The 72,089-nt window shown below is 34.6% G+C and overlaps 2 protein-coding genes and 1 pseudogene across 2 annotated transcripts; 1 reads left to right on the top strand and 2 right to left on the bottom strand.

Moving 5' to 3' along the window:
* The first annotated feature begins 5,672 nt into the window (after positions 1–5,672).
* On the top strand, positions 5,673–28,982 carry LOC132560874 (uncharacterized). The gene is made up of 5 exons (XM_060225578.1): positions 5,673–6,141; positions 15,765–16,256; positions 22,074–22,249; positions 25,639–25,893; positions 27,991–28,982. Exons 1-5 carry the CDS (start codon positions 5,673–5,675, stop codon positions 28,222–28,224), a joined length of 1,626 nt encoding a protein of 541 aa, XP_060081561.1. The 3' UTR covers positions 28,225–28,982.
* Positions 28,983–40,561: 11,579 nt separating this feature from the next.
* Positions 40,562–60,037, bottom strand: LOC132560846 (transmembrane protein 19-like). The gene is made up of 6 exons (XM_060225538.1): positions 59,950–60,037; positions 58,287–58,397; positions 57,497–57,634; positions 56,743–57,000; positions 50,812–51,027; positions 40,562–41,670 (listed from the first exon to the last, which is right to left on the bottom strand). Exons 1-6 carry the CDS (start codon positions 60,035–60,037, stop codon positions 41,504–41,506), a joined length of 978 nt encoding a protein of 325 aa, XP_060081521.1. The 3' UTR covers positions 40,562–41,503.
* A 6,868-nt stretch (positions 60,038–66,905) lies between these two features.
* Positions 66,906–72,089, bottom strand: part of LOC132560876 (heat shock 70 kDa protein 12A-like) — a 6,938-nt pseudogene continuing 1,754 nt past the window's right edge.

The following is a 72,089-nucleotide window of genomic DNA, read 5'->3' on the forward strand; positions in this document are numbered from 1 at the left end:
TCTCTCTCTCTCTCTCTCTCTCTCTCTCTCTCTCTCTCTCTCTCTCTCAGTAAAGACAAAAACTTGAACTGGGGATAACCAAAGTAGAAAGGCATGGTTTGATTGTACATTGTAGTTCACATTAAAACAATAGGAAATGCGGATATACCAAAGCAAACGGAAAGTCAACACGGGAAACTCAGGTGATACAAAACAAAAGCTAGAGTAAGGAGGGTAATTGGATTCACACCCAAAACAAACCCGAAAAGAACAGGACCTGACGGGAAAATAAACAATGGCAACTTGGGAGACATTGTTATATGAGAAACTCAACAAAGACTGAAACATAAGGAAGGCCCCGACACGAACTCAGAAGACACAAAATAATGGGAAACCAGTATGAAGAATCGAAATCAATGAAGACAGGAAACAGTATGATGTCTCCAAAACAAGCCACAAAGAACAAATGTTTGAGACGGATACCGAAATAGTATTAGGTCCAGTTGATAGAAGTAGTACTGCCATGACATTGTATTATGGGTCGTCAGGTGGCGTAGTGGTAACGCCCTCGCCTTTCACATAGGCGACCAGTCAGATTGCCGATAAAATATTAAAAGGTATAGTTGTTGACCTGTCCGACCGGTTTCCCTCTAAAGGAACACCCCTTGCTGCCTTCAATCTGACCTAAAGAATAAAGTGGATAGTGTCTAGGTACATTTTGGTGAAATGTTTTTATGTGTGATGCAATACCGCTTCATATAAAATATTAAACAAGAATGACGTGAAATAAATTCTATAAACTATATATCATGGATGCCATCTCAACGGTTACGATAAGGAATGGAAGTGCATATATATAATTATACCAAAGAGAAGATTTAGGTATAAACTTATTAATAAATTACCTATATAATTAATTAATACGTTTTACAGTATTATATTTTGGTGATGCAAAATGCAGATGTCCACTACTTTTGAAAATATCAATTCAGGAATACCATTTTTAACGAATGATGTTTATATATCAGTTTTACGTGGTAACACCGAGTAGTTTTCTGATATTTAAAACTTGAATACTATTTTTTTTCCGACAGACTTCAGCGTATGGAGTTTTATGCTAGTTTCGTATATTGAAATGTTCCGTTTATGAATAAATATACATCTTTGCTAACGACGAGTATTATGATAGTGTCATTACTCTACTTACATCAGACTAAGATTTCCTTTGAAGGTAAATACCTTGATTAATGAACCAAAAACAAGTTACATTTCTCATGCACAAATATACTATTATATTATTCTATCTACAAACATTTCAATTATAACGTATCAAACGATAATTGTTTTGTATATCTACATCTTACCTATCAAGATTTCACTATCAACAAAGCCTACCTGTACATGGAATGACGTCACAAGGCACTTAAAGATATTAAGGAAAGCATAATACAATAAATAAATAAAAACTTACCCTCACAGTTGACTTTTTTAAAGATAGTTTGATGTCGTTTAAAAATGCTGGAAATCGCGTATCTTATAAATGGCTGTGTTTTCAATCAACTGAGCTATAACTGAAAAAATCATTTAATTTTGAAATCATCAATCATTTTCACAACCCAACCTAAAACCAGAATAGACGTTCTTGTTAAATAAATTGATAAATCACTTTAAGTATGTCTTTATATGAAAATAATATCTGACCTAATTACACACCAACAGGTTAATTATATCTTTTAATCAATTCATGTATAAATCAAGCCAACAGTTTTAGTGTTTTCATACCGATTCAATCAGGATTGTTGTGTTCTACTCAGTCAAGTCAACTCTGAGTGTTTCCTTCAAATTACTTCATAGTTTGATAGATAGATGGTGATTGGAATTTAAACAAACTGATAGCATACCATCATGCAATTATAAAGATGTTTTGAGTAGATTCCAGAGTACGCTTCCGTACGTTTTTGTCATCAGCCCAATCTCTCGCCGAAAACCCAGGAAATGAAACTCAATAAAGTACTCTTTTTTTTTTTTTTAGTTTTTTATTTTAGATTTCAGAAGAATTAATCAAGATGGCCATATTGGAGAAACACCATATGTCTTTCACATGAACATTTTCTATCTTGCGCCACAAATGCACTTAACTTGTTTCCAAATTAAGTTCCATTGTACAATACGTAGGTATACTGGCACAAAATTAGTGCGTGTACTTTTATAATAACATAATATCTCGTATTTCTTGAATCAAATAAACAATAATGCATGTCATAGTTAACATATATATCCGGCTAGTGGCTGTATATAGAGGGTCCGTGTACATGCTTACAACGTGGTTTAGTGCACGTTCTAGTGCAAATTAGGCAGCTTGTTAACGTGATATGTATAGCTTGTCATGTTATAGACAAACAAATAATTAGATCCCGTCTGGGAATGGGATATTAGAACTACAATCAGCCCTACTTTGTGACGCGTATATACTATCCGTTCCTTTTAATTACTTGTTGAATTATTAATTCTATCTAAGATTTGTTTGTAAAAAACTAAAATGACTTCCTGCAAAGGTACACCAGTACAAAAGCGAATGTATTACTAATAATGAATGAATTTGCAACATACAGCTTTTTCGTCCTCTTAAGACTCGTAAGTGTTACAAGGGACCCAAATTGCAAGAATCCAGTGAAATTATTCATTTTGGTAAATGCATACATATTGAAAGTCTCGTAGCTATAACCGCCCCACTTAAAATTTCTACCGAAATAATAATAATTTCAGTTGTTATAGAATATCAAATTAGCACATATTCGTTTTAAATTACTTTCTGTATATCATTTTTAAAATGTTAAAACAATAAGTACTCGCCTCGAATGTATTTGAAGATTGTGCAAAATATATACAAATGAATAACATGTTTTCATACAATTTACAATTAGATACAGTAGTGCCAAATAATGGATTGTATGATACAGATGTTGTGTCCTCCTAGGACTTGTCAGTGATGCTAAGGACCAAAACTTTAAAACCAAGATGACAAATGAGGACAATTCAAAATGATCGAAAGAAATGTTAAAATCTAGACTTATTGTCTGGTACAAATTACAAAATAGATTTGTTAAAATCAACAATTGGTGTTTGACACGATCAGATTGGTATATTTCCTATTGCCTTACACATTCTACACTTTGAAGTACGTAACAGGATTTCCTTAACTCCATTGACAAATGCTCATAGTACATATGTACGATATGCCCACCTACCATGGCGGTACCATCAAAGGGATTTTAAGTATATACTACATGAGTACACCAGCCATACGTTCTGTGTTCTAAATTGGTTTGAAGTGGTGACTACGAGAGGATAATCCCCATATGGCCATATATTCAGAAAGCAGGAGATGGAGAATGGCCAGCGATTAAAGAAAGCTCTCTGATGTTTTTGACAAATTATTCAATTAAGATTTGTAAAGGGTTGGTTTTGGCCTATTAATGGGAGATTTCAGGGGATCAATAGAGCACTGCTACGATATAGTCCACCACACTCGATACTACTGACAAACATGTACACCGGCTGGCTGTATGTCAACGACCCAGCACCCTGATATGTAGGTATATCATGTCAACAAGGCGAAGACCATATCAAATGTGATACGGCGGTGTAAGCTGACACCTGGCTATAATCGCAGTATATCCTCTACTAAACATCTCATATAAGACTAGGTCGAATATAAAAAAGAACAATATAAAAACGTGTTGATCATGTTCGTGTACTCAATTTTAATCATGTTAAGTGCGGTGCCGAGAACTGTTTGCGATGACTAAAGATGAGAGCATGACACCACTAAATAGCAAATTAGTTATCAATGTAGTGTATATATAATTACAAGTGAACCTATTTGAATTCAAACAGGTAAATAATCGCTCAGTTGAATACTTGTGAAAAGTGCACAAACATTATGTATAACCCTTGTTTTGTCAGTAATATATTTATCAGTGATAATGCCTATCCAACAGAAAGTCCTATTTCTTCAGAAAGCTATAATAATTTAATCTTAATGTAATTTAAGATTAAGATTGGGTAAAATAGGATAAATCAAGACATTTCAGTTTCTCTAGAGATAAGATTTATGACGATAATCTTAATAGACCTAAACCATACATATACGGTGGTAACCATGCTGCCTTATATCAATGACTAGTGATAGTTTAACACAGGTCTCATACTATTCCTGTAGGGCTATATATACTACAATATATTGTCCTTGATCTTACTATTGGGATTTATCAAAGTTTTGGAATTAGCGCTGTAGAATCGTCTTCAAAAATCCCACAAAAACTACTGAATGACTCGTGTTTTATTTTGTAACATAATCGGGCCTAGACCTTACAGACATCGATAATACTTGTTAAATAACATTGGTTAAACATAAAACATGATTCATTTTCATATTTGAAATCAAGATGTTTGATATGATATGCATTAAATATGAATGGATGATAAAGTAGTTACAAGAATGTCAACATGGTTCAAGCCACAGCATATGCATTGATATGTATTACATTGTTAGATCTGTATCCACCACAAACATTTACTATTTGGTCCATTATAGCTGATGAGAAGAAGATGTCCCAACCATAACACACACTGTGTGCACTTACACGGAACTAAATTGATCTCAATATGAAAACAAAACAATTTATAAATATTTACAAGTCTAAGAAGCCGTTCATACGTCTATACCGAAGTGATGACGTATATATCAGCGAGAAGGTAAATATTGACAAACCTAATATCATTGGAATATTATTTCTCAAAACATATAGAACATCTAGAAATGCACATAACCAACCAATCAGTCTGCTGTATTCCCTTAAACTATGTTGATTGGTCAAATATGAAATTTAATGGAGTATTGTGAAAGACCCATTCATCGCGATCAGTCCTAGTTATAAGGCATTGTCGACAATGAGTGGCGCATACCTGTGACAGGGACGACTGTTGATAAGAGGGAGCACTGTATTGGTCGGCGGCACTACAGCGCGGTTAAATCGTATTTTACGTTATCAATGAATGGTAGTAGTGAAGAGGTAGGCATGCATTGATTGTATTGTCAAGGTGTAGAGCGGTCAGAGCAGACCTGCAGGTTCATTCATTCTCTTTATACCAGCACAGGTATACAGTGAGTAGACGTTATAATACACACACAGTCATCGACAGACGCAGGAAGAGAGAACGGGGGTTGATCGAAGACATCGGGAAGCTAGAAAGGTACTGAGCGATCGGAAATAGTTGTACAGCACCAGATGTGATGATATTATGTACGGATGTTAGCATTCGCTCTATACTGATTGGAAGGTAACCCGGCAAACATGGATATACAGTTTGGACCGCACTTCAGTTGCTTCTGTAAAATAGTTGTACTCAAACGTATAATCTGATTTGTTTGATTAATTAAACAGGTTTAATATTTCACTTCTACATTTGGATCAGTAAGATTTGTATTTAACGAAGATTTCAACTGTAAAGCCGACATTACCTGTCTATTGCTGTTTTATTGGATGTTAGATATATCATATCAACATGTGGCTTATCCTTGGTTGTACCCGAGATGTAATGCAAGGGATTGCATTAATACACTGGATTTAAACATCAAATACAGCTAACTGCACACTGTGAAAGAAGGAGAAACACCCTAGTCATCAAACATGCATTACCTCAAGCAAAAAACGTTTTCTGTCATATTGGGTGTGTGTAATTTTATCCAGGTGTTAAGCGTTCTGCCGTTCATTACGGACAACAGTTCTGAACGGTTCAGTCTGGACGATGGACAATGGTCAAGTTCAGGAAACTTACGTGAGTCCGAGTGGGCAGAGGCAGCTTATAATTATGTGCACAACCTGGACTGTAATAATGTGTTTTTCACAACTGGAAAAGAGTGTCGGGACTTAGTAACGATTCCTAAATCCTCAATGGTGATACATATAGCCCCGAAAACTATTGTAGGTCGGTACAAAGCAATACTTCCAGATGAGGTTTTAAGCAGAAAAGAATCTTTTAATGGAGTGTTGGTCGTAGATCCGTACCCAAATGCTAACTTTGGACATTTAGTCATTGTTTTTGTGATAAAGGAGGAAAACAGGAATACCTGTCGGACGAAGGATGGAATATATATAGGTAAGATAAATATTGTGATATGCACACGTGTTTTACGCTTAAATATAGATTAAATGAGTAATTCGTTTTCAGAAATTTATTAAAAATGTACTTCGCCAATATGATGATTTTATGATACGATACAAAATCGTATTAAGTAAGCCATGAGAAATATATTTTATTATTTTGATGAATTCAAATTATATTCAAAATTTTACTTTTTATAAATTTTAGGTTCGTCGTAATAGGATTTAAAACCGTTATATTTAAAATTCAATCTCTGTGCTATTCAATGTACATATGTCAGTGGCAGATACCTTGGTGAAGCAGCCAACGTCCCTAACACAAACAGATACATTTATGATAACTCTGGCACGTAGCTGTTTTTTTCAGATTGTATGCATTTAAACTACGGTCGCTATGCAAACAAATATACATCAATAGACGGTTTGACAATGAGAAAACGACAAAAAACTACTAATCTCACAATAGGTTAACACATTTAAAAATAATTTATTTCACGTCAAAAACGTTAAACCCTACCATAGCAAATCCTGTGTTTGACTCCTGTAGCTTTGGGAATGACTTGAACGCTAAGGATGAGAAATATGTAAAAACGCTTAAAGGTTTGCTAAAGTTCTAATGATAGCCTAGACCACAGGTGGTTAATAATATAACATAAGACATATTAGTAGCTGCAGGTGAATTGGAAACAGTGAGCGTCTTGTAACATTCTTATAACCACTGTTGGTATGGAATTAGCACTCTGTGTAGGGTGCCATCACGGCAGTTTGGTATCTCTATGCTTTATAATAGCAGTGTTTAGGCTGGTTGGGGTGTGTATCGTACCACATGGACTTGATACGCCCGAGCACTTGACGGATTGAAGGAAAGGGAGAGCCCCTTGGAGGCGTGGGTCACATCCCCGACCGCAGACCACCTACGATCTCTTGTCTGTTACACTCTAAAAACCATAACTATCAAATTCGGTTTCCTTCATGTCAGCACATCCTTATGGATACCCAAGTGCATTAAGGATCCGGATCGACAGGTCAACATTTAAATTAACAGAGTCAAAGAAGCATGCGTACACAAGGCCTGTACACACGCTGTAACCCCGAATACAATTTATTTCCTACCGCTTGTCCGAGTACACACCCGGATCGACACCTTCACTTCAAGTACGTTTCCTCACACTTTTTCGAGTACAACACCCCTCTCGACACCTTAACACCACGCACAAATAGTTATACAGGCCCACCCGTATCAACACTGTCTTCCCTAAATACAATCAATCTCCTGATAATATTCTGAGTACCCAAGCAAACTTCATTTCCATCACTAGTCGACGCCTCTTCTAAACCCATATCTTAGAGTACAATTCATTTCCTAACGGGGTTTCAATACATATTTTCATTAAAACTGTTAGCCCTATTTTCCCTTCATTTCCTAACAATATTTGAAGTAGACATCTCCACTAAACCCATTAACCCTAGAAAACTTCAATATTTAACAGTATTTTAAGTAGACATCTCCACTAAACAAATTAACCCTAGTACACTTCAATATTTAACAGTATTTTAAGTAGACATCTCCACTAAACCCATTAACCCTAGTACACTTCAATATTTAACAGTATTTTAAGTAGACATCTCCACTAAACCCATTAACCCTAGTACACTTCAATATTTAACAGTATTTTGAGTACACATCTCCACTAAACCCATTAACCCTAGTACACTTCAATATTTAACAGTATTTTGAGTACACATCTCCACTAAACCCATTAACCCTAGTACACTTCAATATCTAACAGTATTTTGAGTACACATCTCCACTAAACCCATTAACCCTAGTACACTTCAATATTTAACAGTATTTTGAGTACACATCTCCACTAAACCCATTAACCCTAGTACACTTCAATATTTAACAGTATTTTGAGTACACATCTCCACTAAAACCAACAACTCTAATATCTAACAGTCTTCTTAGTAAATGACAAGGTCAGGGTTCACCTTCTGACTACTAACACAATTACGGTTCGAATGATGACAGGATAAAAGTAAACCTTTTGACAGGGGTAGGGTTAAACGAATGACAGGGTAAGTGTAAAACTACAGACAGGATTAGGGTAAAACTACTGACAGGGTTAGGGTAAAACTACTGACAGGATTAGGGGAAAACTACTGATATGATTAGGGTAAAACTACAGACAGGATTAGGGTAAAACTACTGACAGGATTAGAGTAAAACTACTGACAGGATTAGGTTAAAACTACTGACAGGATTAGTGTAAACTACTGACAGGGTTAGAGACAAAAAAATATTGACCGAATTAGGGTAAAACTACTGACCGAATTGGGGTTAAACAACTGACAGGAAAAGAGTAAAACTACTGACATGATAAGGGTAAAACCATTGACAGGATTAGGTTAAAACTGCTGACAGGATTAGTGTAAAACTACTGACAGGATTAGAGTAAAATCATTGACAGGATTAGGGTAAAACCATTGTCAGGGTTAGGGTAAAACTACTGACAGGATTAGGGTAAAACTACTGACAGGATTAACTACTGACCGAATTAGGGTAAGATTACTAATAGGGTTAGGGTAAAGCTACTGAAAGGATTAGGGTATGCCTACTGACATGGTTAGGATACTGCTACTGACAGGGTGAGGGTTAAACTTCTGACCGAACTAGGGTAAAACTACTATGAGGATAAGAGATTTGAAATATTACTATTATCATATATGCATCATTTTGATGTTAAAGGAAGGGATGGGTCGAGGTTATATTAAACATACATATGTATCATGATGGAAACTAGTTTGTCTATTGATAGTATCACTGATTAGGTAATGTCCATTTCAGAATATGTAACCTGATTTACTACAATGTTAAAACAGATAGCTGTCAGGAAATGCACTAAACATTATGCGTTGAAATGACATATTCAGTTTTTAAACTCCATCAACGGTCTATTTTAAGGAACAACCCGTTCTATTTCAATAGACGCAAAGTATTTGACTTCCGTCTTGACAACTGCAATATATCATATAGACCAATGTATCTAGATCGCATGGAAGCATATGACGGCAAAGCGCCTGTTTCAAGTCATTTATCCGCCAGTGGGTATAAACTGATTTGCTACATATACAATCTACTCGAAGACAGCTTCTGTTTGGCAATCTATAATCAACCGCTTCGTTGATATTTTATACACTGTTTTGTCAACTGCGTATGATGCATTTGTTACATCTACAAATACTCCATAAGAGAGAAAAAAATCCAAGTAAACCAGATTTATTTCTCCAATTCTGGTGTTACAGACCCGTTTTACCTTCATGTGATTGACGCAGGTCGGGCTGTCGTTTATAGAATAGTGAACTCCAGAAAGCTGTGTAGTTTCGTTTCCAGTTGTTTTATGCAAATTTCATGTGTCTGTCTTAAGAAATTTGTGTATGTTTTTCTCTTCCTTCAATGTAATTGTACACAGCAACAAAGGGGAACTGTTAGATGGTATTCTCTGTGATTTCGCAGTCAGTATTCATGAAATGCTGGAATGTGCGTCCTGGTCCAACTGTTGTGTTGTACCACGTCAATGAAGCCATATGATCACTGAGTCAAGGTAGACATCAGCGTTCGGGGCACGTAAGGAACATTATCGTATGCAGAGTGTTTCACATCGTGTTCACAGAGGATTTTCATTATAAGATTATGAGTAAAGAACATCGTATATATTTTTATGATAAAATGGCATTAGGCGCACGTTCCGGCCAGCGTATATAACGGTTGCCTACTGTTCCATTACTGGCCTGGTGTATTTTACAACTCATTTTTTCACTGAGAATCCGCATTCCCAGATGTGACTAAAGTACACCTAATAATCACAAGCAAGATAATACTCAGATTTATGTTTTTGTATATAGGGAAACATCAAAGTTTATCTGCCTTTTTTCACCTGAAAATGAGATTCTTAATGTACTTGGTGTACTTAAGGATCACATATCTTCAACAGGGTCATTGCGTATTATCGGGGAATAATATATCATATTACATAACATTGAGCACAGCGTCTAATGATGTATAAACATCAAGAAATTGATATATAAATTCTTTTAGGAAAAAAGAGATTTAGTAACGATTCTTTGATGTTAAATAAATCTGACTACAGAAGTATTTAAAGCATGAAACAACCAATAAATAAATAGATAAATAAAAGTAAAGAATAAATAAAGATATGAATAAATAATGACATGGAATTAATAAAGATATGGAATAAATAAAGATATGGAATTAATAAAGTTATGGAATTAATAAAGATATGGAATTAATAAAGAATGGAATAAATAAAGATATGGAATAAATAAAGATATGGAATAAATAAAGATATGGAATAAATAAAGATATGGAATTAATAAAGTTATGGAATTAATAAAGATATGGAATAAATAAAGATATGGAATAAATAAAGATATGAATTAATAAAGATATGGAATAAATAAAGATATGAATAAATAAAGATATGAATAAATAAAGATATGGAATAAATGATTAAATTAAGCCTTAATAAGCCTGACAAAGGGTTCCCAGTACGGTTCGTCATAAAAATGATATCATATCGTTCAAGAAATGTTTATTTTACATTTTGGAGAAAATTTGACCTCCAGTGTTTTGAAGGTAGTCATTGGGAGGTTGTATTGATATCTGCAATATTTATATCATTGTGTACTTATTTTGAGCGCCCAGATTTATTTGCCTCCGTTGTTATCAATTGGTTCATGATACATGTTATTTTTATCATTGTCTTTCGCTTTCGTCGTTTTAAATTCGTGTCTCTGTCTATGCACTATGTGATACGTTACTTCAAACACGTTCTCACGATTTCGCACCAGTTATTCTGAGCACTTGATACCGCATATTGTCAGCTACAATACTCGGGGCGGAGAATCTATAGCACGCTTTTCTGCTTCTCATGTGAGAATCGAGCGCGCAGAGAGCAGGGACCCAGTCCTACCAGGTCTCATTTGCTTAATGACACTCGAAACTAAATTTCAAGAAGTGGAAATATATCTGAAACATTTGTTATTTGTTCATTTTTACTTTCTGGAGGGGAAAATAGCAACATCCATAACAATCATATGTTGTTTTCAAATTTGTGATTGTATAATTATTCAAGATTAAAGTGTATCTGAAAATTTCGTTAAGCCAATAAGGCTTTGTACCACCGATTGCTACCATTCGAACTGCGCGAATGGTCTCTTTTGTGTACATCCCATGTCATGCATATATGCATGGAAATTTAACCTCACCCTGTTATTATAAGATCTTATTTCTAACATAATTAAGCCCTCAACGTCACATTGAAATAGATTAGGATTGTGACGAGATTGGGTTGAGAATGTTTAAATTTCAACATCAGCAAGAAACCCGCCAATTATGCTCCCTACTGTTAATCGGTTTTTCATTTCTCCTTTGCGGTAGATGACTACTGTTCGGTGTTTGAGATATACATCTATTCCACAGTAAATATCATCCATACAATCTCATATACAAATTCTATCACTTTAAAAGTGACATAGTCTCTTTGTTGGGGTCAGCTTCTCGCCCTCTAGGGTCATTTTGAAGCGAAATATCCTCGTAGTAACTGCTAGTATCTCAATGAACGTCATACGGAAGGCCAGTCTCACGTCATTCACGGCAATTGTGGTAACATTTCTTGCCACGATATAATACAGCACTGGGCAGCCCATTAACACTAATTTGTTTATAAGCATGTCTTAACTATGTAGTTTGAGAAAATAAAAAGGAAAATTTTACCACAGGACATCAGATAACATTAGCGCTAGATTTAGAGAAAAAAGTGTCAAAACCACTGCACAGCTCCCGATTTCAGTGAATGGTACAGGTGAAACATCCTACAACATTAAGATGTAGTAAAGAAATGCATCAGCACACTTTGCTCGTAAATAATTAATCTTTATGATCACAAGCAACACAATCTATTATTGAAACTCTGTATTTTAATATCATGTAATACTACGTCTTTTCCCTCCCATACTCTATGTTTTCTGGTTATGTGTATACAGTAACAACCAAACCTAGTCACTTTTAATCGTTATTTTCATAATGTCCTGATACATATTTACACATGAGATAGCGTAAGAGGCGTTTGAAAATAACACACATACCGTTGTTGAAGACGACATTGCGCTTCACGTTACCTAATACATTGTTGATGAGAATCTGTCTGGTTAATAACCTAACAATACTTGGTCCCGCAATCAAATTCAGAACTGAGGAATGTCGACCTTTTGTGGACAGGATTTCGATACTTATTTCATGCCAATTAGTTCGTGTTACCGGGACAGTTCACAATAACGCATACGTATACTTAATTGGCAAGGAGGGACCAACATGAAGACGTTATTATTTGTCGATATATCAGGAAATATTTCAAATCGTTTTTACAAAGGCAGATATTGTCTACCGAACTCCCGAATCTTACCAACAGCCGAGACAAAGTGACTCACAAGCCACACGACCAAACACAAACCAACCCACAGCGGGGGTAGAAATCATTTAGTATCTATCATTAAATCATTTTTAACAAACCTCCTGACAAAGAGGTGTTTACTTAATTTAATGGAATTACAATATTTCAAATGAGTTTTGTTTGTAGAGGTTTATTGTTGCCCTTTAACATTTTCTTACCTACCCCTTGGACCGAAAGTGATTTCTCTAGTCGAATCTTGATACCACTAGAAATGGTTTAGGTGAAAAAAAAATCTCGGATATCTAAAGCAGGTATTGCCTCGAGCAAATGACTTACAGGTAAACACCAACTAATACACACATAAAGAATACAAACATAATGTGTTATATATTAGGGCAGAATTTGTTTTATTTACACGGGGTTTGGCTATCGCCTATATAGTATAAGGGCTATCCACATATCCGTTTTACACAGCTGATGGTTTAATACCCAGCACGTTGTGGTTAGCGAGGGAATTGAAAACATTAAATTCTCAAAGGTAATCCAAGTCATTTCTTATCGGGTAACAACAGGGTTAGCACAAGCTTTGAGAGGTCCATCATATCTTTACTCGTTTGTCACTGTGTATACATTACCAACATCAAAGAGGCCGACACTCTCGTTAACACAGAGGGAATGTACGTCGATGCAGACGGCACAGAATCATCGCCTTTCCTCGGGCAATTATCCAATTATCCCTGTATATACTACACGTATATACCTACGTTCACAACCACGGGTGTAATGCCGAATAGAAACCGAATTTGTTTTTGTTTTTAGAAAATATTTTTCAACGACACATTTTCATTATTAAGTACAGATCCTGTGATGTCATATATGTTATAATTTGAATCACTTTTGTGTTATATTTGTCTATTAAGGTGACACATTACTTGTTTTTCATTACCCTATATACAATGTTAAGTTTGAAGTGTATTGTTGAAAAATATAATTTCGATTTTCGATTTATTTAGGATTATCTAATGTTTTATAAGATTTGTAAAACTTTATAAAGATATAACAAATACGGAAAGGATTAAGTTTTAAATTTAAATTTGAGTGTGGCAAATCCGCCTGTTGATTTAATCTTAACACACCTTACTGCAGGTATCAAAATAAGTGACATAATTTATTTATGAAAAAATGGAGAAATATTTTGAATATCAGAAAAAAAAGATGCAAGCTTCAAGCCTTATATTTGGTAATCCTATAGATATACAGTAACGCATAATGAATTGCTATTGCACACTTTATTTACACGTTAACTGACTCTCCGTTTCCTGTCATGAATATATCATTCGAGTTGATATACGGAATAATCAAATTCCTTCTTTCATGTTCACGTGAACCATTAACATGAAACATCTAGTGGACAGGTGCAAATATCGCATGTGTAAACCATTTATTTTTATAGGGTATTAAATAAATACAGTTGTATTATCACATAGGAAATAGCATTATAGAATCTATATCATGTTTTAAAAGAATTTATCTAAAAATATGGCTAAATATTTTTTTTTCTTATTTCTATCATGCGAAAATTCAAAGGATGAAACAAAATAAAATCATCAGATTCCGCGTTATAAACAGCTGTGGGTTTACATGTTGGATTGAGCTAGTCAGAATCATTAACTATCAAATAGGGTCTGTTTCTTTTATACACCGCCAGAATGATACCAGACCCTATTAGCTAGAGTATTAGAGAGACAATAGGATGGGGCAGGTGCCCGACATGGCTGTAAGGGCCAGACACTACTAATGAGAATGACACGGATCAAATACACTCGTTACTATAATGATTAGTCCTATGACTCATCATATCTATTAAACATATACACAATTACAGGTATACCACAGTAGTAATTGGGTAATGAAATCGAACAGAAAAAAAATCTGAACGTATTCTCTGTTATGTCTTGGCTCACAGCACTATCAGCAAAACATATGCATCTGTACAGAAGCGTACAACATTGCCCATGCACAAAATGCACTTTTATTACCGAACACTTATGAACTCATGGCGCATCTCATTAAATTTCGGTAGTCATCTGTTTTCTATCGTCCATACTAATCCTTAAGAATAAATCTGCCCTTATTGACCCACCTGCACAGGGACACTTTTCCACGCGGATGTTGAAACCAGGTGAACAACACATGTACTTTGTTAAATTAATGCGCTTTTAATGTCCATAGTGAACACCTGTGGCGCATATTTCTTTGAACCCTCTAATGCAGAGGTAAGGGCCGTTGTTCAATCCGATTGTGAACTGGGACAAATACAAGGGCGCTGGGCCGAGTTCCTGAACAACGGCCAACATCGCCACATAAAAGTGAAATGTTTGTTTAGCATTATGTCTACTGCTGAGTTATATCCAAAGTTACTGTTTAACTTCTAATTTAAATACATTATAGTCGAATTTCTCGTCATGAAGTTGTTCTTTGACTACTTACCACAAAACATCGATAACCTAAGAGAAATGTACTGAATCACAGCGTCGGTTTTCGAATACAAAAATAGTTTACAGTTATACACCCCTGCTGTGGCTAAACAAGTGGCGTGTCTATATTCATTACCATCTTTCTTTATATTCTCCTTAATTTCATTCTTACACAGTGTAAACAAATTATTTTTCTAAAATTGGATCTTCCAAAAATAACTCGAGAATTCTTGCCCTAAAATGCATTCATTTTTAAAGAATTAATAGCATCCGTTTTTAATTATAAAACTAATTAATTTTAAGACATGTACATTGCGATGTAATTAGAATAAATAACTAAATTATTAATTATTCACGGCATGGTTAATGACTTACAACATGGCTTATATCTAACGATAACATTTCAATTTTATGAAAAAAAAACCGTATTGCTTACAACTTCCAGGAATGATACAATTTAAAGATATATGCCAACATTGGTGGTGATTTTGCATTAAACATTAATTTAGCATGACTTTTTGAAATTGTCATATTTTTTTATTGATTTCGGACAGCACAGAACTTTCGCGTTATATTTATGAATTTATATTTATATATATGAATTTTATAATGTTCGTTCCCTCCATTTATTAGAAGTAAACCATTAAAAATATTTTCTCTCATTTCAGAATCATCAAGAGATTGTTTAACGCTTGCTTTAAAACGCCGTTGTAAGAACGCTATAAAGAGACATGGCCGACGTAAGCACCATGCAAGACGTTGTGAGATCAATTTTCTTCCTGTGGTACATTTCGACACGGGTAGAACGCAAGAGTTATATATGGAGCCGAGATATAATTTTCTCAAATGTTGGAAAAATAAAGATGGATTTGGACGGTGTCCGGAACTGAGACCTCTGAATGAATCCTCAGAACTAATTTGCAACCCAATCAAAGAAAACACCAAGCGGTGTTCAACAACTCACGAAATGGTGCACACGACATGTAGGATTTTTGAAATTTGTGACCAGGCGGTTCTCGTGTCGGGAGGTTGGAATAGACAAACCACGGGGGTGAATCACAAGCACAACCTAGAACGATTCTATTGGATGTTACGACAATATTCGTTCAAAAAACGAAACATCAACATATTCTTTGCGAACGGAGCTACCGGCATCAATTGTAAGTACCATGTTTGTTAGTCTAATTAAGATATAGGTACTGTAAACTAATCCTTTTTTCATCGTGTTTGATTTTTGTTCATTTCTTCGGTATTATAAATTAATAAATTCATACGTCCACGATAAACTGCAAAATCTTTTATGGATATTTATAATCAATGCGTGTACTATTTACAAACCAACTGATATGCCAACGATATATTTAAACAACAAAAAAAATTGAAATTAGAACTCCCCAAATATGAAGTGATTCTGCAGTGTGGCTACGGAGTGCATTTGTAAGTATGTGATAACATTTAACCTAGAGGGTCAATGCGATGAAACCGAGATGCCTGAAGATGTTTTCTTTCTGACGTAAATTTGCCCTTCATTCCAGTATATTTTAGCAATTCAAGTAATCATCCTTTATTCACACAATATTAACACTCAAACAGTAGGCGAGGTGCAACGGTGTTAAATCCACTTGAAATAGAAGCATATAGCATTACAAAGCCGTCATTGTGTAAACAGCGTAATGTTACCTGCTAAATGCTCAACCCCCAAATCTTGTCTTATCTACTTGTTTGCTTACTGTGTGAGGAATTTGAAGGGCTGGGAATGAAAGTTAGTAGCAGTTAAACCTAACTGTAATACAAAAGTGTGTACTCCATTTTCTAAGTACTTATAGTAGATTTGGTTAAATGATAGGTATTTTTAACAGTACGTGTCCTAGTTTTCATTGATAAGTATAGCTAAACTGGCAACACAGTAGCCATTCTACAATTTTATATCAAGTTTTATATAACGCATTTGACATTTCCAGTTATTATCAACACGTAAACATTTTAATCAGATGTATGTAAGACTTCATCAACAAACAATATTGTACAGTATTATGGTCTTCAGTGATGGAATATTCCAAATTTATCAAATTGATACATATTAATTTTAGTGAACCTTCTCACCTAAAAGTTACAATTCATTTATATACATCGATGCCGATTTTCATAACCTTCCTTCTAGAATTTCACACTTTCGCCCCTAACATCACAAGTCATCGAAAGACAAAAACCAGCATAAAGAATCATAATCCCAACACAAATTCAATAAAACTAGGGTTACATATGAACAAAAGAAAGATTTACACAGTGGCCACCCGAACAAGTACAAAAAGAATAACAACTGGTGTACCGGAAGAGTAAGCGTCTTATGTTTAATTGGCGACACCCGCCATGTTATTCTTGTTCAGTCCATGTAAATAATGGCACGTTCTCCAATTATGAAAGTATACAACATCGGAACCAACAAGCAAACTAACGAGCATCAAATATGTCCGCCTTCATATCACAAAAAGAAATCGAATATTTCTCAATGAGATCACTATGACGACGGTTAAACTTCCCTAAAATAAAGGTTATACAATAGTTATATATTGTTGAAGCCAAATTACTAAGTATTTGGCAACAAACAAGCTGTTACAATCTTTAAAACATTGCATGAGTGATACGTTCTTGTTTGCTTTGTTGGCAACCTTCATCTGAAATACTCTTACATGATGTCCTGACCAGTGACACAGAAATAGTTTTGAAGTATGAAACACAAATTCTGAAATAATATTGGAAACATCCCCGAGGTATTCTTATTTCTATAGTGATAAAGATATCTACTGTAATCTGTAGATCCAGGTCAACAGGTCATTTGGCTGATGAAACTGTTTGCGCATGCGTATAATTCACTGTGTCAATCAAATGGGTTGATGGCGATAATATGAGCCGCACGCATGGGACTTTGCTTGAAGGCCACGCCGTAGAAATTTCCAACATATTCAAGATCAAAGCACATTTTGTCATTATCGTGATTTGGTGTCATTAATATCAAGCCGATCTCCATTGATAGTAAAGAGATAAAACTGTCTCTTTAATGACGATATCTATAAAATTGGACCGTCGTATCAATTGTTATTCCAAATATAACAACCCGTTTCCAACCGCGCTATAATTAAATTATAAATTGATGACCTTTTCAGAAATGGAACCTACTTCAAAGGATGTCCAGCATTTGGTCAGTTGCTAATGCGCGAAAAACGCTCAAGGGTGCATAAAAATATAAAACGGGTTCGTCCTGTTAACACATGGTGTGAATACAACAGCAGAGGGGCTCCATAAGATGAACCATTTCTCCAAATACCGTTTATGGACACCATACCTTAAATAAAGACGTATAATTCAGTGAGATATATCGATATTGATGACAAAATATCTCAAAAGATCAAAATGTATCATATTTACTAAAGCTACACGTTCCTAAGTTAAAAAAAAATTGACTTCAGTTTGGAAACCATTCAGAATAGAGACAAGGGCCAGTCTGCACTCTGTGTACAGTAAGACAAATTTGCAGTGGTAACTGAAACTAGCTCAGCGATCCGATATTCAGGTGTAATGCTCCCTCTGGTCCACGATAGCCTGAATGCGTTATAAAGTTTGGCTTAAGGTATCGAATTATTTGAAAATCCAGTCATACACTCATGATATGTTACGGCAGATGTAATCTTGATTTGTTTATCAACAATGTGCTTATTTTTTTTGGGATTAATCACGATATTTATGAATGCATGTGCCTAGTTTGCAGCTATGTGTTTTTAGCCGACCTACTACAATGTAAGTCACAATGTGTATAAGTTGGCATCGTTATTCGTTGACAATATATTTCATATTGGAAAACATATTTCATTTGATAACATGCAACATACATGCATTTAATGCATAAGAAAACCTTTTAAATAAAATATATGAATAAAAATTGAACTTAAAAGGGACTACCTGCAGTATATAAAAAAAATCGTACATAAATAGATTTTATCCACCCCTTTAATAGTCATTCTATCACTGGTACTAATCCATGTTTAAACATTCTTGATTAATTGGACCAAACACTTTAATTACCGGAAAAATTGTTAATGCATAATTAAGCATTTACTTATCAAAATACAAAATAAAATCCAATAATTTACCTTTTAAACGAAATATTGATTCGTAGATTGTACAACTCTTTTGTTTGAACTTGTAAAACCATAGTTTTTTGTGTGTTAACATCATACATAGCGTGTAAGCAATGCGTATATTTAAAAATCGTTGAATGTATCCAACATATTAGAAATGGAGCGAACCGGTAGATTCATTGTTTATAACTTTGTATGACTAGAAATGAAATTTGATAGGTTGAATTTCATTTGTTTATTATATGTTAACTGACCATACGTATTAATTTCAAACTTTGATCTAGATAGCAACGGTTTCAAATACCACACATATACAACACGAAACTTAAACACTTTGGGGACCAAGAAGGGATATTACGAATAAGCTTACACTAGAATCAGGCAAAACACACACAAACATATAAAACGATCATAAATGATGGAAACGTTTAACAGTTTTACAAAAAAAGAGAGAAAACTATGCGTACGTGAAAGTGTGAACCTTTCAATTGAATACATATATATTTGTATATATATATATTCAGCCATAGCATTTTTTATTTTTATTTTTTTTTAATTTTTGTATGTTTTAGAAAACTCCATTCAGAAAACCCGTAGACCCTAGCGTGAGAGCGTGATATTTTCCGGCCAATTGAGGCCATGCATAATTTCGTGAATGAGTGAAAAGTTTATAATGGGCGAGCAAACGAGCGTGAGAATTTCCGATAACGATAGTGGGCGGGGTCAAGTTTTTACAACGCTATCTTTTCTGCCTGATTAACATTATAAAGGTAAACGCAATGCTGAATTACTTGCATGAAATGAATGCTTTATATTTGTACACGTTATTGAAATGGCGACATCCCTTATAGAAATCACACGCCATGCAATCATGGCAAGTGATGATGAAATGGCTTGTAAACGGAAATCCATTGCCGAGAAACTATATGTGGGTACATCATGTTTTTAAAAGCGTTGAAGAACAGACTGCGATTTTTTAGCGCCTCGCACCATTGCCAACAGCGTATGAATTAACCCCTAAAATTCCGTTTTTCCATATCTACCCCGGAAATAGGGTCGATTATCTGTATTATGTTTTGACGAGATCATCAACTTCAAAGAAGTTGAACATGATGCATTAAGCAAGTTCCTAGTACCAACTTTCACAAATGTTGAGTGGTTGTATTAAGAACAACAGGGAAGGTCAACTTCAAAGCTAGTATATTAAAAAATGTGTTACGGAATGTTTCCATAATGGTGTATTTGATAAGAAAGGTGTACCACTGAAGAGACTGGTACAGAATATAAGTGGATAAATGATAATTAGACGCCAGAACGGCTTTGCGCATTAACAAACACCATGCATATTCCAAATTAAGTGTAGCTCATTCATTATGATGATAGCCTTGAAATATATATAGAAGAGAAAATAATTTAATAGACTGGCATTTTCTATTTTTGGTTGCTGTTATTTTCAATTAATTTCTAAATTTATCAACATGGCAATATTATATACAGACGTTTTAAGACCTTGATTTCTTCCTCCTAATCTCTCTGAATAAGTGCCGTTGGAACAAATTAATGAATTAATTGATATCAAATGTAATTTGTTTAAAAACAAATTGGAATCAGGCGATATGCTGAAAAATCCTATCTTTTCAAATACACTTATCTTAAAGGTTTTTATCGTATAAGCGATTTCGACACAATTCAAAACATTGAATTTTCCCGTTTTTTGTTTCATCTACCATTTACGTTTGTTGTTTTCATCTGAATATTTATATTTATTCAATGTATAAATGCCATCATGACACCCTGTCTACAATTATAATTCTTCGTGTGGCTCAAATTTCATGTTTGCGTTTCCAAATAGTTTCATTTCTTATAAGTGGATGGATAATTTACTCAAGTAATCCGTGTTTATTCAGGATTTAAGTCATTTTTTAAAAGATAACTTATTTGTATACAAGAATTCGTTGAATAAAGTTACCTGGAAAATCGATAAAAAATCAATCCTTTAAGGAAGATCAATACTGAGATGAAATGACTACAGTAATAAAACACGATATAAAGAAACACTATGACAATGCATAATTCTAGGTAAATATAGTCACAAATAAGTCATTTATCAGGATTTAAATACTTCTAACTTGTTATGAAGCTAGGCGCTTTTTGACGATCGTTTGTTTTCCCGTTGGTTCCTTTGTTGTTTACTTTGTTCTAAGATCACTACGTGATATTACTTACATGACTTGACCACGATTTACTTGGCGAGTGAAGAAACAGAAGACGCTTACTCTTTTGAAACACTTTATCTTTTCAAAGGTTTCCGTGGTTTTTTTTTTCTTTGTATAAAATTTTAATCTTGTTTTGAAGTTTGAAGCAAAATTATGTTGACATGTCGACGATTTTTTTATTGTTTTTATTTACCACAGATTGACAGTGGTCTTGAAGCTGTAAATATGATTTTGTTTAATGATAAAGCCGTGTGCTGTGATATGACATTGTAAACATCTTACTTAACGATATATATTTATCATATAAACTGACCTGAACATCGAAAATACCAACATGGCAACATAATCATAATTCAAATTCAAATTCCATAGAACTAGGATAAAATATGAAAAAAAAGATTTACACGGAGACTCCTGAAAGAAAGTAGGAAAATAAGACCAGATGTTCCGGAAAAGTAAGCGTCTTCTGCTTTATCGACGATACCCGCCACGTAAACCTTGTAAAGTAAGTAATGTTGGTAGATTTTTACAGCTGCTTAATTTACGAAAATAAGGTTCTGTTTTGCGATACTAGATATATTGTATGCCGAGTGCTATAAAGTACAATCGCCTTCTCTTTCCTCAGTGCCAGGTGAAAGCCCCCATCAGGTCCACCCAGCGGCTATGAAGTACGCCTTACGATACCATATACAGACTCTGTGTCGGTCTCCACATTGTGTTAATTCGTTGGTCCTGTATCTCAACAGCCCAGCCAAGACAGATGGGACCATGCTTCTATGGGATGTCAACAATGACGGTCTGGTAAGACTTGTTTGTTTGTTTGGAGGGTTATGTCCTCGCGACAGCTAAAGTCCTATAAATATGATATTCACGGATTATAGGACCACTCAAGGACGCTTTTATAGTGTCATCAAACTGTAATAGCATAGCATGAAATAGATAGCATCACGTCCATCAGTAATTACTACATTAACAGCAGGCTATTTGATATAAACTTAAAATCATGAAATACAATATCATGTCTCTGTCAAGCGTCACAAGGCGTAACTCTCTCGTGTTGGCAAACGTTAAGGCCAAGGCCAAAAGTTTTGCCAAGTGAAAGTATAGGAAGAGAAATCATTGTGATGGAAATTCACTACGTGGTTTGGGTTCGATTCCGCGAACGGACGTATAAAAGGTATGAGGTAACATGCCAAACCATGCACGTTTTTCTCTGGTAACTCCAGTTTTCTCCCACAAAGGCCGAAGAGAACGATAAGGGTGACTGATGTAAATTAGTAAATAACGTGTTTCGCAATGGTTGTAGGAGGCAGACAATTGATAAAGAATCAAGGTTAGTTGCGTTTTATAAATCATTCCATTAATTAGGATCTGAATACGCTTGTTATGACCTATCATCAGGGACGGGGCTTGTGGGGTATCTTTTATTGTACAATAATGCTGAAGGAACTCAGATGATTATGTCAATATCATACATCGAAATGAACATAAAGTGGAGTATATACAGCGATATATATTGCCAATTTGTATACAAATATATATAAATCAATATAGGGTGTCTCTATCCGTCGGTATTCATACACATGATAATATCAAAATATATGGATGAATATATAAATTGATACGAATGTGTATAAACACAGATTTTAGTATATTAGTAAATCCTACCTAGTGTACTGATTCTGGATTACTTGTATCAACTGTTATCAGTTCCTATAATTGACAATAGGGAGGAAAACATGATTATTCGCCTTTGTTATTTCTTTTAGCACGGATATTTTTTTGGAAATTTAACGGATTGTTATATCGATATTCAGACAAATTAAGTTATTAAAATATCTAAAAATACACTATTAACATATATGATAAACCATAGATATATATGAAAATACACTATTAAAATATATATATATATATATATATATATATATATATATAAATACGCCATTTATATAAATAAGATATCACTATATATATAAATACCATGGATGTATGCACTAATATGTAAGTTTGTGTATTTTGTGTATAAGGCGAGGAGACCAATGTGGTCCCTAGTTCACATTCTTAGAGTAAGTAACATTAAAAATTTTTAAAAAAATGTCTTAATTTCTTAATAATTTATTCGTCCGTATTGATGTTTAAGCGTTGTGATTGATTATATAACTCGGTGTATAGAAATCAAAAACAGTGTTTACTTACCAATATTGTCAAGTCTCACTCGGACAAAATACCAGCAAATTAGGTGTTAAAATGCGTTATTAAAGCGTCAGGTCACTACCTAATAAGACTCCTTAACGTGATGATTGTTCCTGGTCAATAACATGTTTTTAAAATCATCGTGGTACCATATTTATCGATAAACGTTTCCCGCTTATCTCTGTGGGAGAAGACATGCAGATAGTTTACCGACCCAAATAAAATAATTGAAAACCATTGATTATTTTCCATGAACAAATGACGAATACTGGCCTTGCAAAACAATCTATATTGACGCTGAGAACACTGTTTTATCACCGATATATTCTGCAGATTTGTGACCATGTATTGACATTTTCATTCTCTACCGTTTATATCTTTTGTATCAATCAGATTTTTTTCCCTAAATAATAATTAAAAAATAAATATGCATCGATGATAATCAGCGTTTATGACATGAAGGCCACAGGTCTCCAATCAGGTTCGTCAAGATGTCTTGTGGTGTGTTTATGTATTTCCGATAGCTCCGGAATATCGTTGTAAAAGTGCATTACTGTCACCACGGAAACTTTCAAAATAACTTTGATTTAAATTGATGTGAAATGTGGTGAGAAAGCGACATTTACAAACCTATGAAAGGAATGTTTAGGCGTTTTCATTGCATCAAGCCTACTTGTTTAAGTATGATAAAAGCATTCCGCCATTGTTATACTTGTTTACAAAAATATATATTGACGAAAGTGTTTGATGTATATATTATCAATATGAAGTACAAATCTGTATAAATGTTAGTCAAAATAATTAAATCATTCTATGAAAAAAGTATACACGAAAGAAATTAAGAAGGACATATGTGTCTTGTCACTTAAAAACGTAACAAAAGTTATTATGTATTATGACAAACGACAGAGAGCACACGTCTTGACAGGGATATTTTCGAATAGAAAAAAAAAAGTAAAAAAAAATCAAGCGTTTGTTATGTTGTATTTTATTGTTTGTGTTTTGTATAAACTGATATGCAGATTCCTATACTGTAACTATGTAACCATATACTGTTTAAAAAACATTGATAATGAATTGGGTCAGACTATACCATATATTAATATTAATGGAAAAACACATTCATAAGCTTATGAAAAGATTATTCATCCTGAACAGATTTTTTTTACTACAATGATGTATATAACAAAAATTGAAAAGTTTAAATGACCATGAATTGAATACTCTCTACAACCGTAGTTTCCAGGTGTAAACACAGCTGGGAGAAAAATGAAAATTTTGAATCAATTTGAGACCACACGAACGTAAGAGTTGGAGTATTTTTGGCGCATTCTAACCATTTGTTATCACACTATAGAGACCTTATCAGATGGTCGAGGGTGGTCTCTATTCATAACCTATGAGAACATTTTCAGTCACGGTCAGCCATGGAGGTAGAAAGCAGGAAAATGATTAGGTTTAATATAAATAGTTTTGGGACTGCACCTCATTCGTATAAACAGACCGGTCATCATGCTGTTTGGCTTTAGATACCGAAAAACGCGAAATCACACTGATGGTGAAAAAACTCAAATAAGTAAAAATTGCCAAACTTATTTCACGATACGTTAATGATAAAAGCGAACAATTCGAGTTATAATTTTGCTTCAAAGTCCTCATGTTCATTATGTTTAATCAGGACATCTCTGAAAGCTATCTCCAATCTATTGAAAGTTTACGTCCCGAGAGAAATATTAACTTGCTATCAGATATATGCTAAGGGAGGCATTAAGGAGATTATTTCAAGAATTACTGTCTCTCATGGTGTTCGTTATGTTTTTATGAAATCTATCTTGTTCTTGAACGAAATTCTTGAATGAGTTATCTCTATACAAGAGGTTCTTAAAAAAAAATACATATTTCTCTTCTTATAAAAAATATCCGTTCTCATTAAATACAACATGTCGAATCAGACTAGAAACTAGTATTATCTTGTATCTAACTCTACCTTTTAGGCTGAGGATAACGAGAAGTACCTGTTGAGTGAACTTAAGGAGGATCTCACGCATTGCTCAGCAAGTTTTGTACACGTGGTTGTGGACCAGAGTTACGCTGGACAGATCGGAGACGCCTTTCGGAACTCTCACCGTCACCGGAACGTGATTGTATTCGCTAGTGGGCGTGACAATGAATACAGTTATGATGGGGAGTACACGCGCCAGTGGGTCAAGGCCAATCACACGCAGGAATGCACGTGGCAGGTACACAAGGTATGTTGAATATGTGGCCTTGTAATAAAATAAAAAAAAAAAAAATGAAAGAACGACACAAATAATTATTCTATAATTATAGAGCATTTACATTTTAAAAATAGTATGTTAAAACAAAACTTTATTATATTCTGCAATACAACATTGGCATATATAGATACTGTGTCAATCCTTTACCGAGCATAGACAAACGGACTATCATTTTTCTAATGATGCGTTTTGATGTGCCTATTTCCGGAATCGGATAGCTGCCCATTGTTTTGTGTAGTACAACCAGCATTCGAGAAATCTTCAGTAATAATAGACTAGAGGTAGATTTTTAAGCAGTTTTAAATTAAAATGTCCGAAATATTCCAAATTAAATATAACTTAGTTTATTCACTTTTAACTATGTAAACATGTAGTGACAATACTGAATGTGGTAACATAAAGTAAGAACTCTTTACAAAAGTTTCAAATGTGAGTCATTGATTATTTCAAATTATTATATAAAACAGAAACATTATAATTGGGTTCAGCATTTCATAGAAATATTAACAGGCATCATCTACATTGTAATAGAGGTTTGCTCAGCATTAACATAAGCTGATGGCACCAAATGCATAAGGGTTTTAATCTCGACAACAATATGCACAAAACACCGGTATCAAAAAATTTAAACATTGCCCACATGAGAACATTATAAAGAATGTCATATTTTGATTGGATTAATCATGATCATCTTGTCAAACCTGTCCTCCATTATTGTGTACAAAATCATTCATTTTACATGGTGCATACCCTTGACAAGCCTGATGCATACGACAACATACAAACAGTATTGATACTTTGGCATTTTAATAATAATACTGATTTATTAATGTGTGATTAAGATCACGATTTGAAGGTTGAAGAGCAGTAATTAAGTAATAATGAATTAATCTGGTTAATTTAATTCGACGTGCAACTATCAAGGATTAATGATACGTTCAGCATTGACAGCGGGTATTGACAGAACATATACTTTAATAGTCAAAACAAAAAAAAAATCCGCACATTTCAAATGACATATTCCATAGTACGTGCGACATTGATATCAGGTAGGCTCAATGCACTGTAAGGTACTGGAAACTAGCAAAGGTTAAATATTGCCCCACAACCATGCACTCTGTGATCATACTAGTTGATAATATTTCGTTGAGGTAATAAAGGGCTGGAAAGGGGCTGGTCTGTCCCGTATGTAATTATAGACACACGTATTGAGGTACAATAGATAATGTCAAGGGTCAAAGATTTACGAGACTTAGTCACATTCCTGACAAGTGTAAATATATATTAGTTTAATGGCCTGTATGAAGAAGGAATGACGCGTGCACACGATTAAACTGAAATAATAGAACAAGCCGTGGGCTGGTCTATTGATCGGGCACCAAAACGGCTCGAGAAACATTCCTCGGAAGTGTAAAACACAAATTTGGCTAATCATGCTGGTAATATTAGGAGCAACGCGAAATCGATCTCCTAGAGTTTGATATCAAATCTTCTAATTTTATCAGCTGGTCTTTTGATACTTAAAACCAGTTTTATCTATTTAAAGTCGTTATTATTTGGCAGTATATTCAACGTGTGATTCAGAAATGATATGTGAACATTCACAAGTAATCGGAGACATGCTAATTAGCAAACCATCACCTTGATATATGTCCAAATTGTGTCAAAATTAGATTATCAATCACACTGATAATTGATACCCGTCATGTAAGGGTCATATCAAAAAATCATATCACGAGTTTTTTTTTATCCTCAATTTGCATCATCATGTTGTCATTGTGCCATAAATAAAGCTGTTCACCTTTGAATGTACTCGCAGGTTAACTGTTTGTAATCATGAAAGTGTTAATTCATATAGCTCTTGGTTTTTTTTTTAATTTTCCAATTGAATTGGACGTACATACAATGCCATGTTTTGATTTTAAAAGACAGTTCGTCTTTTAGTAAACCATTCATTTTGTACTTCGTGTGTGGTATTTATTGGGCACAATGTTTTGATCACGTGACTGATTATTCCTGAAATTTCCTTCCATTACTAATTCATTCATATTTTTTTTTCTCTTTCAGCACAGTAAAAATTCTATCAAACATTCAACGCCGGAGGTGAACGAAGGGTCACGTGGTGCAGTGAGAACAACATTGTTTGGTGCCCCATGCAACGTCATACCACCTTTCACGCAGCGTGAACTTCGTCGCGAATATTTGGGGTGTCAGTCCCTCCCAACAGCTCTCTGGATAACGAAACTCCTTTCACAGTCCGAATACAAGTCAAAGGATGCATCGCCATGGCGACGGAAATGACGTCGAATAAAGGGAGGTTATCGTGTCTGGTAGTAATCAGACCTTAATTTCCTTCCATAAAAGACCTTTCTAGAAAGGGAGGATGCTGCATGTACTTCAAACAATTGTGATACAACTGTTCGTGTGAAACAATTGCTTTAAACACCACAGTTATTGCATAATTGTTAATGTTCGTAGTCCAAGAAAAGAGTTCAAATGAGTGCATAAAATGTTCGGTTAAAAAAGGCGCTGAAACAATAAAGTCGATTTTCGCCATACAGCTTGTTAAGCTTGGGGATTGTGAACATTGTATTGCACCGGCACATGACTGGCGTTTCTAAATATCATAAGACAAAAGTGAAAGGTAGCTTGAGCCTCCCAGGGTAAACTACCCTTGCCTACCGATAGTATTGCCGTTGTGTTGTAAACAAACCAAGGTCAAGCATATCGAGCATGGGAGATTGTGCATTAAAGTTTGTGTCGACAAAGACGATTTTTCCTCTGTAAAAACAGATTACATAATATCGTGTATCAGATGGTGAAAGAACGACGCATTATGCAGACAGATGTGTGCTACGTCACATACGTATCACAAATGTACTGTACACATGAAATGATGATGTGGATGTTTTTTGTGTTGATGAAATCAGCGCTTGCATTATAACGCTGTTGGGTAGTTATGCCCAATATGGTCTTGTTGGTAAAGACTGGATTATGTTGATAATTTATATGTAGATAAATTTTGGATGTATACAAACTGTTGAATGATATGTTGTGCATTTGTTGACATCAAAGAAATAATTGTTATCGTAAATTGTACATCTTTGTTACGTGTATTCTTGATCCCAATAAAAATACTGTAAATCGTCTTTTTTGTTGGTTTAATATTTTGGCGGATTTATGTTAAAAAGAATCATCGAAATTTATATCAGTTGTATATCAGTATTGAAATGATTTTCTTCCTACATATTCTGAAAATCTTCATCGAAAATTTAGAACGATGAAACAAGAGATCAAAGAGGGATCTTGGCACCCACCATTGTTTGATCTTAATATGTCCTTTGAAAGTTGGATGTTTTCCCTTCTTTTCTCTTCTCTGTTTTCACTCTTAATGATAAGGCATTTAAACGTCCCTTTGCAGAAATAGCGATGATAACATTTACCTGCCAAATCTAAAATGGCCGCCTTAAAGCCATTTTGTTTCTTCTGATCAGTCCAAAGGGAACATACATAAGAAATGTGAGAGATATCCATTCAGTACTTCTTAAGAAATAGCAATAACAATTTTTACTAGACAAAATCCAAGATGGCTGCCTGTCTGCCATTTTGTTTTTCTGATCAGTTCCAAGCCCAAACAGGCAACTAGGGATCTAAAGGAACATACACATGAAATTTGATAAAATATATATATAGAGTAGTTCTCAAGAATTAGTGATAACAAACTTGTGAAGTCAAAATCCAAGATGGCCACTTATGGGCCATATTGCTTTTCTGATCACTACCAATATCAAATTGGCACAGCTAGGGACCAAGGGGAACCTACATATGGAATTAAAGAAATGTCTATTAAGTTCTTCTCAAGTAATAGCAATAACAAATGACGGGCCATTGACGCAAAGCGATTTGAATAGCCCAACATATGATGATGGTGGGCTTATAAAATACTAGTAGCATGAAAAAATACAGTTATCACCTACACAATGAACATAATCAAGTACACAATTAACAGAACCTTACACACAATTCATAGAATCATGTACACAACTAACAGAACCTTACACACAACTAACAGAATCATGTACACAACTAACAGAACCTAACACACAACTAACAGAATCACGTACACAACTAACAGAATCATGTACACAATTAACAGAACCTTACACACAATTAACAGAATCATGTACACAATTAACAGAACTTACACACAACTAACAGAATCACGTACACAATTAACAGAATCATACACACGATTAACAGAATCATGTACACAATTAACAGAACCTTACACACTATTAACAGAATCTTACACACAACTAACAGAATCATGTACACAATTAACAGAATCATACACACAATTAACAGAATCGTACACACGATTAACAGAATCTTACACAAAATTAACAGAATCATGTACACAATTAACAGAATCATGTACACAATTAACATAATCTTACACACGATTAACAGAATCATGTACACAGTTAACAGAATCATACACACAACTAACAGAATCATGTACACAATTAACAGAACCTTACACATAATTAACAGAATCTTACACACGATTAACAGAATCTTACACACAACTAACAGAATCACGTTCACAGTTAACAGACTCATGTACACAATTAACAGAATCATGTACGCAATTAACAGAATCATACACACAATTAATAGAATAGAGTACACAATTCATAGAATCATGTACGCAATTAACAGAATCTTACACACAATTAACAGGAATAACGTACGCAATTAACAGAACCTTACACACAATTAACAGAATCATGTACACAATTAACAGAACTTACACACAACTAACAAAATCATGTACACAACTAACAGAACCTTACACACAATAAACAGAATAATGTACACAATTAACAGAACCTTACACACAATTCATAGAATCATGTACACACAATAACAGAATCATGTACACAAAACAGAATAACACACAATTGTACACAATTACACACAACTAACCTTACACACAACCTTACACACAATAAACAGAATCATGTACACAATTAACAGAACCTTACACACAATTCATAGAATCATGTACACAACTAACAGAACCTTACACACAACTAACAGAATCATGTACACAATTAACAGAACCTTACACACAATTCATAGAATCATGTACACAACTAACAGAACCTTACACACAACTAACAAAATCACGTACACAACTAACAGAACCTTATACACAATTCATAGAATCATGTACACAATTAACAGAACCTTACACACAATTCATAGAATCATGTACACAAATAACAGAACCTTACACACAACTAACAGAATCATGTACACAACTAACAGAACCTTACACACAATTCACAGAATCATGTACACAACTAACAGAACCTTACACACAATTCATAGAATCATGTACACAACTAACAGAACCTTACACACAATTCACAGAATCATGTACACAACTAACAGAACCTTACACACAACTAACAGAATCATGTACACAACTAACAGAACCTTACACACAACTAACAAAATCATGTACACAACTAACAGAACCTTACACACAACTAACAGAATCATGTACACAATTAACAGAACCTTACACACAACTAACAGAATCATGTACACAACTAACAGAACCTTACACACAACTAACAGAATCATGTACACAACTAACAGAATCATACACACAACTAACAGAATCATGTACACAACTAACAGAACCTTACACACAATTCACAGAATCATGTACACAACTAACAGAACCTTACACACAATTCATAGAATCATGTACACAACTAACAGAACCTTACAAACAATTCACAGAATCATGTACACAACTAACAGAACCTTACACACAACTAACAGAATCATGTACACAACTAACAAACCCTTACACACAACTAACAAAATCATGTACACAACTAACAGAACCTTACACACAACTAACAGAATCATGTACACAATTAACAGAACCTTACACACAACTAACAGAATCATGTACACAACTAACAGAACCTTACACACAACTAACAGAATCATGTACACAACTAACAGAATCATACACACAACTAACAGAATCATGTACACAACTAACAGAACCTTACACACAATTCACAGAATCATGTACACAACTAACAGAACCTTACACACAATTCACAGAATCATGTACACAACTAACAGAATCATACACACAACTAACAGAATCACGTACACATCTAACAGAATCATGTACACAACTAACAGAACCTTACACACGATTAACATAATCTTACACACAACTAACAGAATCTTACACACAATTAACAGAATCTTACACACAACTAACAGAACCTAACACACAATTAACGGAATCATGTACACAACTAACAGAACCTAACACACAACTAACAGAATCACGTACACAACTAACAGAATCATGTACACAATTAACAGAACCTTACACACAACTAACAGAATTATGTACACAACTAACAGAATCATGTACACAACTAACAGAACCTAACACACAACTAACAGAATCACGTACACAACTAACAGAATCATGTACACAATTAACAGAACCTTACACACAACTAACAGAATTATGTACACAACTAACAGAATCATGTACACAACTAACAGAATCACGTACACAATTAACAGAACCTTACACACAATTCATAGAATCATGTACACAACTAACAGAACCTTACACACAATTCACAGAATCATGTACACAACTAACAGAACCTTACACACAATTAACAGAACCTTACACACAACTAACAGAATCATGTACACAATTAACAGAATCGTACACACGATTAACAGAATCTTACACAAAATTAACAGAATCATGTACACAATTAACAGAATCATGTACACAACTAACAGAACCTTACACACAATTAACAGAACCTTACACACAATTCACAGAATCATGTACACAACTAACAGAACCTTACACACAATTAACAGAACCTTACACACAACTAACAGAATCATGTACACAACTAACAGAACCTTACACACAACTAACAGAATCATGTACACAACTAACAGAACCTTTAACAGAATCATGAACACAATTAACAGAACCTTACACACAACTAACAGAATCATGTACACAACTAACAGAACCTTACACACAACTAACAGAATCATGTACACAACTAACAGAACCTTACACACAACTAACAGAATCATGTACACAACTAACAGAACCTTACACACAACTAACAGAATCATGTACACAACTAACAGAACCTTACACACAACTAACAGAACCTTACACACAACTAACAGAATTTTCGAAAGGATATTCATCTTCTGATTTATTTATGAGATCATGATTGAGAAAACAAATCAAAATAAATCTCGTGGCCTTCTTAACCTTACCGAAATATCTGATCGAGGGCTGTTGAAGTGTATGATTTTAAAAAAAATCATGCTATGTTTTTTATACATACTTTCAAAGTAAAACAAAAATGCTGGGTGAATGATTTAAGAATTAGGGTCTGTCAGGTATTATCTGTGCCGTCCAAGAATCCCGAGAATAATTGGTGTCGTCGATGGATCAGTAGGCTCTTACACCTTGGAACGCCTGGTCCAAGTACTTTGACATTGGTCTCCGTGTACATTTTGTTGCTTTAAAATTGCAATCATTTCGTCGGTATTTTTTGCTTGAATAAAAAATTCGGTTGACATATTTGTATTTTCTTGTTGGTTTAAGGGAGACAGTAAGATATTTGGAGGTATATACTGCATAACCTACAAAATTGTATTAGTTAATGTTTTTATTTGCACGACAACATCACTGTTAAGTAAAACGTTAACGTGTAAAAAGTTGTAGTATGAGCACCATATCTCGTCAAACCTTTGACCAATATCATATCATTAATGATAGAATAAAAAAAAAGAAAAAACAACAAAGAAAACACCTAATTTGATAATACACATCAATACAAATTTTGAGTTACACTTTCAGCAATATGTGTATGGCATTGATGGGCGTAATCAATGATTTTATACACACTTGTGATACTTAAAACTTGTGTCAGTGATAATAAGAATAAAAAACAATTAAACACAGAAACAAAGCTCAGAGACAAGAAGATTGTTCAAAAAAGTTCATAACACATTTACAATTTTACAGTAAGATACAGTAGAGTCGAACAATGGAAACAGCTTCATCAAATAGCTGGTGCATTCTTCTAGGAGTGGTGCTAAGAGCCTATCCCGAGGCCTAGGAGGCGACTAAGAAAAATTCAAAGTGATCGAAAGAAAAGTCCAAACCTACATGTAAATGACTTGCACCAGCTCCATAATTTAATAAATTATGTTATTTATATTCATACATCAAATCATTTTAGTAAAAGTATTTGTGAAAATTATGACCTGTGCCACTGTTCGAATGAATTAAAACGTAACATGTTGAATACGGAAAACTTCGGGGGCAAAACGTCAACCAGCAGTGTCTACCATCTACAATCTCGACGACTGTATAGGACACACAGATTAAAAGCAGGTACAGCCAGCCAATGAAGTAAACTGCATCATTCTGTAGTATTTAATTTCTGAAAACCATTTATTATCAATGTCTTCGAGTGTATCTCCACCATCTTGCATTTCTATGAACGCCAGCTACATAATGAGTATTCAATGTTATAATTTTTATAAGGTTATTATATCCTGTTGTAGATGGCTAGGGCATATGGCACACGAATGCTGATGTTGATACAAAAACACCAAAAGGTCCGCAACAAATCATGATGCTTTGTGTATGGTTTGAGCACAAACAAAAAAAGTAAAGGCAAAAATGCTTCATCCTGTAGACCGGCAATACAGCTAAGAAGAAAGTCATCTTTCAAGAATCAGAATCGTGTACACTATTGCCGAGGTATTTTATTGTCTTTTTTTAATCTCATGAATATGGTGATCATGAGAAGTTGGGCAACAGACTTTACTATTTTCCTGAGTAGTTATAAAATTAAAAATCTTACACGAATAAGTGTCTTTGAATAAGTGAAAATATTGACTAAAAAAGAAACCAGGGAAAATTCTTTACAATTATTCACAGGTGATTCAAAATGATACAATAAAGAGACAGCAACGAAAATGCACCGTAAATATTGCAAAGCAGGAAAGAAAAAAAAAACAAATATAGACACTGCGGTGTCATATGGCACTGGTTTGAACGAGACCACGGTAAACAGCGTCTCGGCGTGTGGGGGCTGGAATGTCGGCCGTCACAAATACATCCACTGTCATTTATTGACAGACCTAATCGATTGGGTTGAAGTACGTAATATCTAAAGTGTCAATTCGCGTGTTAAGGAAACCAGACGTACCAGCTTACTGGGAGAGAACTGAGAATATTTGACAAGTCATTTTGTCGAACAGTAGGCGAGCGTCATTCCTAAGTCAAGTAGTATCGTTTTCAGGTATATCCCTCCCCCTTAAATATTCTAAATATACATCATTCAACTGGAACCCTTTGAAGACAGTTTTGGGTATATAATTAGTAATGATGTAGAATAGAAATGTGGGTGGGAGTAGGTGGAACCGAGATAAGTCCTTAGTGAAAGCTATTTAAACATGCTGAAGTACATTCTTGCGCTAAGTAGCTTCAGTCGATTTTCGTTTTACAAGAATAGAATTTTATCGAACTAACTCATGTCTTTATCTGTTTATGTAATCACAACGCGCGGTCACCTCCTACCACATAGAATAATTATTTGAAACATCTTTTCAAAGCTCCATTATCAGTATATACAGAAACATCATTGATATTCAAACATTGACAGGGATTTCTTTGAAGTTTAATACCGGAAGAGTACGGAGTGAAAACAGACTCATAATTCCTGTATTTGGATCATCACATCGTGCAGTAAAAAGAGAATGGGGTGAACATAGACACATATTTCCTGTATTTAGAACGCTGCTTCATGGAACACGCCAGTGTCTATCCGATAACAAGGTCATGCGTATCACTAGACTAGCTATCATGAAATGCCTGCTTGATGATTTGCACTAGAACGCAAATCAATGAAAGCCTTGTGGATGTAAGGATTAGGACATCATAGACTTACGGATAAGATTTGCTATAAGAAAGTGACAAGCTTAAGTATCCCAGCATCCCTATTATATCCCCTGACTAACGAGTCGCACCTACTTCAAAGCAACCTGGCAGCAATTCGACAATCTTATATTAGCATGTCGTAAAACATCGAGAAATTCGAATCATCAAACAAACTTACAGACCTTTATAAAGATGCCAAAAGTATAAGCCTTTTTTTCATATATCGCTATCAAGAAATGTTCAAATAAATATCTGTTATTTTTATTATCAGCATAAAGACATTTTGAAACCGTTATGTACTTACAGTATTAGCTAGCATGGAGACAGGTAATTCATGGATGGTGGAAGTTCTCTCGTCTCCAGTAGAATCCAGTAAGTTATAGCGTTCCAGATTAAATGAAATAAGGCAAGAGTGTAAAATATTGTCTAGCAAATGCACACAACTGAGTAACTCGATTTGAAATTTGAAACAAGTACAAAACGATTAATCATCTTCAGTATAGCCTAGTATAATATGCATTCCAATAAAAACAGATGCATGCCTTATAGCATAATATAAGGTCGACGGGGTATTCCAGAGGCGTATTTATATATCATTTGCAATGCCTAGACGATGCTCACTGAAACAAACTCTTCATTTTGGATTTAACTGAATTAAGTTTGTTGGCTGACCTGTATATTCTGAGATGAATGGGTTTTTAGCGAGTTCATGGTCACAGGTACTAAATATGCGAGACTTTACTTTTTGATTTCCCACAGTCGTCATATACGCTTTAAACTATTTTATCGGCAACATATTTTCAGTTTTGTTTAGGCCGATAAGAAAAATTATTAAACTTTCTGGACTTTCGCAGAGCGATTTCAAAAAAATATATATTTGAAACAATTTAAATCATGATTGAGATAACATAAACGACATCTCTGTCTCAGGCTTGTGGCTTCAATTATTTCACCAATTTGTAATATTTTCAAACAAAGACCTGATGTAAGCTATTTAATTTCTCTCCTATCATCAATTTATCAAGTTAAAAAGTTATGGACATATATAACAACAAAACATTGAACTGAGGAACTTTAAAAATGTTGAATAATATTTAAAATGTCATATCTTAACTTTTTAATGCAATTGGAGAAAAAAAACCCGATAAAAGTGCAGTTGTTTGTCAATAAAAAACAAATCATTTATTTCCGATAAAGATATTTATTGCAAAGTAGTTTTGCTGAGTAAAATGCATCTTTAAAAGCTTAAAAACATGTACAAGATAGAAGCAAAGATAGTTCTCTATATCGACGGTATGCTATAGGATAACTCTTATGGAAATCGTTCAGGATCATAAGAAATAATCTTACGTGTTAACACGATTAAATTGCTGTATCAGATTGGAACGTATTCAGAAAAAAATCAATCATGTTAACATAGCGAGATAGTGTAGGCAATGAGAATCATAAAAATTAATAATTGTACAGAACGGGATACAGACAACAATTTTAAGGTCAATATTAAGTAAAGTCAATGGAAATCATGAAAAATAATTAATTGTACAGACAACAATATTTTTATGTTGTACATATAGAATACACGGCTTAGACATATTTGGTCAACTCTCTCAACGTTATACATAAGTTGTATGTAACATGTAACCATTTTCTATTCTTCATTTCCTTTTTTTAATACTTTGTTTAATGAAAAACAAAATAATGAGAAAACTATGACACATGTCTAAACATTTGCATAAGGTAAGAACAAAACAAAGAATATAACAAACAATCATCTCGCATTGCAAACGCTACGTAAAGGTGAATACGGTAGTTCTTTACCAATAACAAAGCTCTCGACAAATATCAATAAAAACAAAGAGATAATAAAAAGGTTACACTGTAGTATGTTTGTGGGTTTTGATATTGTTTAACAATAGTTGACTTTAATATCTAAAACAATTTTCAAAACTTAGATGAATGATGAGGCCCGGGTTAATATTTAAGCTATATATTTACGAATATTTTGATTAAATTATTAAGCTTTTTATTACAGGATGCTTGACATTATTTTCATTTGTCCATCCACAGTCATATGAATTAATGTTAATGAATTATTCCTCTTGAACATTATATTCTCGTGTAAATCTGCACCTGCAGTAACAAAATATTTCTTATTAAATATAAATTATTATAAAAATGATTTAATAAATCACATATTTCTAATTAACATTATTGTCAACTGTCGTTTTAAAGGTATAGTTTTGATAAATTTTGGAAATTTCGGTTTTTTAAGAATTTTGTTGGCCAAAAATTGACTGCCTGCCTTTTGTCTGGTGCTAATGTGTAAAGATCATTGAAAATTTAATGAGATTTTTAATCCGAACTTAATGTGAATCAGGCTTGAAATAATGTGTACATACAGTGTTTCAAAGCCTTTCATTTGTAGTTGTATGGAATCTGATGAAGGCTGTATAAGCGCGATATCCATCAACCTACACCATTAAGACAAAGTTCTATTCACCTGCAGGATGGAATCCGATAAGCAATCATGAAAAATGAAAGTCTTTCTGTGGTGCCCTCTCACATCTGATCAGTTCTAAATAACTAGAATACAGAGAGCTTTTGTGCCCCCGATACAGCTGGTTAAATCTCTTCACAAGCAACAGGACTGATCGTATCTCACCAACACTCATAAGCCTTCGAAGGCATGTACCCTCAGTCTGTTATAAGGACCGCTATTGAAATCAAAGACTAATTAACAGGATTAAAGTTACAAGAAATCGGGTAAAAAATTATCGCTTTATCAAAAAGTATCGTATATTTCTTGGGGTGAGAAAAATGACCTAGGTAATTCAACAGAAGAATAAAGTCCTCACATATTCGTCTTCTCTGATGAATGGAGAATAATAACGCTGCTAAGACGCTGGTAACAGGTACAAAACACTTAACACGTTTGTGCTGCTCTGTTGTGCATACATACGGATCATTTCCCAGATGTATACATGATTGAGTGGTTAACCGTAAAAAGTACATCATTTATACAAATTCCTGGTGACATTTATCACACTATAAAGGTATGTGCAGCTAAGAAAATCATTCTGAATGTGAATCATGACCTTAACTTGATTTTGCGAAGAACTCGTGCAAACAATGACCTTCTGTAAATATATCAATTACCAGTTTTAGGAAACATTTTTCATACTTTTTATTGCATATAAAAGTTAGCCGTTTTGCATGCATGATAAGATAAAGATAAAAACGTTATTTATCACAAGGAATATGTTACCTACATAAACAATATGACTAAAGACTTAACTATATTTTTATACTTCTATTTTTGTCTGATTCGAAGAATTCCAAGAACGTTGTCTTGAACTTGAATAATAAAATGATGAAGTAAGAACACCGCTTATAAACGTATTTATTATTGATGGAATACGTTTTTTTTTCATTTAATGACAAATATTTTGGCTACAAAGACATTCTTGAGAAAATCTTATCAACTCATCAACAGACATTTATTTGAAGAAAAAAATGCATTTATCGCATGCTTCCTTTTGAAGACTATATTAAGTCACTAAATACCATTTCACATAAGAATGTAGAAAGAATTAAATTTCATAAAGTTTTCAGATTATTTTCTTCACTGTAACAGTTTCTTTTTCTTTTTGTTAATTTTCTCCTGATATTTTGTTTCCGAAAGTAGTGCATTTTTCAGAAGTATAAGCCAAAGATGAACACAGGCTGATCCAGCCCCATTCCAACATTGCAATGCTATTGATAGCATAACAAAAAAACCTTAATTTCCGCGGTAGCTCAATTTCGTGGTTTTCCTAAATATACATTTTCTTTTGACAATTGATTTCATGGTTAAACCTTAATCACGAGCTCCGCAAGTTCTGTACTATAATCCATGCCATTTTTTCTTCATTAATTTCGTGGACGTAAGAACTCATGGATTTAGAGTACCCACGCATTGAACGAAAATAAATCCTCAACTAAAATGAATGATTTTACGGTATGGAGTACAGATTTATCTTGCAAATGGACCATATTTTCTATCAAAATACTACTGTTCTGTAGTATAATTGGTTTGATTATCGAGAATGGATGGTGAATGACCGAACTAAATCATAACACATAATGAATAGCTTTATAACAAATGACAGTAATAATTGCTCTTTATGTAATCTACATATGTAAGTAATACAAAGAATATGTTTATTGTATGTGTAAAGTAAATACAAACTCCAAACATGTCAACACATGTAACTGTAATAAGATTTGAACATGATCTAAAATTATCGTATTTATTTTGCAATAAGCCAAGGCCTGATGCAAACATCTCTTACTCAGAGTCAGGGTAGCCTTATTATAGTACAACACAATACAAGTTGTTGTTACAATAAACATGTGTGGGCTTATTTTAAGGCATCGGCTTATGAATAAATATGATGCCTAAAACATTTACAGATGACAGTAAAAATCCTATGGTATATCTGAACACTGTGTAGATTTCAGATAACTTTCTAAAGAGGTAGTGAAAGCAATCATATTTTAATCTACACATACCTAAAACTTTATTACTGTTATAAAACAGGGATAAAGCAAAATTTCAACTTAATAAGAAAATAACAAACAGGTTGATAAGTGATTGGTTTTGGTAGAAGGATAATCACATTCTTACAAAATTTGATGTAAAAATCGTCAAATTAACATCATTTTTCCATAAAATCTGCCTATAAAATAAAGTAATGTATTAAATCTCTGAGTATAATCTACTTTATCTTGAACACTGAATACCGGTACAGGCACGAAATATTCATAATGGTTTTTAAGGATTTCATAAGTGAACTAACTTTCGGTTATACAAAAAATCATGCAGAGAACAAGCCATCAATACAACATGCATTCCAGTTTAATCCATACACTAGCAGCAATATAATGTAGCATTACATATCAGATGATTTTTCTTGTTTGAAACTTTCAGTCCTACACACATAAAAATTCATATCCAAAATTTATCAAATTATTTTAATAACAATGATGATGTACCCCCAACCATCGTATTGGTATTTTAATTTTCGTCCGTTTTGGACTCTTGTATAAACAGCCCGTTACGTGAGGACAAACTAATTGTATGATATCGTTGTAAGATATATGATACAATCTAAATCATGCACTCACCTACATATAAATTCATATTCTAAAAAATGTATAAAAGACATACAAGAGAACACCTTTTCATACAAAGTGACAGTTTGATATTGGAGAGAGAACAATAATAGGATAAACGGCATTATATAGCTGTTTCGTGTTTCTAATTCTCTTTATTTTCACCTTATAGGCAATTATAAACATTTAAGAATTCATTAGCACACACATACCCTTAGCTAAACACTAAACAAGACATTTCTAATCTCATAACAGACATGACGTTTTATATATTGAGTCTTCTGTTTACAATGCACATCATAACAAGTGTAAGACTGGCTTACGAATCCCAAAATATCAGCTGATTTGTATATGAAGTCATTTTTTTCTTCTTCACAAGACACTCTGCCAAATATAGAAGGCGATCTTGGGAGTTATGAGTCCCGTTAAGAGAGCCGACAGTAGATTCACACTATGGTTATCCAACACTTCTGACCCACTGATAAACTCCACATTAGGCCCAGGTCGCTCCACAATGCATTTCTTTTCTCTGTCAAATCCTTAAAGAGTAAAATATATATTAATTTTCGAAGCGAGATTTTTCACAGACTGGAATTCCTTATACAAGTACAGAAGATAAAAAACTTTAAAACTGAGTTTGATCAAATCACAAGTGCTTTGGAAAACAACATAGTTACAAAAGTTAAACCATTTCCACTTCTGATGCCCATATTTTTATGGCAACGATTTTCAAATATTTATATACATTTACAACAGTACTGGTATATGAAAACCTCAGGAAAAGAATGAGTATTTCTTTTATCATCAATTCAGACATAATATCAACGACAAAATATACTTTACAATATACACTGCAGTATATTTGCTCTCTCAACATATTTGTACGAAAGAATTATTTATAATAACAAGTATAACATGCCTGTTGAATACAAAACATTGTTTACGTTATCTTGGTTCCAACAAGGAAAGAACATTCATAAAAAAATAACATGAGCTAAATGATTTTAATGAATTTCCATCAATACATATTTTAATGACATGATATAATTAACTGTTTAATTTTTCAGTATAAAACCATTAAACTTTGGTTTGTTTTTTAATGTTCCACAAACATGCGATCAAATCCAAGTTTAAAGCACAACAAGGTAATTTGATATTTTTTTATGTACAACCTTCCGTCATCACATGAAATAAACACATATAAATGAACAAACCATTACCTGACGAAAGATATCAATCAATTTCCTCATTAATTACCCTTATATTAAAACTTCATGTGGATAATAGAAAATTTAATCAGAATGCCATTTTAGGTCATATCAACAACAAAGAAATCATTCTTCTACATTATGTATAGGAAGTCATACATGTGTTGTATATATTTACTACGAAATGTTTAGGTAGAAATTCTGGATTACAAAAAAAACCTGCTATATTAGTACTTACAAGTTTTAAAATATTTTCTATCAAACTGAAGTTTATGGAACAAAAATGACAAAATTAAAAAGGTTACACATATCAATGCTGAATTACCATCGAAAGGTAAACATTTGCTTACTTTGTAATGAAATCATGAATTCAATAACACCTAATTTATGTTTCTGTTAAAGTTTGTTTGATTTCTTACTTTAAAATCATAATTGACTCTAACTTAATGCGTGTTGGGTTATTTTTTTAAAAAAACTTATCTACTAAGGCCTAAATAAAGTCAATTAAGATGTTATTGTACATTAGCTATTGTCACGAGAAACACATTTACGTGACAAGAAAATCCTAATTAACCATGTTACGTAAATGTACCGCTGTGCGTCTATCTATTGGGTCAGATGTTATCTTGAAGCTAGTTTATACCCTGTCATACACACGCCATTATCAGTGACAGAATTTGTATAATATATAAGATTACCAACAATGCCCACATATCGACTCTCTTTGATCCCGAAAATTGTCGGCAGAGGAGATTGATTGGGTACCGGGATACAATAATTTAGCATAGATCAATCATGTCATAGAACCATCCATCATTAACTTGCTTCCAAAATAAACAATCGGTACTGCCTCATCTCTCGACATGAACAAATCCCAAGGTTTTACTAAGTGAGATGTATTCAAAAAGTCATCATTTACCTGTCCATATCTAGGACTATACAGTTCAAATTGGAGTAAATTACGCCATACATATACAACACATGATACACGACGACGAGGTTGTCCGTTCCGTTGATAATGGTCTGTAAGGACCCCACCCTTGTCCCTTCATCTGATCGGTACCAGTACGAGCTGGTAGCACCATTACTGCTGTAGACATGGTCAGATTTCTGCTATAATTCTAGACTAAAGGTGTGGTCCATAACCTTTCTCTACTTGACAACATCAATCTAATATCCAAAATGAAATTTAGAAATAAATCTTCAACTGATAGCAATATTTTTTAGATATGAGTTCCACTTTGTCTGTATCAGATATTGAATCAACAGTCACACCCTTCCTTATATAGAACCGTATTGATAGAAATCCAATGACTCTACAGACAAAAATTAATTTGAAATGATAAATACATAATAATATAATCCAAAAATACAAAAGTATAGAAGCAATTGAGGAAATTACACAAATTGTGTCGAGATAAATGGCTAATTATTTTGTCACCATCCAATATCCCCTCGGTAAATACTGACGTAGTCGCTGATGGTGCTTGTCGATTCTGTGGTACGAAATTGTCAATAATGAGGCTCTGTTGATTCAAACCAATTATTGTCAAACAAACGCCTGATGAATTATGAATGAAATTGATAGCATCAATAGGAAACCGTAAAACTTAGCGAGCATCTGAGCGATTTAGATTGTGGTATTTGATTAGCTTTTGCTAATTCAAGACAGGACGTAACCATCTACTATATAATACATAAATATATAAATATACACTCACAAATGAAGTGCCTATAGTTCAATTTTTTCTATACTAGTTTGAGGTCAAAATGATCGTAGGTTGAAATTCCTATGAAGTAATACAAGAGCTGTTTGAAAACAGCATAGTTCATCTATAGAAAAAACAGTTCATATTCATTGTTAATTATGGTGCTGTCACAATTATGAACTGAAAGATACATGTTCACGTTGTATATCAACATGGATAATTTCACGACCCCTGTAAGGTGATTGAAAATGTGTTGAAAAATATATATATATATAAATTAAAACGAAAAAGTGAGAAGCTAGAAAACCTAATGTAAAAATGACATTAAAATGCCTGCAATGCGGCAATATCATCCAAATAGTTGGATTGTAATACCACATCAAATTACTTAGAATAAAGATATTGACTGGAATTTAATGAAAATAAATAAACAATTAAGCAGAACAAATGCCCGCCTACCTAATACGGGGTTACAACTTAAAATATCCATTATAATATTTTTTGAGTGTTATATCGGTCGTAGGTGGGCTCTGTGGTCATCCAGTTGTCCCGCCTTATCAGGTATAAACTTTCACACATCTTACGATAACAAACGCTTGATGAAGCTGGCATCAATAATTAGGCACCATGCGGAATACATTCTTACATAACTGAAGTCTGTAACAGGAACTCTAATCTGACATTTGGTTTAGTTTTCCCTATTGTTTAACGTCTTATCAACAGCTATTATATTTTTGGACGGCCTCCTTATGCATACAAGATAAGCGTATGTATTGAGTGAACATGTTTTCGGGAGTCTGTGATTTATTAGTGTATGCTTCCTGGTGACAATGCGAAACTGACTTTAAAGTGTTACTATACCGAAGTATTCTAAATTCCGAAGGCCTCCACCAGGACACCTTACCCAGTCTTATTATACTGAAAAGAAGCAAACTAGTTGATAGACTATCAACATGCTGAAAGTTAAGCAGGAAGCAGTAACGACTACTATTAGATACTCTGGTATGTCACGGCCATGAGGCAGGATCTAAACCCTTCCTTACAATACTCAAATTACCATTCGGTAAATGCAAAGTATTCTGAATTAGTAATTTAGAAAAGTAGGCTAGTAGGTATCGTTGATTGCAGCAACATCTTCCGCACTCCTATCTAATGTTTGTGATTTGTTCAAAACAGCATGGTGCCGGAATCCGGTATATGCTAACAATATTGACATAAACACATTCATTTGATGGACACTCGCGATACACGATACTCTGATGAAAATTGATACATGAAATCCAATGGCCCTAATTTATCAGCTGATTATTTTGTATGTTCGTTTGTGAACGAGAGAAGTTTCCTAAACACTGTTTTACCGATTTCGAAAATGAATGCAGATGTTACAACAGCGGTAAGCAAAACTCTTGAATAAGAAAAAATAACTTACGAATGACAAGGAAACATTATTTTGAAGCCTATTGACGCATGCTTTATCAAACCTTTTCGTCATATGATTACGTAACGAAATTTCTTCTTTCGCGCAAAAACACCAATTACCTATTTCGCTTGTGTACACTGAAGTCCGTTTCAATTTCCTATATAGTCATAGCTATAGCCAAATTATAGTTTACATTCACTATGATAGTATAATCTGTTTCATAAGAGTAAGTACTCGCAATGCAACACCAAATACCTCATGCAATACACAGTTCTTGCATTAACAGTGCTTTGCTAGTAACACAGAGGTCATGGGTTCAATTCTTGACTAAAGCAGTTAACTGAAAATGTTTTAATTCATAGAACACAAACATCTAGCAAATGCGTACACAATGCTTTGAACATCTGTCATCAAAAAGTTGTCATACGAATTAAAAAGCGTTACTATACTTAATAGATGATAAAATGTATGTATTACAATAAGGTACTAAAAAGATGATAAATCTAGGTAATTTATGAATTCAATAAATGATTAAGTCTAAGTATTACATTTCGATACTAAATAAATGATAAAATTTAGGTATTACATTTAAGTACTTAATAAGTGATAAACTATGGGTATTTGATTTATGTACATAATACATACCATCTTCTTACAATAAAGATCTTCAAAGATTCATCGTGTTAAATTTGCTAGTTTTACATTCAAATCAATTCTTCTACAAATCACTGTCCATGCCTAATGGTCAAATTTCCATAGTGTAACATATTTGATGACACTTTTTCTAGTGTTTTTTTCTATGATCTCTAAGAACTTAAACTTCACTTTACTCGCTTAAAAGCTTTGTAAACGAAAGTATCAATCAACTTTATTTGGAACATCGCGTCAATCTCGCTATAAAACCACAAAGAGCTGAAAGTTACACACAAAAACTAAGGTTAAAATGATTTTATTGTGAGTGATGCCTAGTGCAAAAATCAAGTGTTTCAGGGGAATCAACCAATCATCAGTAGCGGTATACAAGTCATAAAACTACACACTCATTAGACGCATCGTTAAATGTGAGTCATTATACCAGTGATTCTCAACAAGGTCATCCACGCTCGTCTCCCTTTAGCATTTCATGGAAATTTTATGTGAAATATGTCCTCAGATTACCAGGCTCTGATCGACTAAACATAATAACATGTGCCACATATCAACAGATTCTGTCTCTTTCAAATCACCAAGGAGCAGATTTCATGTGAAGAATTAATGACAAGATATCTGCCACTAGAGAGCTTAGAGCATCATTCAATATGAAAGAAATCTGACGTACAGAAATAGTGAATCTTCCATGTTGTAAGTTTGAATTGTTCATGAGGTCATGAATCGTGTGTTTGAAATCAAATTTGCTGGTATCAGGATTTCTAATAACAGTCACCCAAACTCCAAAAATCACTAAGCAAGAGTGTGTTGAAAGACATTGGACATTGCAGCATCACCAAACAGGGATTTGCTAGTTGACATCGGGCTCACGACAACAAAATAAATGTGACCATTACTAAGCAATGGTGTGTTGGTAGACATTGGACACCTGACACAAATTGCAGTACCACCAAACGAATATTTGCTGTTTGACATGGGGTTCATGACAACAAAGTCGATGTGATTCTCAACATCAATAAACAAGGATGTTGTGGTCGACGTGTGACTCCTGAAATCAATCACAGAAACAAATGTGTTGGTATACATGGGGCACCTGACACCAATCGAAGCAACAACAAACGGGGAATTGTTGGCTGACCTGGGATCATGACAACAGAGTCAATGTGACTCAGCACCACTATACTAGGATGTTAGGAAACATGGGGACTCCTGACAACATAGGCAATGCCACTCTCAACACCACTTAACTAGGATGTTTGGAAACATTGAAGTCCTGACAACATAGGCAATGTAACTCTCAACATCACTAAACTAGGATGTTTGGAAACATTGAAGTCCTGACAACATAGGCAATGTCACTCTCAACATCACTAAACTAGGATGTTTGGAAACATTGAAGTCCTGACAATACAGGTAATGGCACTCTCAACATCATTAAACTAGGATGTTTGGAAACATGGAAGTCCTGACAACATAGGCAATGTCACTCTCAACATCACTAAACAAGGATGTCTGGAAACATGGAACTCCTGACAATACAGTTAATGTCACTCTCAACATCACTAAACTAGGATGTCTGGAAACATGGAACTCCTGACAATACAGTTAATGTCACTCTCAACATCATTAAACTAGGATGTTTGGAAACATGGAACTCCTGACAATACAGGTAATGTCACTCTCGACATCACTAAACAAGGATGTCTGGAAACATGGGACTTCTGACAATACAGTTAATGTCACTCTAGACATCACTTAACAAGGATGTTTGGAAACATGGAAGTCCTGACTATACAGTTAATGTCACTCTCAACACCACTTAACAAGGATGTCTGGAAACATGGAAGTCCTGACATGAGGTTAATGGCACTCGCAACATCAATAAACAAGGATGTCTGGAAACATGGAACTCCTGACAATACAGTTAATGTCACTCTCGACATCACTAAACAAGGATGTCTGGAAACATGGGACTTCTGACAATACAGTTAATGTCACTCTAGACATCACTTAACAAGGATGTTTGGAAACATGGAAGTCCTGACTATACAGTTAATGTCACTCTCAACACCACTTAACAAGGATGTCTGGAAACATGGAAGTCCTGACAACATAGGCAATGTCACTCTCAACACCACTTAACAAGGATATGTTGTTAGATATGAGACTCCTGCCAATATCCAATGATAAAGTCTAGGTATTACATTTATGTACTCAATAAATGATAAAGTCTAGGTATTACATTTATGTACTCAATAAATGATAAATAAAGATCTACAGTGTTTTATCATGTTCAGTTTGATAGTTTTACAATCAATTCCTATTACTTCTACAAATCACAGCCTAAGCCTAATGTTTACATTTTCACAGTGCAACGTATTTGTTGACACTTTTTCTAAGTGCTTTTGTTTTTTCTAATTACTGTGTCAATTTAATGACCTCTAAAGCTAGTTTATTCGCCTGAGAAGCTTTGTAAACGAAAGTATCAATCAACTTTATTTGGAACATCGCGTCAATCTCGCTATAAAACCACATAGAGCTGAAAGTAACACACAAAAACGAAGATTAAAATGATTTCATTGTGAGTGATGTCTAGTGCAAAAATCAAGTGTTTCAGGGGAATCAACCAATCATCAGTAGCGGTATACAAGTCATAAAACTACACACTCATTAGACGCATCGTTAAATGTGAGTCATTATACCAGTGATTCTCAACAAGGTCATCCACGCTCGTCTCCCTTTAGCATTTCATAGAAATTTTATGTGAAATATGTCCTCAGATTACCAGGCTCTGATCGACTAAACATAATGACATGTGCCACATATCAACAGATTCTGTCTCTAACAAATCACCAAGGAGCAGCAGATCTGATGTGAAGTCATTTCATTAAGTTGAAATTATTGACAAGATATCTGCGACTAGAGAGCTTAGAGCATCATTCAATATGAAAGAAATCTGACGTACAGAAATAGTGAATCTTCCATGTTGTAAGTTTGAATTGTTCATGAGGTCATGAATCGTGTGGTTGAAAACCAATATGCTGGTATCAGGATTTCGCATGGCAGTCAACTCAAATCCTAGCATCACTAAACAGGGATGTGTTGGTAGACCTAGGACTAAAGAGGGATATGTTAGAAGACATAGGTTTCCTGACACCGCATCCAGAACCACTAAACAGGACTGTGTTTGTAGACACGGGACTCCTGACACAGATTCCATAACTACTTAACTGGATTTGGTGGGAGACATGAGAGTCTTGAAAACAGAATCAAGATGACTCTCAAAATCTCTTGACAAGGGTGGGTTGGTTGGCATGTGACTCTTGCACAAGTGTCAACGTCACTCTCAACATCACTAAACAGGGGTGTGTTGGTAGACAGGTGCCTCCTAACACCGCTCCCAGAAACCAATAAACAAGGATGTGCTTGAAGACATGAGACTCCTGACACCAATCACAGCATCACTAAACTAGGATGTGTTTGAAGACATGAGACTCCTGACACCAATCACAGCATCACTAAACTAGGATGTGTTTGAAGACATGAGACTCCTGACACCAATCACAGCATCACTAAACTAGGATGTGTTTGAAGACATGAGACTCCTAACACCAATCACAGCATCACTAAACAGGGGTGTGTTGGTAGGTATAGGACTCCTTACACCAGTCCTAGAATCACTAAAGAAGGATGTGTTGGCAGACATAGGCCTCCTAACACCGCTCCCAGAACCACTAAACAGGAGTGTTGTGTGTGTTGGTAGACATGGGTCTCTTAACCCCGCTTCAAGAATCACTAAACAAAGGTGTGTTGGTAGATATAGGACTCCTGACACCAGTCCGAGAACCAATAAACAGGGATGTTTTGATAGTCATAAGACTCCTTACACTGATACCAGAACCACTTAACATGGATGTGATGGTAGACAGAGTCTTGAAACAGAGTTGCTCTCAAAATCACTTGGCAAGGATGGGTTGGTTGACATAAAATCCCTCACAACACAGTAAATGTGATTCTAAAACATCATTAAACAAGGGTATGATGGTTGACATGACAAAAACCCGTTGTGATTTAAGAAGGGTGTGTTGGTAAACATGGTACTCCTGGCAACATAGTCAATGTCACTCTCAATATCACTTAACAATGGTGTGTTGGTAGACAGAGGGCTTCTGAGAACAGAGTTAGGATGTAAAAATTGTATAAGGATCCTTGTGTTAACGTCTTACCAAAGAACTGGAATAAGGATCCTTGTGTTAACGTCTTACCTCAGAGCTGGAATAAGGATCCTTGGGTTAAAGTCTTACCTCAGAACTGAAATAAGGATCCTTGGGTTAAAGTCTTACCTCAGAGCTGGAATAAGGATCCTTGGGTTAAAGTCTTACCTCAGAACTGGAATAAGGATCCTTTGGTTAAAGTCTTACCTCAGAACTGGAATAAGGATCCTTTGGTTAAAGTCTTACCTCAGAACTGGAATAAGGATCCTTGGGTTAAAGTCTTACCTCAGAACTGGAATAAGGATCCTTGGGTTAAAGTCTTGCCTCAGAACTGGAATAAGGATCCTTTGGTTAAAGTCTTACCTCAGAACTGGAATAAGGCTCATTGAACCCAAGTCTAACATGAGAACTAGAATAAGGCTCTCTGGATACCAGACCTTACCTAGGAACTGGAATACGACTTCATTGATGGAAGTCTTACCTGAGTACTGGAATAAAGCACCTAGGTACGAGTCAATGGTGGATCCAAGCAGACCAGCTATCGTCCCGGTAGGAATCAGCAACCATTGGGCTGGGCTTTTCTGGAGCTGGTAGTCACTCGTACACATCAATAGGGTCAAATAATAAGCGACGCCCACAAATGTCCCGCCCAGTGCACTGCTTAGTGTTCCAATGAATGTTATTCCTCCATTTGTACCTACAAAACAGATAAAAATATCATTGTTTTCCACCCAACATTGCAAGTCAGACAGAATTACTGCAATATTGCAAATATCATCATTTTTCAACAATGACCTTGAGCCTGATGTGACCAAAATATTTGACAAGCCATCTAAAAGTGATAACACAACAATGCATAGGAAAAGTGTTCAAAAAGTGTGCAAAATTTTGACCTCAAAAAATTAAAAAAAAAAAAAAAAAACTAGCACAAAGATTTTGATAATAGTTAATTTCAAGATGACCTTGACATTGAAGTTAGTTATTATCTAGTAAAAGATCTGAACCAGAACAACAGCTATGGTCTAGACAGAGGACAAGTGAAAACATGAATCAAAGGCTTGTATGTAATCTTGACCTTAAATGTCCAGGAATGAGGAAAAATAGACACTATTACTAAAATTGGTTGCTTTCACTTCATACAAAAGTTTCGTCGCTTTCAGTTCAAATATATTCATGTCTGTGTGTCACCCTGTTGTACAAGTGGCAGATTTGATTATTTGTTCTTATCATATTTGTGACTTTTATTTGTGTTCATACCATTTGTATCATTTCTGTATTTGTGTAACCAATGTTTTTACTTTCATTTTGTGTGGTCTACATGTATGTTATATCTAGTAGGCCCTGAATAGGCATACTGATGTGAAGCAGGTATTATACAGGTTCTGGACAATGACTGACAACTTGATCCGTGACATGGCTGTGCAATTATGTCTTCCTTTTCCCATCTAACCTTTCATTTCTTTCCTTTCTTACTTATGAATTTGGGTTTTAGCTAAACAAGTGTGTCATTGATATAGATCTGGTATTTTTTACTGAAAGAAGTTTACGCCACACACGACATTGCAAACTGTTTATATTTTCACCTGATCAATCTACATGAGATCAATATCTCTTAAGTTATTCTATATTTAAGTTTAGGTCTTGGTCCGCGTCATTTATATCCTATATAACTGTAATGTGTGGCATATTTCTGTAATAAGCTATTTAGTATATTTAGTATTAATTTTGTATGCATACTATAACACAAGTATTTATTGTCAGTAACATGAACATTATTGTGTGTTATGTAACAGTAACAGTGGGTGTGTACCATAGCAAGTTTTATCACGTATTGTAATAAGTTACATGTATTATTTCAGGGACCTCTTCATTTCATCTGGAGCAGTAAATCTAATAGAATGACTTTGCCTAGTTGTTGCTCTTGTTGGGATGGAGATAACTTCAAACACTCTCTAATCTATATTTGTCTCAACAATATATGATATTGACTTTGTCGCTGACTTTGTAACTTTGATTACAGATTTTTTGTATCCAGCTTTTTGCATCAGTTAAGATATCTAAAGTTGTAGATTAAATGCTTTCACCAACACATTCTCAGTCAAAATTTGAACCCAGGACCTTTCCAGTGAGACAGATGTTCTTTAAGACATTACCCACCTGGTGGAAAGCCCTGGCCCAGCACACTAACCTGCAGAGCCTACATGGTCTGGTACAAGCACCCCATGTTCTGCATGTAGCATGTACTTTTAAGCAGACAACTATGTCAGTCGGGAAATTTTGTGTTTAACAGGTCATTAATCAAACCAGTACATTTGTTAGTGAAACACCTGTATATCTATCACCACCTGTAACTCAGGGCTCAAGGCCAGCCACACACCAGTGTAGTATTACCCTGTCTGTAAACTACCAATGATACTAACAGATGTATACCTGTTAAGCGTACAGTCACAAGGTAACCAGTAACAGGATAAATCATTCAAACAAACAAGAGGCAAAATAGACCTCTCTCACCTGTTCTTTTTTATTTTCTGTATGTTACTGAATATTCAGAAATCTTTAAGTGAACTTGAAAGTGTGTTGAAATTATTTCAAATTCATCCAAGAATAATACTGGCAAAATATCATTTCCCAGCAGAAACTTTCAGTTCATATGAAATTATAGTCAGTTTTGAAAAATTTGGTGCCACTGTCCATGAAAAAAATGATTTTGTCAAGATTGTTTCCTATTTGTGTATTTGTCAGATTTCATCCTTGGAAGCAAAATGCCAAATAGAATAATCCATCCAAAGCCTTATGATTTTTAATATGCATTTATTTAAAAAAAAAATGACTGATGAAAGAACTGTTATGTCACCTGCATGCAGCTAATTCTTCAGTGTCATACTTATATGACATTAATATAGGCCTTGTACTGCAGAAAATTTTTCGAAAGTTTTTAAGCACTAAAAGAATTGACTACATGATTTAGGAAGCTGATTTAGTGGGTATAAACTTGGAAGATCATGGCTACCTCACTGAACAACATAAGAGAGGCCCATCACATTCCATCCAGAACAAATGGGGAGAAGTGTGTAATCGATGGAGGACCACATTAACTATTAGCATGAGATGGGATGATCTGCTTTCTGAAAAACATAAACCACTCAGAGAAGAGATCTCCTCGCCATACAGTTTGGATCTTCACCTACAGCTGAAGAACTCTACCAACTGAGCTAAATCAACTCCTTGGTTCCAAGGAATCCCAAAATCATGTTTTTTTTTTATTAATCTTTTCTTGTGTTTGTTCATTTCTTGAATTTTTAAAATGAAAACACATTTGTTTTTAAACAAAGACAATTTCTCAAGGGTCATCAACACGATAAGAAAAAGGTCTCCAATGTGGAAATTGTTTTATTTCTTGCACAGCTTAAGGCTGGATGTATTTGATGCTCATTAGTATGCCTGATGGTTCCGTTGTATATACTGTTCTCATTTGGACATTTCTTGGATTGTTTAAGGTTTACATGGTGGGTGTCATCAATGAAGCAGCTGTAGATACACAACACAAACAAGTAATCAGGTGAGACAGGTAACCAGTACATCACCAGGTATGGTACACTAGGTACACAACACAGACAAGTAATCAAGTTAGAAAGGTAACCAGAACTTCACTAGGTGTGGTACACTAGGTACACAACACAGACAAGTAATCAAGTGAGACAGGTAACCAGCACTTCACCAGGTGTGGTACACTAGGTACACAACACAGACAAGTAATCAAGTGAGACAGGTAACCAGCACTTCACCAGGTGTGGTACACTAGGTACACAACACAGACAAGTAATCAAGTGAGACAGGTAACCAGTACATCACCAGGTGTGGTACACTTGGTACACAACACAGACAAGTAATCAAGTTAGACAGGTAACCAGTATTTCACCAGGTGTGGAACACTAGGTACACAACACAGACAAGTATTCAAGTGAGACAGGTAACACGTACTTCACCAGGTGTGGTACACTAGGTACACAACACAGACAAGTAATCAAGTGAGACAGGTAACCTACTTCACCAGGTGTGGCACACTAGGTACACAACACAGGCAAGTATTCAAGTGAGACAGGTAACAAGTACATCACCAGGTGTGGTACACTAGGTACACAACACAGACAAGTAATCAAGTGAGACAGGTAACCAGTACTTCACCAGGTGTGGTACACTTGGTACACAACACAGACAAGTAATCAAGTGAGACAGGTAACCAGTACTTCACCAGGTGTGGTACACTAGGTACACAACACAGACAAGTAATCAAGTGAGACAGGTAACCTACTTCACCAGGTGTGGCACACTAGGTACACAACACAGGCAAGTATTCAAGTGAGACAGGTAACAAGTACATCACCAGGTGTGGTACACTAGGTACACAACACAGACAAGTAATCAAGTGAGACAGGTAACCAGAACTTCACTAGGTGTGGTACACTAGGTACACAACACAGACAAGTAATCAAGTGAGACAGGTAACCAGTACATTACCAGGTGTGGTACACTAGGTACACAACACAAACAAGTATTCAAGTGAGACAGGTAACAACTACTTCACCAGGTGTGGTACAAAAGGTACACAACACAGACAAGTAATCAAGTGAGACAGGTAACCAGTACTTCACCAGGTGTAGCACACTAGGTACACAACACAGACAAGAGATTGTTGACTTCTATCTCAACAGGACCTTAACACTTAGGTCTAAAGTGAAATTGTACATTGTGTAAATGTATCTTGTTCACTTTCTAACATTTGAAAAACCTGAAAAAAGGGTTTTATAAACTACACAGGTATTTGATAATTCCAAAATTAACATGAAATGATCACTTAAAATTCTTGCTATTTTGTTTGGTTTGTGTACTGTACAGTAGTACAGTGTATATATCAATCTCGCATAGTTGTATGATAATGTATTATGCATTTTGTACAAATTGAAGTGCAAATCAAATAATAATGCATAAAAACATCATCATGTAAACATTCACACTATGTTTGATTTCATGAGTGTCTTTCCAAAGATATTAACTTCACATGATGTCTCTCCAAAGGATGTATTTTGTGGTTATGCAATATACTGACCATTTCATTGTCAACAAAATGAAGTTCACATTTGTGAACGGAAAATATTTCCCACTTTTTACATTTGCAAAAGCCTTTTTTTCCCTATTCCCATTATGAATTTTATCCTACATTTACCCCAGGCAACTTTACTGCATTAAGAAGACTGACCAAGACATAATTCAGTCTTACATTGCAAACATCTTGGTGATAGATACTTGGCATTTCAATGAAATGCTATGAAACTTTCAGTTGTATACAAAAGACAGGCACTTCTATCAGGTTTATAGGAAAGACTGCCTGCAGTAAATTTTTAAGAAGTTTTTGTCAACAGAATTAACATAGATATTGGTTTGGTTCTGTTAAACCACACAGATATTCAACTGAGATTATGATTTCAAAGCATGACTGAAAACATTTTGACAATGACAAGTTTCCCAGAGTTCACTCCCTTTAATAACTTTTCTTAGTTCACCAGGTGTGCCAGAGTTCACTCCCTTGAGGCAAAAGAATACTACTGGTAAGAAATATTATACAATATACTGATTGGTGGAAAAAGATTTGTGGAAAGCTTACACTATACTGATTGGTGGAAAAAGATTTGTGGAATGCATACAATATACTGATTGGTGGAAGAAGATTTGTGGAATGCATACAGGACATGTGTAGGCATTTTATCAAACGTGTAAGTATATATTTCAGAAATATCAGTTTCACTAAAACATTTACACTTTTAACATTAGTATTACTTACATGTAACACCTAAACCTTCCTTATTTGAAATCAAAATCCCTCAAAATTATCACTAATGTCCCTTATATGGCATGCACGAAATGATATGCTATGATATTTATAGGATTTGAGAAGCGTTTTATAAACGATTACTAAAAATGATCCTTGGGTAGAAAAAAATGAAAATCAATTTTTTGTAAATAGTAAAAAGTAGAAATGTTGAGAAAAGAAATTATCTGCAGTATTAGATGGGAGAGGCAATAACAGACATTATTATTGAATTCTGTCCTATATTCAAATATCTGCATTCTTTAAAACAATTTCTTTATTCACTTTAATTCTTGTTCCTTGTTCAAACCATTGCCCAAGAATCTATAACTTCTTTTACTGTTAATACATTTACCAATGTCCACTCTGGTCAGTTTTGTATTTCATAGTTTGAACTTAAAGCATCATTTCATTGAAAAATCAATTTTTGTAGATACCACTCTTTCACGTGAAATACTTTTTTGCAGAACAATAAAAAAAATCAAAATAAAACAACTGAAAATTTCTTCAAAATGCATTTGAATTTTATATATATTAAATATTTACCTTTCGGGACTATGCGAAGTGAGGTTATCAGCCTTGGAGCAGTATTAATACTGAAAACGGTTCCAATCTCTGAGGCAAAGGTGTCGCCACAGCTGCAGGCAAGGGCCCCGAGGACTGCCATCGAGAAGAGAGAGGAGTTGTACCAGGCCTTAAAGTCTACAACTCTCTCCACACAGCCACTGTCTAACATGTAAAGAATTGCAAACTGGGCCGCGATACCACCATTACATAGCACCTGTATCCAATTCCTTTGCCCACCTGTTTAAACATGGAATAAAAAAAACTGATTCGCAAGATAAAAAAAAAAAAAAAAGAAAAAAACAAACAACTATGTAAACATAATTTGCATATTTTTTTTTCTGTTGGATATAAAATGTTCACAATACTTTATATATCTGATAATAAACTCATGTCTTGTAAAAAGTCCAACCATACCTATCGCTTATGTTGAGAGTAGGTATAGCAAATACAAGGACTTTAAACAAAGTATCATTTAAAAGGAAATAACTCTTGCTGAGAACTTCAACATAATAGCGAGAACTAGTGTGTATATTATGGGTGACAGGTTGAAAGTTATATTTACTATCATATTTGAATAAAATGAACTAAAAGCAAAGTGACAGACTGATGCTTTAGACTGACAGGTGCCAGTACTTGGGTTTTATAGCACAGTGGTCCCCAAATCATAATTGTATGTTTAATTACTCTCTTAATTGAAACAAAAAATAAACTTTTATAAAAAGTTATACATTACCTTCTTTGAAATCTTCCTCAAATCTTTTCTTAGTCGCTGATTTGTATTTTGTGGCTCTTGATGCGAGTATGAAAAAAGTCAGTAAACAGGCGAAGAAGCAGAGGCTGCTGATGGTGAGGACGAAGCCAACCAATAGTCCTGAAAAATAAAAAAACAAATACTGTACTGAAAGGCACTCATTAGCATAATAAACAACGAAGATCATCATAGATGGATGGATGTAAAAAGACACCCGATCCTTAAAATTGCACCAGAACATTTTTACTAAAAATTGGACCTGTTAGTAAAACTACTTCAACACACTAAGATTATAGAAGAAAAGAATTGCCATGCAAAAAAATTAATAATCAAAAGAAAGCACAAATTGTTTTTAAACTTTTAAAAAGGACTGTGAAGACATTTACCCAACAACTTTCACTCAAAAATTTTGCTCCTCAAGAAAAGATAATTAGGCATCATTTTCTCTATTTATTTATCTATTTATATTTATATATTCATATAATTATATATATTTATTTATTTATTCATTCATTTGTTAGAAGTTGTTAAATATCACATCAATTTATATTTATCATTCCTGTTGGCTTGGACAAATGCATTAAAGAGCTCTTAACAGAAGAAAAATCAGTATACTTGGGGGAAAACCCACATCCTCAGACAGGGGATCATGCCGGCAACTTTTCAAACTGGATCAGGAAATCAAACCCCATTCATCTGTAACATACCACCTAACCATTCTCTTTTGGAAACCATGGAGTAAGGAACAAATCTGACAGCCTGATAATCTAACCTGCAATGGCTCCTGACTTGTCCAAACTTCGTTTCTTCAAACCCCATCTGGTTATTATCACAGGGGCAATAACAGCCACCAACCAGCGCCAAGGATTGATGCAGTAGCTACCTGTCAATTACAAAACATCAATTTTTATCTTACCTGATATCTTTGAGGTAGTTTTATTACATTTCCGAAACATTCAAAATTCTTTATGGTGTGGTAATAAGTCAATGACAGTCTGTGTAAACACAGAATAGTACAATCAACTGTGCATTAAAGATACCAAGGAAACAGATTAACATAAGTATGTATACAGCTGTACCTTTTTTCCGAATCCTCCTTGTTATTTGTAGGATGTTACTGTATAATTGAATTAGATATTGTTCACAACAATATGACATCGTTAATTTCTGTTAAACATTTAAATACAACGTACATATTCAACATACATCGCCACATGTAATGGATATTATTTCTTTGCCTGATCATTAAATATCTAGCAAAGAGTAAGCCTTCAGCTCAAACCTTTTGCTTCAAAACTCAGACTCTAACTCCCCTTTTTCAATGATACATTTTCCCATTTTTTTCATTACACGGTACGTTCATTTATTCTTTAAATCTTTGTGATATGGATTATCTTCTGAACAATAACAAATATATATGTTTATATTTAAAGTCTTTCTTGGGCGATTGGTGCATTATACATTTTTTTATTCTTGAATTTTTTACAATACTATTCCCCGTGGTCATCTCTCATGCTGGTGTGTTTCCATATTTATTGTATATGTCACAGGGTAAATTGGAGTAAGTGTCTGTAACATCCTGTTTAATCTGTATTCGTTACTGTCCGTGCATTTATGTGTATGTCCTTATTGGGTGTTACCTGTTAGGTAGTGTCAGTGTCTGTCCTTATATGGTGTTGTCTTGAGGCGTGTACATGTCCAGGTGTGACAGGTGAGGAAGTCGTGAGAGAGTGAGTGTGTAGGGTAATAAAACTAGGGATACCCCTGGTTGCTGGGCAGAATCACAGACTAACCACGTCGCTCTGGACGTCCTCGGGAGTCCAGGCGGCACATATAGCTACAGTTAAGTGATTGTCACAACCCGACTGTCGGTGTAGTGATGTGATTGAAATCCGAGATCAGGGGTATTAATAAAAAAAACGTTCAACACACAACGAATTTGAGTTGATGGTGTGACATATATATGGATACACAAGTTCGAAGGAAAAGGGCATACACAATGAACATGTGTTGTGCCTGATTGAAATTGTTGCATATAATAATTTTCATGTATATAAGTGAAAAGTAAATACCTGTATGTCATGAGCATGAGAGTGAAATACATTTTCACTTGTATATATACAATGCATATGTGAGTGATATACATGAACATGTGGTGAATTGACATAAAGTAACTTTAAGAAATCTTCAATTTATATGTTTTTTTTAACAAAATGCAGACACTGGTTCACAAAATCTATCTGGTTTTTAATCACAGATACTAGCCTCATATGCCAATACATTCGTTATAACTTATTTAGCGTACTGAAAGACGGGGTTCATACTCTGCTTGTTTCATTTTAGCTGCACATTACACAGGATGTATCTGACCGTGTGACCGTTATCAATACGACCACCAACTGACAGTCCGTTCTCTGTTGATTGCTTAATATTACCTTCATTAAATATCGTGTAGACCAAGCTGACGAGCCAGCAGACAATGCTAACTGGCATAGCAAACGCCAACAGCATAACCAGCCACATCTTGAGTGGATGACGCTTGCACGGGGAAATGGGAATACCGGAAATAAAGGGAAATCTTTGACCCCAATAATGCGTCACATCGTATACTATTTAAAGATGCTCTTCCATCATTTCTCGATCGTCCGTTAAAAAATCGAAAGGTCGGAATAGTGGACGTAAAACCCGTTCGAAATAAAATAAATAAACATTTCCGCTACTAGTGGATGTAAAAAATTGTTATATATATAATAAATAAAGTCAATTTCGTGTTGATAAACTACAATGCAGCATGAATCAGCTCGATCATGTTCTTGAGATTCATCACATTGACTACAGTATATTTTTCGTAAATGACATTTTCGCAACAGTATCAAACAGATGAGGTGGCGTTAACTAGAACCGGTGCTGACTGGGACTGACGCTAACTGTAACCGTCGTCACTTTACTTGTTACGTATCCTAAAAAAAACTACACGTCGTCTATTGAGACGGTCTTGGCCATTGGAAGATCAGAATTCTTATAAACTTTCGGGGTATGTCATTGTATTAAGTCTTTGATTAACTGAATTAATTATAAGACAGAAATCGAGTGCTTTCACCTGTTGTTTGTCCTAATAAACACACCCTTTACGGAGACAGTCCCAGTCAGCGCCAGCCAAGATCAGGAAATCAAACGTCTTTTATCTTATGGTTTTCTATCTTATATAAAAAAAAATACAAAACAAAACAAAAAAGGAAATGTTACGGTGCATATTTTTATGACATTTCATGATATTTAAACGAAAAATATGTGAATTTAGTTTGTGATCAACTGAAATATATTTTGAAGTAGATATTAAGTGGACTATTTTGTTAGATGTACTAAAAATGACCCTTGTCAAGGGTAATCAATATAAGGAGAAGTTACGCAGACTTTTCTTTGTGATGAAAAACAGAAACAAGTCACGATATTTTAGACTCTAACAGACTTCAATTAATTTTGAAATAGATATCAGGCGATTCGTTCTGATACATATCTTAAAACACGCCGGTCTATTTATTTGTTTTTAGTTAATCCAATTCAATATATTAGAAAAAGAAAACAAAACTCTGTAAGGAAAGAGATGTTTGACCCCTGACAGTCTTACAATGTTTAGTTCACTGTTTAGGGGTTTTTATTTGTATCAGTTCACTACAGGATTAGAGATGAACTTAAACGCCCAGATGACCTCGAACAATAATATAAAAAAAACCCAACGTAATCAGGTTACTTCTATAGTCTGCAGAGCAATACATGTATCTGACTTTTACAAAACTTCAATCCCAATTAATTTAAACATGGGCTGTCAGAGACGGGTTATGTTCACGAAAGGACGGACGGACAAAGCGGCGACTATATGCTCTCCCTTCGGGGAGCATAATTACCCTAAAAATTCTATGGAAGCTTTTACGTGAAGTAAGTCAAAAAGAAACTTTACAGCTCCAAATATTTTGAACTGTGGATAAAAAAATGAAATAATCAATCAGTTTAACAAATATTTTACTGAGATTGCTGGCAAACTTACAGCTGGATAATGTTTCAGCTTCATTTCAGAAACTGAAAGATCATGTTTATGATAGAACAAAGGATGGTACCTTTTTCATTATTCCAGATGTATCGATTGATATTACAACTACCTTTTTTGAAAATCCTAGATGGGCTTAAAGCTTCAAGTGTGGCTGGTATTAGTACTAAGCTGTTGAAAAGTGTTATTCTGAAAAAGCTCCATCTCTTGCCACACTTGTAGCTTTAAGCCCATCTAGGATTTTCTACAATAAGATATTTGAAGATCGAAATCCATTACTTTGAAAATAGAGGAAAATTATGTGCCTATGTAATGAATGTTAGAAAACTGCTAAAGTGACCTCCCACTCTGCCCCCACTTGATATTTGCAAATTACAATCTGTTTTAAACAATGGTCATACATGGTGTGTTGAGTTTTGTAAAAAAAAGAAAATAAATTATATATAATTTATTGACGTGTTTGGAAATGACAAATTAATTGGTAAACAGCTTGTCACCATAAGATCATCTTGTATCACCTTCTGATAATTTTCCTCTATTTTCAGAGTAATGGATTTCGATCTTCAAACATTTTATTGTACATTGCAGGTTACTTTTTTACATGAAAGGTATTATACCAAGCTCTAGAATAGTTTAACGAAACCCTGCCAATGTAAATGTAAAATGGATTGATGATAGAAAACCTAGGGTTATAGATCTGGTTCAGAGTGACAGTGAATTTCTTCATTCGGAAAAATGTTCATTAATAAATTACCTAATAATAAACCTAGAGGCTATTATTATTTGATGTTGTATTAGATACAGGAATTGTTCCAGAACAATGGAAATTGGATGTAATTAAACCTATGTATAAAAACAAAGGTGACTCTAAATATCCTGATAATCAAAGGGCGATAACTCTTATGTCTTGTCGTGGTAATGTTTTACCTCTATCTTCAACATATGACTTACAGCATTATCTGATGAAATACAAATTATAAGCGATGCTGAAACAGGCTTCAGGAAAGGTTTCTTTAAAACAGAGAATATCTTTATACTCTATTATTTAATATCTATACTTTGCTATAAGCAAAACATCGTGCTGCACATTTGTCGATTTACGAAAAGGTTTTGATACAGTATGGAAATGTGGATTATGCAGAAAGTTGCTTAAAAGTAATATTTCAGGGGAAAATATTAATGTTATATCAGAGACGTATAATACATTTTTCCCCTGAAATGTATGTATTATACGTCCCTGGTTATATTAATATGTATTCAAAGGCAAAATCTTGTGTCGTAAATGGTTAAAAAATGTCTTATCCTTTTGTGTTTAATGTCGGTGTAAAACAAGGGGAAAATATGTCCACCTTTTGTGTTTGAAATCTTCTTGAATGATTAGGAGGATTTCTTTGACCAAAACGAAGTAAAGTGTCTTGGTGAAATTTCTGCGAGACTAACATTCACATTTTTCTTAAACTATTCATTTTACTTGAAGAAGACAATAGAGCGATCATATCAAAGACCAGCAACAGTCTATAGTCTGCTTTCAATATTTCTGAAGAGAACTGTATGTCATGGAAACTTGAGGTTAACTTGAAAAAATAAAAGTTGTATTTTTTGTATAAAGGAAAATGCCAAGGTTTACTTTTATCAACATTGTGTTGGAAATAAGTGACCCCGACTCATTTGTCTTGGAATAATTATGAACTATAATGGTAACTTTTCTAAGTAATAAAAAGTAACAAAACAGGCTCAAAAAGCACTTTTTGCTCTTTATTAGAAAATTAGACATACATTGTATATATATATCTCCTAGATGACTTACAGTTAAAGCTCTCTGATACTCTAGTTACCCAAATATTGTTATACTCTGTTGAAGTATTGGGATTTGAACATTTAGATATTAGTGACAAAATACAGCTTAATGTTTTTAGCGATATATAAAAGTACAGCTTTTACTTACAAGTGAGCTTGGGAGATCTTCAGTTGAAAATGAAGTTGAAATTAGAACTAGTATGTTTTGGTATACGTTAGCTACTGGTGGTAACTAGTTATCTTGTAAAGTGTATAGATTATGATATAAGATAGAGGATTATGTGAAATCTATTTTTAATAATTTCCGGAAAATATAAGATGTAAGATTTCCTGATCTTGGCTGGTGCTGATTGGGACCGTCTTCGTACATGGTGTGTTTATTGGGATATACGACAAGAGAAAGCGCTCGATATTTAGTTCATAAGTAATTTCAGTTGCTTACGGACTCAGTAATCTTGTTTTTGTTTTAAATACGATGTAATTGCCGGAAATCATAATACGTTAGATTCCCTGATCTTGTCTGGCGCTGACTGGAACCGTCTCGGTAGGGTGTGTGTTTATTAGGTGTCCAACAAAGGAAAACTAGCACCGCCCACTATTTGATAACGATTGGAGGAGTCGAAGGCAACACGCCCACCACCTTGCGGCGAAATAAGTCAGTTTGCAAATAGGTCTTTCTTTCATCCAAACATGAAACTAAAATGATCCTATCAAAACCAAATCTTGTAGTTATTGTCAATAATTGCCTACATAAGAAAAACAATATCAGCCGTTTACAATATCTTCCTTACGAAAACCCTGTCCGCAATATTGCGGCATTAGCCAAGGGTTGTGTTGTAAACCAAGCTTGTAGAAAATTCCAAAAGCGCACTTACATAGAATGATTCAGAAACCGTTTTATTTAAGCATATTTTTTTATGAAAAGTTTACTTACTTTTTACAGTGTCTGATCGTCGGACAAAGATCAATTTAATATGCCTACGTTTTGTAATGCAATCAACACTGAACTGTTTTTTTTGTTGCGCACTCACACAGTTTTCGAGGTTGCGCAAACATACTACATGTAATTTTGAGACACGGGAGAGGCCCCAAGGGCTTATCCAACCCAATAATATATTTGTATTGGAACTTAACACGGAGGTTTGCGGGTATACAAATGGCTCCAGGTGTATGTGACGTGAGCGCATGTTTTGAAATAATGTGTTTTTTTGGAGGGGAGGCTGAGATGTGTTTGTGTAAGCGTCTTTGTGATAGTGCGGAACTAAATTTGGTTTCATACTGTAGTGCTCCATCCAACGAAAGTATAAATTGACAACGCGGTCAACCCGACAACACTAAATGACAACGGACAAACCTGTAGCTTCTCTACAAAAATGCTATTCGTTAATTGATAAGTAAAAAACAAAGACTTTGAAAGACTCTGGTATGTAAGAGGACATTATAACACGATGCCTTCCTCACATCGGCCAACGCTACAAAAAGACTAACACCGAGACCGTGTAAAGTGAGACATTGGTGAGAAGAAAAGGGGGGAAATATTAGGTCCCAAGTTAAATTGCGTCTTACGACCATACAATGCGGACGACAGGTACAATTCTTACGATGTTAACTGCAATAATTTGTATGTTTATTTGAATATCAAATGGCGAAAACAAAATGATCCAGAATAATTTCCATTAACTATGAGGAGGTGGGAGTAAGTATATTATTTGAACGGAATTCCTACCAATATATGTTAACATGACAGAGTTATGTCAGATGTTTGTGTATATCTTAACGGAAAGATTTTACAAAAAAAAAAAAAAAAAATTGTAGTTGAAAACAAGACCAATGTCCACTCTGGTCAGTTTTATCTTTCTAGGTTGTCGCTTATATGTAAAGTTACAAAAGTACACAACCTTACGTCTGGTCATTGATAATTTGACTCCGAAATAATAGGATAGTTTAGTTTCAAGCGACATTAAACCAAAAGGAAGTGATAAAATCTATCATTCAGTTTTGTGTTTGATTGTGTATCCACGCATGCCTTACTCGAAGACATTTGTATTAGAAATGAAAGACCATAAACAACCAATTAAACAAACATAAATAAAAAAAACCCCTACAATAAAAGGCTTCTTGGTTCGGAATCAATCAAAAACGATAATAACATAAATCGCTTCTAATTAAACAAAGATAAAATATGTCGGATTTCGTTTTAAGTTGTCTCTTTGGAAAGAATGGCACGAAGTACCTTAAAGTCTTGTTAAGGAAGTAAATTACTCTGTATTGTCATTCCAAAATTAAATCGAGATGATTTGTAGAAGCTGTCAATTGAAATTCTAGATGTTTCATTTTCGTTAAAACAATTGATAGGAATTATCATATTTAACCAGTTGGAGGGTACGGATGTACTTAAAACCATTATGACGGTTCTCTGCGAGTACAAATTTTAATCACCACAGTAAATACACACAATACTTTGTAACTAGCAGTGCATTGCTGATTTTAAGACTTATCATCATTATTATTTCTTTTTATATATATATATATATATATATTTTGGTTTGTGTGTCTGGTATTTGACTGTATTGATATAATTTGATTTTGAACGAACATACCTGGTATCTATGTCATTTTTTGTCTTGATGATTTTTTACTTTTTGTAAGTTGGAAATCGGTTTTGACCGTAAAAGGCCATAAAACTATGAAACATAATGAACAAATGATTAAAAAAAGGAAAAATAATAATTAAGTAATAATGATAACTAGTATGAAATATTAATAGCTCTGTTGATATCTTGAGCTTAGTAGTTTGGATCATGGTAAAAATAAATTTCTAAAAAATATTTGTAAATAATTTATGTTCACCTGGTTCATTTGAATAACGAAGTAACGTTACTCTCACACAGTTCTAAAAGATTCAGGTGTACATCACAGATACAGTTGCCATTCAATGGCCTAATTACTTTATAACATAAGACGTGTAACTTGTCGGAAGTCAAGTATCATGAAAATTATAAATGAATCCAATTATCCTGGGGTAAAAAAGAAACAGAAAAGGGGCAAAACTCTCTAAAAGGGAGTTAAAATGCAACATCAAAACTCCACAAGGTTTTGGCACTTGACACAGAACGTCAAACATATGTATTGAGGAATGAGTAACTGTAAATAATGCATAGCAACAGTTTATATTTTAGACAAAAGACAAAACTAACATATTTTTCATAGAAAATTGACAGACGATGAGTCCAAATCCAGGATACCCCTAAATTTATAGCGGGGTACAGCGACATGTAAGTCTTTTGTACTTCCAAAAGGTCCATTATTAAGCCAAGAAGTTACAGTAAGCTTTTGTCACATTTCCTGTCCTTTTCTCTATGGCCCTCTATCTATTTCTGTGCCACTGATGTTGATTTCCAGTGTAACTGTGACATCCAATCCACGTTCTCTGCGTGATAAGTCCACCTTTTGAAAACACAAGGTCCCTCGTTCACAAAGGCAGGGTCCCTGTCATTTTAAGCATAAAAAATCAAACCGTTTCTGATCGTCATTTAGCGGGTAGTAGTGTTACCTACCACCCACTAAATCAAGCCTTTTCCGCGCACGTGGCCTTATTGCATCCATTTCATACCCATACATCACAGCCCCTTTCAGAATGGCTAGACGAGGGTCTACGGGAATGACGATGTTGTATTTGTTTTCAAATTTATCTTTGATAGCCTTCTGCATTAACAGAGCTTCAGAATAGCCCCCCACAACAACAATGGTCCCCAAATCATGGAACTCGGTGTTTTCAACCAATAATTTCTCCAGTGTACTCACAACGTTTGTAGTAGATTCCCTAAAAAGGATTCAAAGACTGTTGTGGCAACTCTCATTTTATCATGTATGATTTCCACTTTATTCGCTAATGGTGTTTGATTGATAAATTCCTTCAACTCACACCCTGTTATTTCCTCAAAAACTTCAAGAAGATTTACAGGAACGCGAAAAGTGCTTTGTTCTATGTTTCTATTCGGGTCATATGCACATTTCTTCACCTCAAAGTCGTCAACAATAGCTTGCCAAGCGACTGGATAAGATTCCTTCAACAAAGCTATGACATCTTGACCACACAAGCGTTGCAGAAAGCGTGTGAAGTTTTCGTTGACCCTCTGGCCTCCCCAGTAGTCCCCCGTAGGTTCGTTAATAGCTTTCAAATTACCATCCTCAAGTACTTCATGGGCTGTTATGGCAATTGTTTCCCCTAAAATGTTTCAATAAATCTAATGTTAAAAAGTTTTTTTAAAAAGTCAACAAATATAACTGCAATATCAACATAATACGAAAGCCCTCGCGGACCTAAGCGAAACAAAGATGGCCAACTTTCTCAAGGAATCTTGATCCTACAACCCTGTAACGCAAACTCTACTAAAATCATAATTCTTTCATGTGAAGTTCGATCAAAATCTCTCAAATAACGACGCTATTAGAGTCCTGATAAGGATTTTCTAAACCTTAAGAGTTACAGAACAATTGTGAAACTCCAAATGGCCTGAGATATAATTGTCAAGATTGATCAAAATCCCTCAAGACTTATATAGTAGAAAATAGAGCACTCTCTAGGATTTTCGGGAATAGTAAGCTGACCTTGACTCTACAAACCTCAAGCTCAAACTCGTTCAAGATATAAAGATTCTGTCTAAGATTGTAGAGTTCAATATGATACGTTTAGAAATGAACCAGGTAAAGTACTGACAAGGACAAAAGTTACGTTTGTACAGGAACATCCATATATCCGTTCTAACATTCGTCGTGAGGGGATAAAACACACACACGACGAAATTGTTTGAAACAGGACAAAAACTGTTCATTTCTTACGTGTCAGCTAATGATTTATCAGATGATAAGGCGAATCCTTGATGACATATTTTCAAGTCACATCTTTGTTTATTTTTTCCTTTTTTTATGAAAATATGTTTCATGAGAGCTCAATGAATAAGTTTTTCAAATGTTAAAAAAATGTTCACTGTAGAAAAATGTGCAAGTAATTATTTGTATATACCGATTCAGATTTTTTATCTACTGAAATAAAGACCTAATTTTGAGTCAGTCCGATATTTTTTTAATTTACATTTTCACAAAATTCAAAGCTTCTCAAGTAAGAGATACCTCCAAGGTCTAATATAAGATATTTGGCGCCTGCTTGGAAGTTAGCTACAGACGAACCGTCACCAGATGCTCCAACGACACCGCTGGATAGCTTCCTACAATACAGAGATGCTGCCTCGGGTTCCAGGGCCAGTGATAACTGTCTGTCTTCTATTCCAGCCTTCCGTAGAAAAAAAACAAGAATTTTACAGCTGATTGGTATTTCCCAGATTTAGCTTCAACCTGGTTCGTATCAAAAACTTGTGAAAAGTGAGGTTGTGGTGTGTGTTGGTGAGTGTATGTGTGTGAGAGGGTGGTGTGCGCGTGAGTGTGGCCCCAAAGTAAGTTTTTGTCGTGCATTGTTAACTGTAATACATATGACAACACAAGGCACACATCGTCAGGTGAAAAAGAGAAAATACCAATATTTAAACAGAATCTTAACATAAACTCAAATTAAATAGATCTATGGTGTAATATGAACAAATTCTAGATATACACGATGACTCCTGAAAATGTACATGGGGAAAAATACCAGGTGTTCCGGAAAAGTAAGCGTCTTCTGCTTCATCGACGGCACCGCCGTGTAAATTTTGGTCAATTTAAATAAATGATAATGTATTATATTTCCACAAACATCTGAGATAATTTGTCTTTACCTATTAATAATCACCTTGTGTGCGGCTTTTCTCATAAAGTGTTTGGCTTCAAGGTTCCAGATCGCCGGAACGGCCAGTACCCAATGGATATAAGATGGGTCGAAATCACACCCGATATCCTTGGTTTCCAGGTCTTTGAGTAATTTATTCTTGAAGAACTGTATAAGGGTAGAAACCACACTGATCGCTGGCATTTCCTTCCCATTCTCCGATTCCAGCATTGTGGATATCGTAAGCTTATCCTATCATCGTGATAAAATCATGTATTTAGTGACTCACAACAACATCTAATGTGGCTCGGTTTGCAACCAACTAGGATACGAAGGTTTTAATAATGATACATATCTTTCAAAACAAAAACTACTGCGATAGCTAGAGAGGATAGACATTCTCTAAATGGCAGCTGAGCTGACTGCAATGCGGATGGAAGACCTTTCACACGACATACAGAGCAATTTTGATAAAGTGTATTGTCCAAGGACGCAACCACGAGAGGACAAGATGGTCTAGTTTCCTAGCTTCCAGAGAATCACAACTTGCCACGGGTAAAGATTGAACAACACCTTAGACCTTCGTCTGAGGTTGAAAGATACAAGCAGGTACGTAATTACATTTACATCAGTAAGCTGATCTACAGCTACCATATTGCATTACATTAAAAAGCTCAACTATTCGGAGCATTATTGAAGTTCTTAAAATTAGTTACTATCACATGGAATCTATATGTACTCGCCTTCAACTCGTATAGCTTCATCTTGAAGTGCTTAAAGAAATAGCAGTCTTCAGGAACAACTTTGAATTCGGAATTAGCTTCATAGCCAAAACTTCTGAAATTCTTGTCCGAGTCCAGCAGGACGCAGGTAGGCGCTTTAGCAGTGACTGTTGTTTCTGATTCCCAGGAGCTTAAATAGATCTTAGGTCCTTCGGAATCCTTGTACCCGTCTCTTGTACAGTATGCATATCCAGAAAATGTAGTTCCAAAATCAATTGCCGCCACAATTAAATTTAATTTCTTGACACTCTAAAATGATTCACCATATAATGAGTATTAAACAATGCATGTATGGGCCAAGGAGAATGGGTAAAAAAGCCGGCAGATTTTACTAAATGTATAACAGGTAAGATCATGTTTGTTCGCCAACGCCAATCACCATAATATCTCTCCTATTACGTCAAATCCATGGTCCATGTACATCAGTCCCACAGACTGACATTCTCGGAAGTGAGGGCACCAACATATTTGAATACTTACACACTCAGTCAACTATCACGAAACATCTCGCAATGTACAGAAAAGATTAATAGCATATTTTGGTAATGTTTATTTTGATCCAACTAAACCCATTATAAATAATTTAATAGAATCCGATATAAATGGAACGTTCATTTAACGTCTGTTCAAGGGAGGTAATCCCCATAACTTGAATTTGAAATTAAGGATAAATATGGAATTTTAGTGATAACATTACCTTTTTCCGTGCAATGACAGTTTTCGTGGGCCAAACATCTTGTTCTCTTACAGGTGAAGTTGATGTTCCGCAGGAAAATTCCGATCGCTGAAAAACAAAGCTTCGTGTAATCTTATAGGTTTGTATATAAGATAGCTTCGAGATCTATGATACTTTCAAACTTTTGGGTCATGTGATCAGAAAGTTTCGTCCATCGCCGTACTTAAACCATTTACATTTTAAAAATTCTTCTCAAGTTCTATCCGCCGGATTGAGATTAAACTTTCGTGAATTTCCCATTGAACTAAAAATTGGTGTTGATTTTACGAAAGGGAAGCAGTCAATGTTTTGATATTCATGTCCTCTCGAAGGTTCATTACGGTAGCCATGGCGACCATTTTGTAAAATAATTGCACAATCATGGTTTCCCTATACATATTTTAAATTTCTTCACAAATTCCACCGGTCGGAATAAGTTGAAAATTTTCCTAAAATGATTTTGATTTGGTTTTCACCAAATGTTTCTTTTACCTTGTAACGATTACGGTTCCTCGTCGCCGAGATGAATGCTCCATCGCCTCGACCAGCCCTTCTCCATGAATTTTCGGTTTCAAAAACTTTCTCTGTAGGGCAATAACAAGTACATTATAACTTATTACTTAAAAATGCTCTCTTGGCTAAGGAAAAAGTTTTCAACCTTTTTTGTTTTTTTTTGTTTTTTTTTTGCGTTTGTGATTTTTTAAGAGTCTCCTTTATTTCAACCCTCATCCTCCTATTGTGTTGTATTCCATATCCTTAAGCTATCATTATTCGTTGTATTTTGATTAAAGAGTAAAAGTTTCGCTTTCCTCAAATACCCTTTCAAAGTTTCATAAAAAATCTTTTATGCATTATACACAAGACACTGACAATTTTCTCTTTCCATGCCACCCATTCTGAGAATCAAAATTCATTGATACAAATGTGTTTTTACCATTTGATGTAAGTATATTCCCACGATATCTGGGTCGGTTCCTGTTGACAAAAACCTTGTTGGCTACATGCGGACGTTTAGCACTCAAATCAACCTTCTGTTCAAACCTCAACTCCCTGCTGCGAGATTCCAAATGCCGATCCTTGAATAAAGAAATAAAATTAGAAAGTTGTGATTCGCTATGATCTATCTCATTGTTAGAGTCATGCAACTTCCTCTCTAACTGTCGGGTCTTCCGCTGAGGGACGTTGATCTGACAACCAAACCAGACATATATAGAATCATTTAGCTGTTGAGGGGAGTTCTACAATATATGACTGATTTAATACACGTATCTGTAATGCGATGGCGAAAAGTATTACTGCTTTGCAATAACCTTTACCTTCAACATCACCTTAAACGCTTCCGACTTTAGTATGTTGAAGTAAAATCTATATGTAAGTGTAAAACCTAGTGAATTTACCTGTAATAATTACCTGAATGTAGGTGTAACATCTGAGTTTACCTTATGTTATAACCTGTATGTAGATGTAAAAGCCTG

Source organism: Ylistrum balloti, unplaced genomic scaffold (genome assembly GCF_031769215.1).
Source record: "Ylistrum balloti isolate Yb309-2 unplaced genomic scaffold, AGI_CSIRO_Ybal_v1 Utg371124, whole genome shotgun sequence".
Classification (NCBI taxonomy): Eukaryota; Metazoa; Mollusca; class Bivalvia; order Pectinida; family Pectinidae; genus Ylistrum; species Ylistrum balloti.

Excerpts from the sequence above, each read along its gene's own strand:
- LOC132560874 (XM_060225578.1), top strand. The coding sequence starts at position 5,673 with ATGCATTACCTCAAGCAAAAAACGTTTTCTGTCATATTGGGTGTGTGT. Across the intron at positions 16,257-22,073 it reads CGGAGCTACCGGCATCAATT|TGCCAGGTGAAAGCCCCCAT; the intron begins GTAAGTACCATG and ends CTCTTTCCTCAG. Across the intron at positions 25,894-27,990 it reads GCACGTGGCAGGTACACAAG|CACAGTAAAAATTCTATCAA; the intron begins GTATGTTGAATA and ends TTTCTCTTTCAG.
- LOC132560846 (XM_060225538.1), bottom strand. The coding sequence starts at position 60,037 with ATGTGGCTGGTTATGCTGTTGGCGTTTGCTATGCCAGTTAGCATTGTC. Across the intron at positions 58,398-59,949 it reads CTACACGATATTTAATGAAG|GTAGCTACTGCATCAATCCT; the intron begins GTAATATTAAGC and ends TGTAATTGACAG. Across the intron at positions 41,671-50,811 it reads TGCTTTATTCCAGTACTCAG|GATTTGACAGAGAAAAGAAA; the intron begins GTAAGACTTCCA and ends TTACTCTTTAAG.